This window comes from Lactuca saligna, chromosome 2 (assembly GCF_052625555.1).
Source record: "Lactuca saligna cultivar CGN05327 chromosome 2, ASM5262555v1, whole genome shotgun sequence".
Lineage (NCBI taxonomy): Eukaryota > Viridiplantae > Streptophyta > Magnoliopsida > Asterales > Asteraceae > Lactuca > Lactuca saligna.
In genome coordinates, this window is record NC_136418.1 from 133,023,919 (window position 1) to 133,096,007 (window position 72,089).

The window sequence follows — 72,089 nt, forward strand, 5'->3', positions numbered from 1 at the left end:
TCCCGGTAAAGCTAATGTTGTTGCTGATGCTCTCAGTCGAAAAGTCAATGTTGAGAGAAAAACGCCAAGAGCATTGAGAATTGAAGTTTTCTCGACTATTTTGGAAAGTATAAAGAAAGCTCAAAGTGAAGCTTCTGAGAAGAATGACCGAAAGGAGGAACGTTTGGGCAAAACGTTGGTGTTCGGTCTAAACAGTCATGGACTGAAGGTGTTCTAGGATCGGATTTGGATACCTAAGACAAGAGGAGTCAGAGATCTTCTTATGGAAGAAGCTCACAAAACCATGTACTCGATTCATCCCGGTAGCACAAAAATGTATAGGGACCTGAAACCCTATTATTGGTGGCCGACGATGAAGCTCGACATTGCGAAGTATGTGGCCGAGTGTGTGACTTGTGCAAGAGTCAAGGCACAACATTAGAAACCATACGGGAGTTTAGAACCTTTGCTTGCGAATTCTTATGTGAAGGAAATTGTGAAACTTCACGGTGTTCCGCTAACAATTGTGTCGGATCGTGATAGTCGTTTCACCTCAAGGTTTTGAAAAAGTCTACAAGAGGAAATGGGTACCAAATTATGTTTAAGTACAGCTTACCATCCGCAGACTGATGGTCAGAGTGAAAGAACGATACAAACACTTGAAGATATGCTGAGAGCATGTACCTTGAAATTCCTAGGTAATTGGGATGAACATTTACCATTGGTAGAATTTTCCTATAACAATAGTTTTCACTCGAGCATTAAGATGGCACCTTACCAAGCTTTGTATGGACAGAAGTGTCGTACGCCGTCTTGTTGGCTTGAGGCTGGGGAAAAGCAGTTTATGGGGCCGGAGATAGTCTATCAAACTGCTGAAAAGTTGAAAATAATTAGGGAGAGAATGTTAGCAGCTCAGGACCGTCAAAAGAGCTATGTTGACAAAAAGCGAAGACCGATAACTTTTGAAGTTGGAGATTCAGTTTTGCTTAAAGTCTCGCCGTGGAAGGGACTTATAAGATTTGGAAAAAGGGGAAAGTTAAGTCCAAGGTTTATTGGACCGTTTAAAGTTCTCCAGAGGATTGGGAACCATGCTTACAAGCTCGAACTACCAGAAGAACTGAATGGAATTCATAACACTTTCCATGTGTGTTATTTGAGGAAGTTCACGGGAGAAGTTCCCGACATAATTCCACTTTCGGAGTTGATGATCGATGAGAACAAAAGGTTGATTGAGGAACCGGAGGCAATTGTTGACCGAAAGACTAAGAAATTGCGACGTAAGATGGTGGAGTTAGTGCTTGTCCGATGGAAACACACGAATGGGCCAAATCTCACATGGGAGACGGAGAGTGACATGAGGAGTCGCTATCCGCATTTGTTTGTTGATGTGTGATTCCAGGGACGGAATCATTCTAAGGTTGAGAGAATTGTAACGCCCGTGTTTCTGGGCTTGCCATTTTTAGCAATGTAATAGTCTAGGTTAACCTTTGTAACTAAATTTGAAATAATAAAAATGTATTATTTGTGAATTATGTGATTTATGTGTTTATTTTCTTGATTTTTATAATTTAATGAATTAAGAATAAAATAAGCGTGAAAATTAAAGTGTCAGATAAGCCCGATATCTTTGCATAAAGTTGTAGTGGTCGAAACGAGGATTCCGGAGATATAAGGAATGCCAAAATCCGAGTTATAACGAAAAAGTTATGACCTGTCGAAATTTCGCGACAGAACCGACACGACGCCGAGTGACGTAAAATATAAATTTAAGATAGAGCGATATTTAGACTTAGCGATCTAAACGAAAGTCGTAGATTTCGTTAAACCGAGAGTGTGCATAAAAGGAACGCCCAAATCTGACTTCGTATGAGGAAGTTATGATTTTTCTAAGTTTCGACTTAGCAGTATGCAGCCCGAATACTCGATTTAAGATCGAGCGGTTTTTAGCCGAAACAATCTAAATGAGAATCGAAGATCTTGTTGTTAGTAGCGAAACGATGAAAATTTAGGCGAGAACGGACGTCAGACGAAGAAGTTATGAATTTAGAACGAAGTTTTTCTGTCCCGGCATTCTAAAAATAAATAATAAAAATAAAAGTCAAAATTAGCCGACGGAGTCTAAATGAAAGTTGTAGAGTATGGTCCGACCTTCGCGTGGATATAAAGAACGTCGAAAACGGAGCTCATATGCGAAAGTTACGCAATTTAGAAGTTCGACGAGTCAATTACGCCCAACGTATTCAGTCGGATGCAACTTGTCTGACCAATACTCGAGTGCCACCAGTCGACGCACGCAGTGACGTCAAAGTACGCCCCGCGTAACTCAAGTACGCCCCGCGTACTGAGTATGCCCTGCGTAATTTTAGATTACACCCCGCGTAATCCCAGACCCTCAGCCTATAAATAGAACTCGAATTCAGCCATTTTCTCTTGTTCAAACTCTTTCTTCTCTCTAGTTTTTGCCTTGTTTTGCGTGCCGTTTATACCCCGAAGCCCCGGTAATATTCCCGAGCCCCGAATCAAGATCCGAAGCCCCGAGGATCCCGAAGAGCGTTATTCCCGAGCCGAAGCGCTGCCCGCGAGGAGCCGTTTTTTGTGAAGATCTTCCACATCTACGGAGAAACACTACTTCTGCAAGCCGTAGTGCTGCCTGATCATCTTCTGATCAAGTGAGTGTGTAGTTATTTTCATTCCAACGTAATATTATGAAGTATTCTAGATAAAATACGTGCTATGTGTATATATTTTTCTGTTATATGTGTGAATGTATATTCACTCTCTTCTATCTCATAGATCTGATATATTCTCTATGAAATACGTGTTATGTGTGAATGCCTCATCTGTTATGTGGAATACGTATTGATTAAAGCATGCTATACAGTTTTTTTTAAACAATGTATAAAAATGTATATTTTTATCTACTAATATGTTGGGTAGAACATGGGTAGATAATTGGTGTGAAATAAACAGATGAGAGGCCTCGGTGTTATTGGTGTTATTCTAGTCATTCAGCAGAGTATGGATGACGACCACGGACTATTATAGACTGTCATGTGGAACACTAGCAGGCTCATTACCTGTAGGTGTTGTGAACGACGTGTTCACCGGTGTACTCTAACCCCCACATGGTTGCCTTTAGGACACTTATTGTCGAGGAAGCCCCTCTGCAGTAATGTCCGTCCCGATGAAAAATCCTGAAATAGGTTCCTTATAATAGACGTTATTTTTAGGAACGTAAAGTGAGGATAACGGGAATAGGTAATCGGGTTTATTGTTGATTGTTGAATTAAATATAATTATTTATTGTGGGTTGAAAACTCTATATGCTCACCATGCTCCCAAGCCTGACCCACTCAGTTTATTTGTATTACAGGAAGTGGCGCAAGAGCTTAAGATGGGTGAATCATCAAGTTGTTTTGTTTACAAGTCTGTATATGTATATATTTGTTGAATGACTTGTAGTGCTATCGTTTATGCTTTATGATCTGTATCGGAACATGACATCCCGACTTTTGATTATGAAATGAAATCATATTTCTTTATGAAATGTTTGATAAATATCTGTTTTATCATGTATTGTTTTTGGGAACAAATTCCGCATCTCTTTTAAAAATTAAAAGGATTTACTCTGAAAATTATTTTAACAAGCATAAATGAAATCGGTCTTTTCTGGCCATGAAATTGGGGATGTCACATCATAACATCCTGTTTTATTTCTAGTGAATCCTATGATCGATAATACCTCACGACATAAAAAAAACATTTTCAACTCAAAGGAACAACAGTCTAGGAGGGGTAGGAAGTGGTTTGAACGAACAAGAAGGATTGAATCGGGTAGCATTCTCAATGCCTAAAGTTTCTCGTGATGAACTACACATAATTGTTAGGCCTTACAAGTTGTTGGTTTATCGTTAGGCGATTTCAGATCCGAAATAGAACCGTTTGATAATCTAAGGATTATACCAGACTTTGAACTATAAAGACAAATAGGCATGTAAGTGTTTTACCTAAACCAACAAGCTGGGAGACTTCATGGTGATGCTAGAATCCAATATGTAGGTGTTAGTGTTAGTATGGTACCAATACTATCATAAGCACATGATATATATATATATATATTACTGGGGGAATCACGAGGAAACCCGAGGATTTGGTGGACGGTACCCATAGGTGGAATAAAGGTAGGTATGGTAGACTTTTTTGTGTTATCATATTTTGTGCTTGATTTGTGATACATCATACTCCATTGAGTTATTTGTTAGATATAGAGGTAGTATTAGCGAATTTTGTTATGGTGCGGGAGAAATTTGATGGGTGTTCGATCGCAATCCCTTATCACACCTTTCCCTTAACTTTGATTCTGATTGGTATTAATTCCTTTGATAGATTCCATTTTATGCATTTTTATATTAGTTTTTAATATCATTTTGCATCATATTTAATGTTTTTCATGTGCGTTAGTTTAAATAATGTTCAACTCATGTATTTCGTCAGAAATCTCGTACTGCTCAAGTTTTTATGTCGTTTTCAGATACTTCGAGTGGAACAGTACTTTGGAAGCAACTAGGATACATATTTGGAGCTTAATGGAGCTAAAATACCTAAGGAAGTTGGAACTAGAACCGGATTTTCTGAAAATGAAAAGTTCACGTCCGAATCAAGCGTTTTATGGTAAAAAAATGATCGTGTTTTTCCCTATATGATCGTGCTTTAGATTGTGGTTTACCTTCACAACTTTTCCAGTCAAAATTATAAGTCTCAGGACTTTGAATAAAAAATGCAATCGTGCTTTTCAATAAACACGATCGTGTTTTCCATATTTTCTCAGTTATAACAACACACTTAATTAATCAGGACATTTGGAGTTTGAGAATAAAAAATGATGTCGTGTTTTTCATACTCTTTTTCCAAAAGTTGCTTGCATATAAATATTGTAACGTCCTGAAAATCCAAGGTAAAATTTTCATTTTTAAAACAATAATTCTTACATTCATTTGTTCCCAATACATTCAAGTGAAAAAATAGTATTTAAACATCAGAGTAAGAATCATCAAGGTAGAATAACTCTGGGGGATGTTGTGTAGTCACGCCGGTGCTTCCTTTTGAACCGGTAGTACCTAAAACCATAAATATGAAATTGTAAGCTCAAAGCTTAGTGAGTTCCCAAGAATACCACATACCATATATAAGATAATGAGTCCTATAGGCCAAATCATAGTCTTACTGTCACTTTATGCCATGGGCCAAATCATGGTCTTTCCTTGCAATGTTGATGGCCCAAACCTGGTCTTACATACAAATTGGCAGGGGCCAGTTCCTAGTCTTTCCTTGCAATGTCGAGGGATAAATCCCGGACTTACATAAAAATTGCCACGGGCCAGATCCTGGTCTTTCCTTGCAATGGCGAGGGCTAAATCCCGCTCTTACATACAAATTGCCATGGGCCAGATCATAGTCTTTCATACAAGTATCACAAAGACAACTAGCATCCTATATAATATATCCTAGTAGGCCAGCATTGGTGCTTTCGATCCACGAGTACAGTGAGGAGACTCACCTAAATTAAAGAACTCTGAAACATTGCGATACAATCCCTTTTGCACTACATGCTCCCGTGAACCCACTAATTATCATAACCAAGTAAAACCTTAATCAACAATCCTAATCCTCAAGTTTAACCCAAAGTAAAACATGGTAAAAAAGTCAACGCTCAACTGAAATGAACAAAACTCAAAGTCTAAGGCTACTGAGTACGCCCAACTTACTCAACGTATGCCCAACGTACATGGTCTGTCCTCACTCCTCCATTAAACAATTTATCCATTAAGGCCTTTTATCCAGAGCTTCGATCTAGACTCAGAACATTGACTTAAGTCATAACGTTTCCACCTTTATGACTTTACATGGCTAGAAAAGGTCCAAAAGCAAAAACCCTAACTTATTAATGCATTAAGACATCTTAACTTTTGCATGGGAGGGATAGAAGGAAAAAAAATCACATTTTTATGGTTCCTAATAGCTCCATAATGGATAACATTTCCAACTTTATCCATTAGGATGGTCTAAACAACCAAGATCTAGTCTTTAAGTCTCAAAGGGACCAAAAATGCATCTTCCTCAACTTAATCCATTAAGTCCAATCTCCAACCTTTAGATCTAAATCAATGTGATGATTAGATGGATAAAGTTTCCAACTTTATCCGTAACAAGGTCATAAACTTTCAATATCTAAACTTTATGCACTAAAGTGAACAAAAGCTCATAATACTCAAAACTAGCTAGATCTAACAAAGGCATCATTAAGATTCAAGATTTATACCTCCGGAAGACAGATCAAGATGAACAAGGTCTGGATCTATAAGCTCTAATGCAACCAACACTTCTCCATTGAGCTCCTGATTCTCTAAGATACACTAAGAACACCCTAAATCAATCAAAAACACCTTCTTTTGATCACAAGGCTCAAACTAGGGTTAGAGTTTCAAGGGAGGATGTTGGAGAAGTGGAGGCTGAGAATGGAAAGGGTTTGGGGAGGTTAAGGAGCTTAAATAGGGATCAAACCCCTAAAATTAGAGTTTGGGTTCCGATTGCGTATGACCAATGTACTAGGTTGATCCCCCATGATCAGTCTTGCCTAGTACACCCAACGTACTAGACTAAACCTTAAACCCTTTCAAACTTCGAACGATCATAACTTCTTCTGTAACATCCCAAAAATACGGGCTAAAAATTTCGTTTTAAATTAAGCAATTTGAAAAGGCGTTTGTAACAAAATATCACACGATCATAATATTTGATAAAACATGTCTCGTGGCCGTAAACCAAAACATAAAACATGAAAATGTCAGAGTACAAAATCCCAGAATGACTCTTGGTGCGGAAATCAAAAGAGCGTGTGTGATGCGTCGCTACCGCGCCAGCTCCTTCCTCTTGACAAAAGAGGTACCTGAAACAACAACTGAAAACCGTAAGCACGAAGCTTAGTGAGTTCCCCCACTGTACCACATACCATATAATCACATAGCATACATACTGCCAGGCAATTTTGGGGTGCCTGACCTACCCGGTACGGCCATTCTAGGGTGCCGACCTACCCGTGTCAAGCCATTCTGGGGTGCTGATTACCCATGTCAAGCCGTTCTGGGGTGCTGACTACCCATGTTAAGCCGTTCTTGGGTGCTGACTACCCTTCGGTCCTAACAACCGAACCTCGGGACTATTTCACCCCCTACTACTACTATCACGTATAACATAACATAAACATATTACCAGACATATATGGGGTGCCTGAGCTACCCTTCGGTCCTAACAACCAAACTCGGGGACTGGTCCCCTCCTACTACCACTATTGCATATAACATAACAAGCCAGCATGCAAACATTATTGGATTAGTGTCTAAGTCCATAACTAATTTGGTATGTACTTGACCCGATGGTGCATGGTCCTTTTGGGTTGCCTTCACCAAAGCAACTTGATAGGATGAATTATGGAGAGAAAGAATTAACTATAATTTATTAATATATTATGAGAATAATATATTAAAGGAGAAATCATATTGTTTAATTAATATTAGTCAAGAATTAATAAAAATTGAGTTTGTGATTAAAAGAGATTAATTAAACTTAAGGGACTGGAACTGTAACTATAAGATAATTGCAATTGGGCTATGGATTACCTTATTATATAAGGTTGGACGAATTCTACGGGGAAACCCATTAGAAATCGTCCAAGGCCTTTAAGAAAGGAATCCATGGGCTGCTTAGGGCTTAAGTAGTCAGATTAGGGTTTCCTAGTTTAAAATCCTAATAGCCTACATGTATAAATAGCACCCTTAAGCCCCAAAAACGTGGTGAACTTGTTCTCTAGGGTTTTGGACGATTTTGGGCAGCCTCCTTCTCTTCTCCTCTTCATCCTCTTGTTCTTGGTGTTTGTGAACCATTAGAGGAGTGACATTTGTGACTCTAAGCTTTCTAAAGTCATTACAAGGAGGAATTGTGATTTTTATTGCTACATCACAATCAAGGTAATATCTTAAACCCATTATTATGTTAATATTGATGATCATATGCTATATCTAAGGTTTATAGTCTTAGACAAACTGCATGTACCATAGAGAAACATAGATCCAAGCATTAGGGTTTGTATGAGCACATAGGATGTTCTTACGGCTAAAACCCATCAGTGGTATCAGAGCCTTGATTGGTTTCTATTGTATTGATGCATTATGTGTTTGTTCAAGTTGTAAATTTGTTTTTTGGCCAACCTGCCTGATGAACTAGGCGAGTCCCAGTGTGGACTCGGCGAGTAGCCCCCTACTCGGCGAGTCCATGGGGGTACTCGGCGAGTTCGAGCGTCAGAAAGAGGGGATTTCGGGATTTCTTGTTGTTTTACTCATGGATACTTGCCTTATCTGTTTTAGATCATTAAAATCCGATTTTATTCATATTTTTTAGTATATCCTTGATTAAACAAAAGATAATTACCAATTGATTAGATAATAACTTCCTTATATGATAAAGATTGGATTATTTGTATTAATTGGGTAACTTATTTTGCAAGAAATTGAAATTAGGTCAAATATAGATAATGATGAAATTAATTGTTTAATTTATATTATTTGTTATTTGATGCTTGTGTTATGAAAAGTTTCAATTTTCCCCTTTAGGTTTTATAGTTTAAATTTGAACTCAAAAGTTTTTGTTTTGAAATTTAAATAGTTGAAACCCTAATGTTTTGAAATGTTTCAAAACTTGCCCTCAAGTTTTTGAATTTAAAAGTTGATTAAAAGTTTAACTTAGGAATGTTAAATTCTAAAACCCTAGTATTGTTTTGAAAAGTTCAAATCACACTATTATGGTTTTATTAATTAATTAAGGTGTATAATTAAAAGAGGTTTAATAAATCCATAAAAGTTTTGGTTTACAAGTTAATTGAATTAAAAGTATAATTGTTAAATTAGACCACCTAGTATTTTAAAAGTGTAAAATACACCTTATACTATATATAATATTAAAAGTATAACATTATATATATGTATCAGTAAAAGTCAGTCTTACCGTTAGTAGGCCTCATTCACGAAGCTGGTCTATAAGGGGTGTTAAAGGAAATTGCCTATAAAATGGCGATTGAATGAGTATCCACTCTTACCCACCACACTCTTAAGTAGTGGAGGGTCATTAGCCGAACGGGTAGGATAGGATAGAACTTTCCATTATAAGTATAATCAAGTACAAAAGTAACTAAATGTTTTACAAATTCCCAATCTTAGTTACTTTAGGCAAAAGTGAATTGATACAATTCCATGAAATTACACTTTGTGCCCTTGCAAAGACGTTAGTGGAGCGTGTGTGGTTTACCGGCACACTAAATGGTTCTAAGCAAAGGTAGCAAAGGGTGACTCAATGTTTGTCATAGTTCGATGGAGCGTGTGTGGTTTACCGGCACATCGAATAGGTGACCGTAACATGTGAGGGCACCATGTAAGTTTGCATGGTTATTCACACCCGCTTTGTGATCCTCGGCATCCCAGTCACAAACAAGAGGGGCATATCGAGATATAAACATGCCATTGAAAAGTTCAATGAATCTCAAAGGATCTAGGAGTTTTCTTAGATTTTAAACTTAAATTTCTTTTTCGTTTTTCATGGTGGAAATTAGTGAATCGTCATTCACTTACCTTCAAATATTTTACAACTAGATTACGGCATCCCTTTTCTAGGTTGTAGTGTATTGTGTTGGGTCCTAGCCTTAATATCTCATTTGGGTGATTTATTTAGGACTCAATCTATCAACTAACTTGAATTTATGTTTTCTCCCGTTTTGTAGATGTCAAAGTTCGACAACTATGGTCTTCCCAAGTCTCGTGGAACAAGCATTCCACATGAAGATGATATTCCACGATTCGATCGAGGAACAAGAGATCATGCTTCACTTCCTCCTCCTCCTCCCGTTGTTCTCCCCAACCCACAAGATCGGAGAATTGAAAGGTTCAATGTCACTAAAGCCCTATTGGAAATGAAACATGAAGATGGTAAACCCGTGTGTGCCCACGTTCTAGGAATGAAATCGCACATTGATAGGTTGAGAATGTTGGGTGTGTCATTCCGGAATAAGTTGGCTGTGAACTGGGCTGTACAGTCATTTCCCGAATCATATAATGAGTTCAAAAGAGAGTATTATATGATGAATCATGACGAAAGCCTCATTGACCTAACTTACATGCTCATTGCTGCTGAATCAGAAATAATTTGGCAAAGCAATGGAGCTTATTTGTTGGGAAAGTCAACCAACCATGCTTCCAAGGACGTTCTAGGAGAACTGACCTGCATTTGCTGCCAAGAGAAAGGACGTTGGATACAAGTCTGCCCTAAGAGCCTGAAGAGTCCAGAAGATGGGAGAGTCAAAGAGTATGGTTGTACTTCAGGTAAAATCCACTATCTAACTCGATTAAGTTCTTATTCGTTGATTCTTAATGCATAATGTGATAAGATTGCATTTAAATGTTTTGCAGGATCGATGAAAATAGAGGAAGCTTGATGAAATAGAAAGATGAATCTAATCACGAAGACATGGATTCGAAGATTAGATTTTGAGCTTAGATAGAGTTGTTAGGAATATTTATTACATAGTTTTTCAGTTGATTTTGCATTGTAAGGACAAATGTTTTCCGCTACATTTATAAATAAAATAAATTTTGTTTGATGTGTTTATTTATTTATTTCCTTGCAATTAAATCGTTATGAAGAATTGATGTTCGTATATTTACAACAAATGGATGTGATTCTTAATTATGTTGTTTGTGGAAATGTCGAGAATTTTAAAGGTATAAAGTTCATACCTTGGAACTTGTTTTGCTAGATCTTGTTTAAGCTTACGTTTATGTTCATTTTGTCTCAAAACTTTGATCTTTGTGAGTATGGAATACTCCAAAGCATATATGTTGTCCTTTCAGACGTTTTAGGGTGCATAGTGTCATAAACAAGCAAGCTTGATCTTTTCCTTTCCTCCATGCATGAGTTATGGAGTTTTTGGTGATGTTAGAAGTTAGGGTTTTGGGATATAGCTCTCTTTAGCCATGCAAAGGCTTAAATTCAAAGAATTTATGGATTAGGATACTTTTTAAAGTCAGATATGAGGATTGGGTAAAGTGTCTTAATGATTAAGACCTTAAAAACTGAGTTTTGAGATAAGTCGCGTATGCCGAGCGTAATTCTGGCTATGCCCAATGTAGTTAGTTGCAAACCCATTCCCTTCATGACTTATGGTCTACACCCAATGTAGAACTGAGTACGCCACGTGTAATGGTCAGATTGCTGACCTTTGACTTTCATTGACTTTTTGACCAATAGTGGATTAGGTGGATTTGTGAAGGTTTTTGGGATTGGAAGGGGCAAAATGGTCTTTTTCCCTAAAGGTGGATTATACTTGGTTGGGACTAGTGAAGTAAGGAAAATTACCTTTATTATTAATTAGGTTTAATTGGTGCAATTAATAGGCATAGTTTAGTTCCGACAGTTTGGTGTGAGTTTTATCAGTCATCTGTGCAAGGTGAGTCTCCTCACTATGCTTACCTGTGTGGTAGAAAATATGTGTTGACCAGATAGTTCGATTTGTTGTTATTGGGGTATGTGTGTTGTTGTGTATACTGAGACGTCGTGTAGTCTCAAGGATTGCTGATAATCCACAAGGCATGATGTTTGCCCACCGAGACTTCGGGTAGTCTCCAGGGTTGCTGATAACCCATAAATGTTTATTTGTATTGTGTTGTATGTGATACTTTGGGGAACTCACTAAGCTTTTTTCTTGCAGTTGTTGATTAAATGTGTTTCATGTACTTTTGATGATCGCGGTAAGTCGAAGGCTTAATTATAAACATTTGTCTGCAGTTATATTTTCGAATATTTTGGGACACTCTGATATTTTGATGATGATTTGTATTTGACACTTGTGATTTTCTTGGGATGGTTCTTATGAAAAATGTTTTACGTGAATTTTTAAAATGAAAATTTGGTTTGAAAATTTGGATATTACATGCCATTCATGAGGTGGATGCGCCATTGTAGAGAGGATGCACCAACTTGGAGTCTAGATACACCATTTTATAAAAAGAGGTACCAACATGGAAGAAGATGTGCCAACCTAGGAGATGATGCACCATCCCTTGATCAATATGTGCCATCTACAATCCTAATGCACCATCTAGATGCAAGGATGCGCCACTTGGTTCCTTGATGTGCCATGGTATTCCTGATGAGCCACTTATGTTGTGAAGTCCCCTATGATGCTCAAGATTGTTCAAGGAAGATTAGAAGTTGAAGATGCTCAAGGATTATATCTTGATGTGCCACCATGATGGTTGATATGCCATGGTCTTGATGTGCCACTTTTGCATCATGATGTGCCACTATGGATCATGATGCTCCATCATGTGTGTTGTTGATGCTCATGAAATGATGAATGTTATAGAAGCTACTGCATGGTAGATTTTGATTGGTTGACACCATTAATGGTCCTATCGGCTAATGGGCTCGACCCATTAGGGTTTAGGTCCGATCCCTTAAGTATAAATAGGGATGCATGCTAAGTCATTTGTGTCTTGTCTTTTGTATCCTTAGTAAGTAGGATGAATCTTTGATGGTTGTACTTGTAATCTCTATTTGAGAACTCTGTGAATAAAGAATACTCCCTTCCTGCCTGTGGATATAGGTCACCTTAACCGAACCACATAAATATTATGTCTTTGTGTGCTTTTGGTTTTGCTAGTTATCCACATTACTTCCTAACAAGGATCATCAGAGCTTGACAAGTGGCATCAGATCTGTTCTGAGTCTTGACAAGTATTGTTTGTTTTTCCTAACAAGTGGAAACTTTATACTTTTGTTGGATGTTATTAAGATATTCCTTGGTTATCTTAATTTTAAGCTGGTTCTTATAAAACTGGTTCTTATATTGCATGCATAAAGATGAGCATATTGGTATTTTAAAGTTTTAAAATCTAAGCATCTTGACCACATATTTCCATTCTCAATTGTCCTAAAACTTGTGTTTGCCCTTATGAGAATCTGCACACAATCAAATTAAGTGAAAATGACACAAAATGGTACATATTCCTGTCAGTTTTTAATAATTTAAGAACATACACACCATTAACTAAAAAAAGTACATAATATGGTTGATAATGCATAAACAAGAGAATCTTACTCATTCTCATGTAGTTTTAATTCTTTTTTTTCATAATAACATTAGTACAAAAGAGCCTAAATTAGCCAACTACAATCCTAAAATCTTATACCGTGATCATCTATCTAATAGATCCATCTACGTAAATATTTTCTAACCTGATCACAAATATACACTATCCCAAAGATTAGTTGGAATTATGTATATCATCAACGATCAAAACTATACATTCATACATTCCTCAAAACAATTTTATTATCAACTATAAGTCAATGCAATAACAAGAAACAGAATTACCCATTTAGCACTGCATTCATATTGTTCAGTGTCATGACCTGTTTCTTAAAAGGTTCATTCTCAGCTGTCTACAACTACTCCAGTTCATCCCTCAATTGCTCTAGTTCAAACACCTTCTTCTTTGATTTTAATACCTCATATACTTTTTCTTCTTAGTAATCTTATATTACAAAGTTGTTCTTTGTAATGTCCTTCCTACGTGAAATCGTCTTTCCTCTTGAAAAAATCACACCTTGGCCTTACAATTGACTTACACAGAATTGTACGTAACAGTTGATGTATTTGTTTGAAATTAGGGTTTCGAATCTATGAAATTTTCAAAATCAAAAATACGATTGATGATGTTTTTAGAAATCAGAGACCTCACCAATGAGTTCTTATAGTTCTAAAACCTCTGACATGGTTTATCGTGACTCTACGGGATGCGTTCAATGTTGAGCTTTTAACAACCATATGAAGGAATGGTTTCTTTATCACCATGTCCGAAATGATTGACTGATTTGGAGTTTTGAGACCGAGTAGATGATGAAGACATTGGACAATTTCGCTTTTATCGATCGAGATCAAGGGTTTCCTGTGGGGAATCTTTCTAACCTAATTTGGGGTAAGAACGTTATTGAGATGGTTTGAATTGAGACTTCATTTAAGGTAGCTACGCCACCGTGTCGGTAATGTAAGATTTCAGGATCACAAATGCAATTTCCACATCAACTTCTAACTTTTACATCAGTTTCAATTTTGCTTGTAATTTAGAAGGTAATATATATAACTTAAATGATTAATTGCACAAAAAAAATTAGTTATCAATATAGGACATACATCAAATTTGATTGTGATACAATGTCAGAATTTTATGATCATTTTCAACATTAATGGTATGTTTGGCAAAAAAACAACCAATAGTAGGAATTATAAGTTACAGTTTATTTAAAAGTTTGAAAAAAAACATTAACGGTATGTTTGGCAAAAAACAACCAATAGTAGGAATTGTAAGTTACAGTTTATTTAAAAGTTTGAAAAAATAGATGTAACCTAATAAAATATAAAATTTTATAAAATCTAAAAACTAAATGCTCTAAAAGCTAAAAGCTAAGTTTTTTTTTTGTTTTAAATAAAAACTTTTAATTTTATATTCCGTCAAAAACAAGATTTTTCCTAAAATTTAAAAACTGAAAAAGCTAATAGCTATATAAAAAACTCATTGAGCCGAACACACCCTAAGTTATCACATATTACATGTAATACGTGATTTTATAATGATTTTATTTTTTATTTTGTGAAAAAGGAAAAACCTGTCCATTGACATAAAAGTGAACTTGACCATTCGTTAAACTTCATACAATCAACTTGACCATTTGTTAAACTTCATAGATCATTCATAACTCAACCAAGCAACCATTTAGTAATTGGTCAAGTTGGAACCCAGAGAAACATTTATATCGTTTGTAAATTTTTGTATACAATATTAAGAATTGTCCATTAATAATGATCATGCAATAGTAAAAGGATTTCCATTGGTGTCTTCTAATGTACGGTTGGTTTTTACTAATAATATATATTTGATTAGATGTGAAACCTATATATAGTGATGCAAGCGGGTTCAAATTTGGTCAGGATGGACCCGAAACCGAAAACCTGGAAACCGGTTAACGAGATTTTGTAGGACTGAAAATCGGACTGATATATAGGAATCGATATCCGGATACGGTACTGGATAAAGTAGGTCTAGAACCGAAAAAATTAGAAACTTTAAAGTTGGTTCGGTGAACCGGGTAAAATGAATCTAGAACCGGAAAACCTGGAAAAATTAGAATTTTTTGGTAATTACTTGGTGGGTTGAACTTTGTAAAATTCTAGCTTTGATATTCCGTCTTTGGAGGACCGTAAGTCATTGAATATCAAACCAAAAATATCAAAATCATAGTCTAAAACCATATACAAACCCTAAACTACACGTTGGAAAAAACTGCAAGACAATCTGACTTCAAACGAATGAAATATGTTTGTTTTAAACTTTTTCACAAAACACGGTCCCAATTCCTAACATCGGTTCTTGTTCTTAAACTCGGTTTACCCGGACCCGAAGGACCCAAACCCACATTATCCGAAACACGGATAAAATCATTCTTTAAATCCAGAACCCGAGCCAGTTCTACATATTCAGGTTCTAATGGTTTCGGTTACGATTCTAATCCGATTTTTTGGTTTTCAATCTCATCTCTATACATGTACTATACGAGTTGATTAAAAAATGTTAAATATGAATATATAAACATTAAACATTTTTTAAAGTAAAATTTGAAAAAAAAAATACATACGATATAATGAATAAGTATGTAATTAATCTATACTAATAAAAATATATTAACATATTTTAAATAATTGTGTTGACTTGTTGATGATGACTTGTAGATGAAACAGTTTCAAAGTCACCCAAAACAATCGTGGTAATGTGATGAAGAATGAAACATACACGAAGTCATATATATATATATATATATATATATATATATATATATATATATATATATATATATATATATATATATATATATATATATATATATATATATATGGAATAATGAATATACCCTTAAGGGTATATAAGGTTAGGTACCCAAACTCATCATACTAATGATTTTGTGTCATATATATATATATATATATATATATATATATATATATATATATATATATATATATATATATATATATACACACATTGTAATTGTCTATTGTTCTTATAATTCGACTTCTAACTTGATTACTTTTAAGATTTTTATAAATTTCACATTTATCTTCATCTTACATAATATATATTGCCTAGTAGGTGTTCGGAAAAAAAATGTGATGTAAGAAGAATATAATAATAAAATTTCGAAAATATTGAAAGCAAATCAATTTAAGACTTGAAGTTTAAGAACATTATAATGAATATATTAAACAAAACGACGTATTATGATGGGTTGGGTATCTAAGTTTATGTACCCTTAAGGGTATATTCACTTTTCCCATATATATATATATATATATATATATATATATATATATATATATATATATATATATATATATATATATATATATATATATATATATATATACACACACACACACACACACACACACACACACACACACACACATTAAATTGAAATTAAATTATGGAAAAGATTTGAAAGATTGAAACATACCATAAATCCGGGGATTGATAGAAGTTTCTATTAAAATCGATATAAACATTTAGATAATTTGAAAAGGATAGAGGAGCAAAATGTCAATTTTTGAATTCCCGAATCAAATGGATGAGTGTTATGAGCTGAGAGATTGGAAACTATTAGTGTTTTTGTCCTTAAGAGTAGGATTTAGAATAAAGAAGGAAAAACATATTCATTGCAATTTACTATCACATTAATTATATTTATTACATTACATATATAAATTGAAGTATTGTGTGACTTTTTAATTTTAAAAATTGATAAAAAAAAACAAAAATTGACATGTGGATATTATTTATTTCAAAAATACTATAAATTTGACGAGTGTCAATACTTATAAGAGATTGATATATGACAAAGTAGATCTTGATTTATAAATACATACGATACAAGTTTAATTGTTGACTAATTTAACCGAGGATGTTCAATAATTATCTCATAATCTTTTGCAATAACATAAGTTACAGACCTACAACATAAGTTACAGACTTACAAGAGCGAGTTGAAATTGTCAATCTAGTCCAGTCCACTCTTAGGAGCCTTATGCCACCTAGGGATGTGTATTTGGACTGAATACCCGAATCGAAACGAAGTGCAGATCGGGCTGACCTAAATTAGAACCAAATAAGTTATTTGGGTCGGTTTTCGGGTATCTATTTTAGCCCACTTCATGTTTTGGGTCTTTCGGGTCGGTTTACCCAAAGAAAACTTAATTCGGTTCTAGAAACCCGAACTAAAATTGAAAGGTCATATATTTTCAATCTTGATTGCCCTTGCACTCCAACTCTACAACCTAAGCTATCGAATGCAATCTCCAACCCCTCCTTCTATTATTGACAATTCACAACGGGAAAGAAAACCCTACTTGTCGACGTCGACCCCACCTCTCTACTACTAGACAATCAATCATTCGCCAATCTCGATCCCTTCTTCCGGTGTCAATCCTCCATCTTGTTTGCAGAGATCGTCCCTTCCTTTTGTCTCTAAGGATTTATGAATTCATATTTTCTCAAGTAATGTATAACTGGTTCTAAGTCAAAAAACTCAAGTATCATTATGTTAATTTACTATTTAATGTGTTACTTTTTGGATGTTTAATGTTTAATGTTTAAATATGAATTATGGATTTTTGGAATATGAATTATCAATGTTTAATATATATTTTCTTGAAATAGATATAGTATTTTTTTTATTTGAGTTATTTGGGTAATTTCAGTTTAAAAGCATAATATACATATTATTTCGGTCATTTCAGGTTAATAACCGAACCGAAACTCGTCTACCCGAACCAAACCGGTCCCATATTTATATAATATCCATCCGGGTTACGCTTCCAACTTTCATTCAATTCGGGTTTCAGGTTATTTGGGTCGAATACGCTTAGGATCTGTTCCGACCCAAAACACATCCTAATACCACCCATTACTCCATCAGCTAGAGGTCGAAGGCCACTATTATATTTATAGCTTCTGTAGGCCCACACAGCAGCACAGATTCATTCGACATCTGCTTAATGCCCATATCCAACTAAGGCCCAAAACATAACGTGTACATGATTATACAAATTTTGGGAACATTTCAAATAAATGATTATAGAATAATAATTCGTATTAAATAGATGAAGCTTCCTATAAACAGCAAGGAGTTAATTTCATTTGCTCTAAATCATCATTTTTTTCCCCAAAGAATCTCTTCTTCATGTCCTCTTGTAGTAAAATATACATTTTACCATTTTTGTTTTGTTGTAATCTCTTGTTTACAAAGACCCAAATGATAGATAGGATTTTAGAGGGATTATCTCTCAAAAGACTAGAAGAATCTGGAACCTAAAGGCTAAAATCCTAAATCGACCCAACAATCTCATCAGGAATTCGTCCAGCCATCGGAATCTTTGTGGGCTTAGAGAATCCACTGCAATCCATCGCTATCGCTATTGTCCATTGAACGACTGAAGAGTGAAGAGTGAAAGGATTCACGATTTCACTCCATCTCGCTGTTTATCTTCTCTTCTCTACTGCAACTTCACAAGTAAGTTCGAATTTTCCGGTTCGATTTGCTTACACAATCATTCTGTAACAACAGATTTAAACATTAAAATCGTTTCTTCACACAATTATGGTTCTTGCAACCATACCTTCTTCAACGGTGCCCACAACCACCACGAACTATAATAATTACATCCAAGCAACCAACCATCACCATCGTCTTCTCCACTTACTAAACCAGTGCACCTCCATGTCTCAGCTCAAGCAAATCCACGCCCAGACACTCAGAACCACCTCCACCACTAATCCGCATACGCTTTTCCTCCACAGTCGAATCCTCCATTTTTCATCTCTCCACGACCTCCACTACGCGTCCTTGTTCTTCCAAACCCATATCCAAAACGCAAATTCTTTCGCTTGGAACACCATCATTAGAGCTTGTTCTCGGAGCAACAATCGTAAGCACGAAGCCATTTTACTCTACCTCAAAATGCTATCAGAAGGTAATGTTACCCCCGATAAGCACACATTCCCGTTTGTTCTTAAAGCTTGCGCTTATCTGTTTGCCCTCTCCGAGGGCAAACAGTTACACGCCCATATCTTCAAACTCGGACTCGCATCAGATGTATATATCAACAACAGTCTAATCCATTTTTACGGATCATGTGGAAGCTTGGAGGACGCACGAGACGTGTTCGATGAAATGCCTGAAAGAACAGTAGTGTCCTGGAACGTCATGATCGACACCCTTGTGCAATTAAACCAGTTTGATAATGCAATAACATGTTTTCGTAACATGCAACAATGTTTCAAACCAGATAGTTTCACAATCCAGAGCATCTTACGAGCTTGTGCTGGATTGGGAGCTTTCTCACTCGGACTCTGGGCTCATACATATATCTTAAAAAGATGCAACATAGAAGTAGCTAACGATGTTTTAGTCAATAATTGTCTTCTAGATATGTATTTCAAATGTGGGTCATTAAAAGATGCTAAAATGGTGTTCAAAAAAATGACAAAACATGATGTAACATCATGGAACACAATGATCCTTGGATTCGCAATGCATGGAGATGCGAAATCAGCTTTACACTATTTCAAACAAATGGTAGAAGAAGAAAGAATACTCCCTAATTCCATTACATTTAGTGGGGTTTTAAGTGCTTGTAGACATAGTGGAATGGTCAACGAGGGTCAAACCTATTTCACCATTATGACAACAAAGTATGGGATTGAGCCAGTTTTGGAGCATTACGGGTGTTTGGTTGACCTTCTGGCTAGATCCGGGCTCATTGCTGAGGCACTAGATGTGGTTTCCAAAATGGTAATTAAACCCGATGTGGTGATTTGGAGGAGTATTCTTGATGCTTGTTGGAAGAAAAATGTGGGAATTGAAGTTAGTGAAGAAATGGGAAGAAAGATTATGGAGTGTGAAGAAGGGGGTAAGTTTAGTGGTGTTTATGTGCTTTTATCAAGAGTTTATGCAATGGCTTGTAAGTGGGATGAGGTTGATTATGTGTGGAAGATGATGGCTGATAAGGGTGTAATCAAGGAGCCTGGTTGTAGCACTATTGAGATAGATGGTGTTAGTCATGAGTTTTTTTCAGGGGACACGTCACTTTTGGATTCCATATGTTTTAGTGGTTAATAGTTTTTATTGTGGATATTCTTTCTTTTATGTATACCATAGCCAATTGTATTAATATATAGTGTTAATTACTTACAAGTCCAAAAAATTTTCAATTTGCATGTCGTCGGAGCCACCAACCTAAGTATATACCTGGCGGTGGAAAAAGTCAAGTTGTTAGTGGGAATGTCGTCGGAGCTCTGATTGCTTATGGGAAGGTGGTTAATTGTGATACCAATTTGGTGTGGTTAAGTAGTTGGAGCATATCAGATTTGCTCGAGCTACAGAAGATTAAATACCTGCTTTTTCTTTTCATGCTAGAAGCAGCTGTAAAGGGATTCTTATTTTACTTGGGGCTTGTTTGATTTTTTTTGGCAAAAAAGACTTTTTGAGCACTTATAGCTGAGGATGGATAGACATTTGGCAAAAGACCGCGTGAACCCGGATTCACGTTGTGAATTTTCAAAAATTCACATTGTGAATTTGACGTAAAAAAAATCGAATTTTATATCATTGGAAAAGGGATAAAAAGTTATGAATTTCTGTATTTTTAGTTTTTTTTTTTGATAAAAAATAAGTTCTTAAAGTTGAAAAAAAGAATAGTTCCTTGGTTAATTATGGTTCTTTATTGAACCTCACCCTATATATATATATATATATATATATATATATATATATATATATATATATATATATATATGAGAAAAGTGAATATGAGGCTGTAATACATTCAACCTTAGGTGTGGAACCTCCTATACGCTGCCGTTTTGGATGGAAATAAACCAACTTTGAATCACTTATTTTACGCATACAAATCTGTATATTTTTATTTTCCTTGATTTTCGGCTTGAGTGAAATCTTTATAACTTTTTCTCAATTTTACTCATATTATGATTCATTCTCCACTTTCTTATCCAGATTCCTTAATTTTTTTTAATACGCAATGACCTACCTTCTGGCTTTTCTTTTTCTAATTCATGGTCCTTGATTATATCCTTTAATCTAAGCAACCAGGTATGAAAAAAATTTAATCTTCTTTTTTGTTGTCGTTCCTTATCAATTGTATGCACACTACAATTCCTTCTCAACTTCGAATTCTATTATCACTAATATATTTATTTTTCATATTGACCTACGTAGAGCTGTGTTTACTATTCATCATCTTCAATTTCTTGAATTATCAAAGTTACCAGGTACCAACATGTTGCTAAAAAAACTATTAAATTTTGTTTTTTATCATATTAACCTACTAAATCCTCTGTTTGATGGTTAGTTTTCGGATACCAGTAACAACTAAGATCATGAATTTAGAAGACCCAGTAGCGAATCAGTCGTTTACAACACATACAATTGAAGATATTGATGCAAATTCTTCTTTGGAACCAACGTTTGAATTTGAGAAAATAAATGATGACAATGTGAATCTTGCATGTGACGAAGATGAAGCTAAGGATCTAAGCATTATGGGTAAGGTTTTCAATACACCTAAGGATGCATATACATTTTATAACCAATATGCTTTTCTACATGGATTCGGTATACGTGTTCATTGGAGCTTTAAAATAAGACCACAAATGAGCCTTATCGGAAGACATATGTATGTAATAAACAAGGCTTTAAAAGTTTGAAGGGTAATACTTTATGTGGAGGCACTAAGAAGTGTCGTAGAGATTTGAGAACAGGATGTCAAGCAATGCTTCGGATTTCAAAAGGAAAAGATGGAGAATGGTTTGTGGATGTGTTTAATGACAAGCATAATCATGAGTTAAGTATTACACCTACCAAAGTGATGAAACATCGTTCTCATGGGAAGATCCACCGTTCAATGGCGTGCAAGTCTCTTATGGTGGAACTTGGTCAATCAGGGTTAAGGCCTTGTCAAATCAAAAAGGCTATCAATGTAATGAAAACTCCATATAATGTCGATGTTACCTCAAAGCAATGCACCGATGTTTTATTCGAGCAACGAAAACAGTACAAAGGTAAAGAGTTTTATGGTTTGATTAAACATTTCCAAGATAAAGCACTAGTAGATAGTAACCAATATTTTGCCGTGGATTTGTTTGATGATGGGTCTCCTAGAAATGTTTTTTGGGCTGATGGAAGATCACGAGATGCATATACTAAGTTCGGGGATGTCGTTGTGTTTGATGTCACATACATGACAAACAAATTTAAGATACCATTTGCTCCGTTTATTGGTGTGAATCATCATGGTCAGTCTATATTGTTTGGTAGTGCATTACTAGAAAATGAAAAGGAAGAAACTTTTTGTTGGCTATTTGAACATTTCTTAAAGTGTATGTTTAGCAAGTATCCAGTGGCATTGATAACAGACCAGGATAAAGCTATGGGTAATGCAATCAAACAAGTGTTCCCAAACACTTGACATCGCTTCTGTGCATGGCACATTAAGAAGCATGAATTGGAACATCTCCGACCACTTGTAGCCCGTTATAATGATTTTAGGAATCTTATAAACAATGGGTCAAAAGTGATACAATTGAGCAATTTGAAAGAAATTGGGACATTATACGTGATAAGTATAACATCGAAACTAACAGTTGGATAGCCGAAATGTATAACCAATGAACACATTGGGCCAAAGCCTTCTTAAAAGATGTTTTCTTTGCTGGCATGACTACAAGTGGAAGAAGCGAGAGCATTCATTCATTTTTTGATGGATTTGTTAATTCCAAGACCATGTTGAATGAATTTGTACTCCAATATGATAAAGCAGTCGACTCTCGAAGGGTTGCCGAAGAAGATGAAGACTTCAAGACGATGAACTCCAGTCTGATGCTTTCTTCTGTTCATCCGATAGAAGCAAAAGCAGGTCAGTTTTATACAAGAAAAATGTTTGAGGTTTTCAAAAAAGAATGGATAGAAGCTAATTGTAATTTAACCCATGAGACTTTAAGTAAAACCCCAGAAGAAATAAAATATAGGGTTGGGCAACTTAATATTGAGAAAAGACATTGGAGAATTGTTAGCTTTCATTTTGTGGATCATGTGAATGTCACGTGTTCATATGCTAAGTATGAAACATATGGGATATTATGCAAGCATAGCCTCTACGTGATGAAGAAAAGACATGTTGAAACCCTTCCTAGTCCCTTTATTTTACCAAGGTGGACACTTAGTGTAAGGTACAAGGTGGGTAATAGCAGCATTAGACTCGATGAAATGAATAGTGAAAATGGACTTAGTGCCTTAACTTTATGGTGTGTTCGTTCAAATTGTGACAAAGCAATCGAACAAGCAAGTGACTCGCCTACAGAGATAGAAAAATTCAATAGTTCTGTAATAAAGTTTTTAGAAGATCAAAGGATTCGAAAAAATTCTAAAGAATTTGAGACTGTGTCTCTAGATCCATACAGGGGAATTTCTCAAATAGATATGATACCTCAGTTATCTGTTCGAGATCCTGTTGCTCCGAAAAATACGAAAGGGCGTCCAAAAAATGCAACTCGAATTAAGTCTTCTTTAGAGAACATGAAGAAAAAGAGAACATGCTCTTACTGCCAACGACTGGGTCATTATGCCACCGGTTGTCCAAAAAGAAAGGTAATTGTAATATTTATTTGATTCTTCATGATTTTTGCTATCATACTTATATTAACTATTATCATTATATTAACTATTATCAGGTGGATGAATCTGTAGCAGAAAAACAGTGATCATATGTGTAATCAGGTGGATGGTTTCTTTTTCTTGTCTACATGTGTTGTTGGTTGCTGCTGTGATCAATGTGTCCTTTGTGCATCTTCTGTTTGGTTTCTGCTCGTTAGAGATGCATAACTTTACCTCATAAACAATTATTTGTTTTTTTTATAGAAAAAGCTTACATAATTGTTTGGTTAATTTATGCAACTTAAGATATATATTAACAAGTTGAAAGCTTTTAGAAACATGAATTTTTAATGAGTGAATGCACCTGAGATTTCGTTTAACGGTTCTATATTTTATTTGTTGATGTAACTATAGATTAAATTATTAAAGTTATTGTATCTGATTGTTTCTTATATGTTGGTATTTTTTGACTTTGTAAATACTTAAAGAAAATTACACCATATCAGTACACATAATTAACTTAATTGATCAGTAGGATGTCTAAAATACACTCTTTGAATGTATATACTTACAAAAGGTACTTTCGAAGTCGCAATATTACATTTGACTTAGATGTGTATTTATTTGTTCTTTTAATCGTATTTAAGGAATCAATTTACAGGGGATGTGTTGCTACTTTGGGTAAAAAAAATGTAAGTAGGTTGTTATTACGGGTAATAAGTTATAAGTACGTCATTATAATAAGTAAATTTCAGTAGTAGCAAACTTTCAAAAATCGATAAAACTATAAGACTGGAATATTTGAATTTATATCTCAACTCTAACAAGGAAGAATATTATAAAATTTTACATAACAAATACCTAGGTCTTTTTTTATCAGAACTAAATACAATATTCGGAGTTTATACTTTATACAATTCAAAACCCAGGGAAATTTACTAGAGAAGAAGCATCGGTAAAATTTTGTTTTCACAATCGCGCAAACGGAAAAGACCTCAACTTAGAAGATGACCCACTAAAAAAAATACTCAATTTAGCAAATGGTTTGAAGCATCCTAATTCTTTCATTGTCTAATCTTTGTCTCTCGTTCTTGTTTCAGGCCATTTGTCCGCTCAAGAAGCGTCTTTGACTGTCATAAAAATAGGCAAAGTTTTAAATTGAGCATATACATACAGCTAACATATTGAAATATTTATTGTGTACTTTTAGTCTTCATATTTTTGTAGCTTATTTCTTTTAAAAGAATGATAGTTTCAACTACAAGCACCCTAAATAAATAATAAACTTCTAACATTGTGTATTTTTAGAGGTTTATTTCATTTAGGCATTCCATCAAACACCTATTAAGCATTCCAATTAGCAAGAATTTGTGAGATATATAATGTCACTTACCTGTTGTCATTGTACACAAATTTCAATCTAATACAACTTTCTATAAATTAAAAAGAAATTTAGCATGTTATTGCAACTATTTGCAATTTATTCGAACCACAACTGTGTTAAACGACAATAACAAGTTGCCCACTGATACATGAAAGAATAAAAGTCAAAATCAAATGGAAAAGAAACGGACTGGGGACCCACGTCTTGTCTTCCAATATTTGAAACCCACGATCAGAATAGGGGAAGGAAGAAAGATATGATGAAATCATTCAACTTTAGGGGAAAACTCACTAGAAAAAAATAAAAATCAAATTGGAAGACAATAAAAAAAAAATCAAATTGAAAATGAAAAAAGGGATGTGGGTTGTATAGGACGACGATAGAAGTAGTCGAGCCTACAATTAGTCGTGCCCACCCATATGGTTCTTGAGGAAGAAGCGGAGGATTCAGAGTCGTGTGATAATAGTAGCAACAACGAATAAATCCATGGAGAAGAGCAACAAGTAAGAATCGATAATAAATGAAAATTTGGGGTTCGGTAAGGAACAAAGAAATTAGACAGCGGGTATACATAAAACGGCGTAGTATCGCAGGTTTCACACATAAGGTTACACGTATTACAGTCTCATACTCACTTTTCCATATATATATATATATATATATATATATATATATATATATATATATATATATATATATATATATATATATATATATATATATATATATATATATATATATATATATATATATATATATATATAGTGTTTGTAAACATATAATGTGTAACAATTTTAAAAATACTAACAAGAAATTTAATACAAACCAATATATTTTTATATATGTTGTTAAAATTTCATTTAGAGTTTTGTGCAACACTGCAACAATTATAAAAACCAATACATTTTTATATATTTATGCCACAAAAAAAATACTAAAATGAAATTTAATACAAACACTCATATTTTAATACAAATTTCATTAAAAAATAACAACTTAATATAGCGAATTCATAGCTTAATGCATTTAATTCACAGTTTAATATATAAATTCACAGTTTAATAAAATACATAATAATGTATTGTCGACTTAAATATTATATCTACAATTTAAAATAACTTATTAATTAACTAATTTAGAGTTTTATGCAACAATTATAAAAACTAATACATTCTTACATATATATACGACAAAAAATGTTAACAATAAAATTAATACAAACATTCATATTTTAACACATAAAACATAAAAAATCACAACTTAATACAATCAATCTACAACTTAATACATTTAATTCACATTTTAATACATAAATTCATAGCTTGATAAAATACATTCACATGTTAAAACTTACATCTGGTGATGTTTAGATACTTGGAGGTTGTATTAGATATTAGTTCAGACACTCATCACAATTTACATCTTAAAAAACATAAATTTATATTATTTGACAAAACAATAATGTAATAAAATCATATTCTAAATTTATATTAAACTTATAAAAATTCATGCATTTATTGATTAAAACTTATAAAAAATTCATTCAGAACTTAATACTTATAAAACTTATAAAAGATCATGCATTCAGAACTTAATGCTTATAAAAAATCATGCATTCACAACTTATTAACAATGGATTTATAACTTATTATTTTATGCAAATATTATAACAAATAAAAAAACAAACTTGGATTCAAAACTTAATAACAGTGAATTTAAAACTTAATAACAATGAATTCACAACTTAATAGCAGTTAAAACAAATATTAACAATATTAAATAACAGAAGAGGAATTATAACATCAAATTCACAGTTTAACATAAGAAAAAACAATCAAATAAAAAATTGGCATACTTGATGCAAATATGATGTTGTTTCACTAAAGACCAAGGAGAAAAAGATAGAGGTGAGTTTGTGGTGCTTCATCGGAGCGATAAGGCATCAGTTGTGGTGGCGGTTGACGTTGATCTCAGTTCTGGTCCATCAATTTCATCGGAGCTCGTAGACCTGGAGGCATATATCATAGACCCATAAGCGAAAATCATAGATCTATCGTTGGAGATCATAGATATAATGTCGTAGATTGTAGATCTGGACTGAACCAATTCAAATATGATGAAAACAAAGGATTTTAGAGGTTGACAACATACATCGACGGTTGGTAGAGGAGGTGGTGGACCAAATCTGAATAGATGTGGTCTGTCATGGAGATCGAGAGAGAAAAAAAAAGATAGAGGCAAGATGAAGATGTGTAATCGGAGCTCACAAATCTGAACATCAGTGGTGACAAAAATCGTAGATCTCACCATTCGTTAGAGCTCGTAGATTTAGCATAACAGGTCAGAGGATGAGGAACTGGTGGAGTAGATCTGATGTGGTGGTGGAACCATTGTTGGACACCAGAAAATAAACCACAAACTCGAGATCTACACTTGAAATGCATCAAACACACCAGATGCATATCTACACTTGAAATGCATCAAACACACCAAAAAAATGAAGATAAAAAGATGGTGTCGGACTATGACGGTGACGATGGCTGGAAGCGACGATAGTCTACGGCGGCAGCGACGGTGTATGGTGGCGGTGCCGATGGGTGGCGGAAAGGTGGTAGTTGGTGATGATAGATGGAGGGTTTGTGTTTGAGCTCTTAAAGGCTAGTGAGAGTGTTTGGATGTAAGAAAAATGATCAGATATTATTTTGTACTCTTAGGTTTGTATTTTGATGTTAAGTTAAAAATTAAAGGTTCTTAGGGTTCTTAAACATTAGAGGTTCTTATTTCAACTTTAATTGTTGTTATTTTTGGGCTTTTATGTTGGGCGAGTACATTGGGCGTACAAGGAGTACGTTGCGCGTACTCGCGCGCTTCATTTAAACGCGTTCTCCCTCGGGTTACGCTTCCAACTTTCATTCAATTCGGGTTTCAGGTTATTTGGGTCGAGTCCGCTTAGGATCTGTTCTGGCCCAAAACACATCCTAATACCACCCATTACTCTATCAGCTAGAGGTCGAAGGCCACTATTATATTCAACATCTGCTTAATGCCCATATCCAACTAAGGCCCAAAACATAACGTTTTTGATATTATAACGTTTTCGAATAAATGATTATACAAATTTTAGGAACATTTCAAATAAATGATTATAGAATAATAATTCGTATCAAACTCTATAAAACTTTCCGTAAATAGATGAAGTTTCCTATAAACAGCAAGGAGTTCATTTCATTTGCTCTAAATCATCATTTTTTTCCCCAAAGAATCTCTTCTTCATGTCCTCTTGTAGTAAAATATACATTTTACCATTTTTGTTTTGTTGTAATCTCTTGTTTACAAAGACCCAAATGATATATATATATATATATATATATATATATATATATATATATATATCAACAGTAAAAAAGCAAAGTCCTTTTTGGATTAGGTGTCTAAACCAATAACTAAATTGGTATATGCTTGAATTAAAAGCAAAAACTTTTTTGGGTTACCCTTAGAACTAGCAATTGACTAGAATGATTTTTGGAGAGAGATGTTGATTTAATGATTTATTATAAGATTAATAAATATCATTAAATGATTTGTTAATATATTATGAGATTAATATATTAATTAGAAATCGTATTTTTTAATTGGTAATTAATAAGAAATTAATTAGGATTAATTTTGAGATTAACTGAATTAATTAAAAGTGCAGGAACTAAATGTGATAATGTTCAAAAGTTGAGCAAAATAAACTTCCAGAACCTCCTTGGAAATGAAGTTTTTGTGGGAGCTCTCTGGGGGCTTCAAGAAAGTCTTCGAGGGTAAGGAAAGGGTAAAAGAAAACCTCCTTTATTTGATATATTATTATAATATTCAAATTAGAGTTACCTTTGGATACCTTAATCACCTATAAATATCCCTTAAGGGTCTTATATTTTCATCCCTCCCACTAAGAGTATTAGAGTCGAAAATTTTACCTCTCCTCTCCCCTCTCAAGTCTTCTAATTGATAGAGATTGGGTACAAACTAATAGAGACATCAATTTTTTATTGCTTGCTTTCCAAGGCTTCAGAAGAAATGATTTGATTTGATTATTTTCTATAATAATCAAAAGGTATGTAAGTCCTAATCCCTTGTTAATTTTGATTATAATAGGGCTACCTTAGGGTTTTTGATATTAATAGGTTATTGTTATCAATAGAGAAAACTTAGATCCAAAGTAGGTTTCATGTGAACTAAAGGGTTAAGTTATTTCACCTCATGCATTGAATTATAACCTATAAAACCTATCAATTTATTGACATAATCTACATATTGTTTAGTATGCTTATCAAACTGTCAATATACACGTTGGGAACTCTTGAATTTTCTTAGACTGTTCTTCACCCCACACTAATCTAAGAAAAATGGGTATAAGAGTTAACTCAAGGGTTGTGATTGGATTTTTTTTCTTACACAATATTAATGAGACTTTTGTCTATAGTATGGTTAATTGGGAAATTATAAGTAATTTCTGCTTATGGAAGCCTAGGATCATATTATTTTGGAGTGTCACCAACTTCTTAGTAAATTCCTTAAATTGCTATTTGTAACTTCAGTCTGACTATCTATTTGTGGATAATGAGAACTAATGAATTGCAACTTAAACCCCAACTATGTCTACACGGTACACCAAAAATGGTCACAAACTTAACATCCCAATCATAAGTAAGCATCTTTCGAATGTCATGCAACTTAAACTTTTTTGAACAGTATAGATGAGAAAATCGACTTGCATCAAAAGTCTTAGAACCACACACAAAATGAGCAATTTTAGAGAAGTGGTCAACCATCACCATCACCAAATTCTTATGTCACCAAATATGCGAAAGGCCTAAAACCAAATCCAAACTCACATATTCCCAATAGGTAACAAGTGTATGAAGGTGTACAACTCGATGGTACTTCCATGAGTTAGCAGTTGCAGGAAGAGGGTGTATAATTCGATGCTACTTCCATGGGTTTTTTCCAGACGACAAACTCAAAACCTTGATATCACTTGTTTAATATTTCTCTAGTTGAGCCAGTAAAAATAAGCACATATCATTTCCAAATTCTTATCATGACCAAAACATCCAATGAGTCCATCGACAAGACTTTCAAGTATGACGGCCTCCCCTAAGGAGCTCATAAGAATACATGGGTGGGGCCCTTTAAATAAGGTAACCGTCATTGGTAGAGAACTGCTTGAATGTTTTTGAACCATAAATATTCTAAATGTCATGAAAATCAGGATCGTTATATATATATATATATATATATATATATATATATATATATATGTATATATGTATATATATATATATATATGTATATATGTATATATATATATATATATATATATATATATATATATATATATATATATATATATATATATATATATATATAGGGGAAAAGTGAATATACCCTTAAGGGTATATAAGCTTAGGTACCCAAACACACCATAACATGTCATTTTGTATGATATAATTATTATAATGTTTTTAAACTTCAACTCCTAACATGATTTACTTTCTATATTTTCGAAATTTCATTATTATCTTTTTCTTATATCATATCTTTTTGCCGAATACCTACTAGGCTATATATATTGTAGTTGAAAATGAAAACTATGTAAGAGGAAGATAAATGTGTAATTTATAAAAATATTAGAAGTAAATCAAGTTTGAAGTTAATTGATAAGAAAATTAGACAATTAGAATGTATTATATGATACAAAATGATGTAGTATGGTAAGTTTGGGTACCTAAGCTTATATACCTTTAAGGGTATATTCACTTTTCCCTATACATATATATATATATATATATATATATATATATATATATATATATATATATGGTTAGGTTCATTTGAGACCACCTATATTTTGTGAGACCGTGAGACGTATTTTTTTATTTTTTTTTAATTTTTTTAATTTTTTTTAGTTAATTCATGTTCCGAAAATAATATTTAAAAAAAGAATTTTTTGATTTTTTCATTTATTTTGCATTTTAGAATTATTTTTAGAATATGTACAGTGTAATATTCTATTTAGAATATTTCATGTATTTTTTAAAAAAAAATAGATTTTTTTTTTTTAGTTAATTCAAGTTCCGAAAATAATATTTAAAAAAAGAATTTTTAGATTTTTCCATTTATTTTGCATTTTAAAATTATTTTTTAGAATATGTCAGTGTAATATTCTATTTAGAATATTTCACGTATTTTTCAGAAAAAAACGGAATTTTTTTTATTTTTTTATATTTTTTTAGTTAATTCAAGTTCCGAAAATAATATTTAAAAAAAGAATTTTTGGATTTTTCCATTTATTTTGCATTTTAAAATTATTTTTAGATTTGGTCTCACGGTCTCACAAAATTAGAATGGTCTCAAATGAACCTGAACCTATATATATATATATATATATATATATATATATATATATATATATATATATATATATATATATATATATATAAAAAATGTGAAACATCTTAAATCTATGTACTAGCAGTTGCATGGATGTAACGAATAAATGACATTGGCTCAAGGGATCAACAACCAGATTTTATGACCCAAATTTGATCACAAAGGTAATTTTGCAATCATTCCACTTATTTACTATGTATGGCCTCAACTTGTGTTGCCCATTAATGTAATTAAACGCTTTATCGTCATAAAATAATACGAGCTTGTTTGGTAGTAAATAATGATACCAAGTATCTATACTCCAAACGATAACATAAAATTCTTTATCATAAGTACAATATTTGTGCCTTGTGTCTTTCAGGTTTTCACTAAAGAAGACATTGTGCCATTGATTTTGATTAGGAAGTCCATTGATTCCAACAACAGAAGCATCAATTTCAAACTGAAAAAACGTTAGTAAAATTCGGTAAATGTAATACAGGAGCTTGTATTACAATAGTATTCAAAACAAAAAAAAAAACTTTTTTTTGCCACTCTCTCTATTTACCACTAAAAGCTATTTATTCCATTATAGAATCGAAAAATATCCAGGGTCTAAAGTTTTTTCAAAATCCACTTTGAACATAAAAAATTTTCTTTGGATTTTTTAGCCCACGAGCACACTTCATTGATAGCATGGGCCCCATCATGTATGTTCCTTCCTTTGATGTATGCCGACATCAATTACAAAATCCACCATCATTTTAAGACGAGAGGCGAGAATTTTGACGATCACTTACATGTATTATAGTAAAAGGTGTAGTTGTATTATAACAATAATCTAATAAAAATCTAACAATTAAAATTGCATTAAATGATCAGTTTATGAGAAATTTATTAAAACGTGTAAATATATATTAGTTTTTTTCAAATCTATACATAATATTTCTACGAATGCATGCATAATATTTATTTAAAAATATGTTATAAATTTATTTTTTTTATTTAATGAATTTCATATGAATAAAATTATAATCAATTCAAATTATTTATAAAAAAATAATTTATTTTGTTATAAATATGTGATAATTTGTAATATAGAATATTACAAATTATTAAATTTGATACATAATATAAAATACTATTACAATAAAAAAATTGAATACATATCTTTGATTCTTTTATTCAATATCCAGAAGATAAATATAGTATTAAAATAATAATAATAATAATTTATAAAACTATATAATGGAAAGGGCTACATTTTCTTATTTTATCTACTCTATAATTTTTTTTTCTAGATGTTACGTTCTCATTTATTTTTCTACATGTCATTTGTGGTTATTTTAAATTAATTTTTATTCCACATGTCATTTTATGTTTTTATTTTATTTTATTAAATTTCACATTTTATTTAAATGTAATAATAAATACATATCAATTTAATTAGTTTTCTTTGTTTTCTTTTTTATTCATCTAAATTATTTATTTAAATTTAAAAGACAAAAAAAAAAAACACTTTACTTTTAATAAATCATTAATTTTTCTCATTTTTCTTATAAATTTAAATTTCTCATATATTTAGAATTTCATATTTATTTTTTTTAAAATAAACTCATGTAATACATGGGTCTCGCACCTAGTTTTTATAATATAAAAGGATTATGGACATGGTAAGCCTAAGCGGGAAACCTAAAAACCCTTTAAAGCTCGGAAATGGCAAATCGGTCTCTCCAACACGATGACACCTCACCACTCTCACTCTTTCTCCAACAACTGTGAGTCTTTCTCACTCGGATATCCTTAACAAGTTACCAGTTATCATCCTGAAAAGAAAGTGGATCTCTTCGGATCTGTATATTCTCGGTATGTCTTACTATTTATCGTTGTTTATGTATAACCCATTATCGTTGTTTAATGTTTGTTTATGTGTTTATACCTCTGTTAGTTAGTGTTTTATGTGTTTGTTTAGATCACTACAGTAGATTGTGTTAAATTTGTTATTATGTCTGTTTAGAGTTCCTTTAATGTCAACTTTAGGAATCTATATTAATTATATATGGGTTTCATGGCCTGACATATCTCTTCAGGGAAACTATGATCAAATATTGTTACCAACAATCGATGTGATTATGATCTATTAGTGTGTAATGAACAAACCTACTACTTTTATTCCATTAATAAGTCCCTAAATCAACCCCAACATTAAATTTTCCTCTTATTTTGGTCTAAACGACATCATGTTTTTTAAACAAGTTAAATAGACACTAGGTCAGATAGTTCATAGTTGTAAAGTAAATATATATTCTTCATGTTTTCCAAATTCTAATGTACATCAATCATATCTTTTGTACACTTTATTTTTGTTAGTTATGTAACATATTTGTTCAATTTATATGCTTATTTTTTGCACAGTATACATGCTATTTCCATTGCATTTTCTTATTTACCATAGGCAAAAGACACTCAAACTTATTTGCTAGCTTGTTTCCATTATAAGTAGAAATGTGATATTTGGTTGTTATTTCTCACAAGTATCCCTGTAATGTAATCTAATCCAGTTCACTCTTTTGATAACTTGTATGGATTCCATAGCATGTAATAATATACCATCTAAGCTACATGCTATTTCATATTAATGTATTACAAATGTATTCTATATATTATGTTTATTGGCTTTGTTTTCTCTAGTATATTTTTCATTAAAATATGTAGACTTATTTAAATTTATAAAGCAAATTCGAAGTCATAAAAATGTAACGTGGTTATGTAGTTACTTTGAATCAAATCCAATTTTTTTCAATTTTAACACTTACCGTCTCTAAAACATTCTTTCATCACCTTTTAAGTCCTTAACAGATTAGACGTCAAAATCATCTAAATTACTATTTTATCCCTATTGCTTCATTTTCATCATTGTGTTATTTCTTTATTTATGTTCATTCTCAACACCCGTAAATCTAATTTAATTACGAAACTGAATGTTACAAAATCCTTTTTTATCAAAGCTTAAATTTACAAATATCAAAATAAAATAAAATTAAATTAGACACCATGTTCTAAACTGCTAATCGACTGAATCAACCCATCTTTGTTTTGTTACAACTTTGATAAAACATAAATAAGTATTTAAAAATTGAATTTTGAACGGCTAAATTTCATTTCATTTCATTTTTTGGGTAAAAACTGAACCTGAATATGGGAAAAGCTATTGCACACATATCATGAAAATGTATGTATCAGCCACAAATAAAGATGCGAATCTTTAGTCAAAGTTTACCTTCTACAATTGCAGAAAATAACAAGTACGATTTTGTCTTTCTACAATTTAATGGGTTTTACCAACGTATGGAGAAATAGGACAACAAGTTAAAGACTGCATAATTTTGGTATTTTATTTGTGAGAAAATTTTTCAAATGACCAAAATGTCGGGTGCATTTGAAGAAAATAACAATAAAAATAAACATTTCAGAAAATGACCACAGGTTCTGCAAAAGGGGTTTTGTGGAACCATAAACACCTCTGCGGATCTTGGTTTTTTTCAATTTTTTATTCGTTTTTTTTTTTTGTTTTGTTTTGTTTTTTTTTTTTCGTTTATTAATATATTTTTTTAATCACATAAGGTATTATGATTATTATGTAAAAAAAATTGTTTTCATTTTTTATTTTTCTTATTTATTTATTCGTTTATTAATATATTTTTTTTAATTACATAAGGTATTATGTGATTATTATGTAAAAAAAAAATTTCTTTTCGTTTTTTATTTTTCTTATTTAATTACCCGTTTGTAAAACTTACGTGTTTAATAAAAATTATACAACTATACTTAGTTTTTTTTATAAAATTACACACACCGGTATTCTGAATAATAAACTTATTTTAAGTAGGTTACAAAACATACTTTAAAAAACATAAACATACAACCTTCATAATAAACATACTTTGAAATAAACTTTATTGAAGGCTCTGCGGATCCTCTACAGCTCTGCGGAATCTTTGTTTTTTTATTTTTAATTTTTATTCTTCGTTTTTTTTTTGTTTTTTTTTTTGTATTCATTTTCGTTTGTTAATATAATTTTTTTTTAAATACACTAATACCTTATATAATTATTATTTAAAAAATTCTACAAAAAAAATGTTAAAAATAATGAAATGTTTTATGTAATACGTTTGCCTCTGAGGAACCGAAACACTTCTGTGGATCTTGAGTTTTTTAATTTTTATTTTTTTGTTTTTTCTATTTTTTATTTTCGTTTATTAAAATTAATTTTTTTAATACACTAATACCTTATGTTTTATGTAAAAAAATTGGCAAAAAGAGGTTAAAAATAATGAACTTATGTTTAATATCAGTCCACAGAACTGTTTGAAAATCCACAGAACTGTTATCAGCGGATCAGTGTACTCCTCTGCGGATCAGTGTACACATCTGCGGATCGGTATAAACCTTTGCGGATCAGTGTACACCTCTGCATATCAGTATACACCTTTGCGGATCTGTGTACACCTCTGCGGATCTTTGTACACCTCTACGGATTAGTTATAGAAATTATAGACGTATTTTAATGGGTTTTTGTGAGTTTGTGAGTTTCAATTACCAATAGAAATTGTTTTTTTTCATTTTGTTAGTGGAGAGTGATTTGTAAATACAAAACAGTAAAAATACATGGAAAACATACATCAGTAGCAAACGTATTATATAAAATATTTTATTATTTTTAACTTTTTTTGTCAATTTTTTACATAATAATCACATAAGGTATTAGTGTGTTTAAAAAATTAACATTAATAAATGAAAATGAACACAAAAAAACGAAAAAACAAAAAAAAAATTTTAAAAAAAATCAAAAAAACAAAGATTCCACAGAGCTGTAGAGAATCCGCAAAGACTTTAATGAAGTTTATTTCAAAGTATGTTTATTATGAAGGTTGTATGTTTATGTTTTCTAAAGTATCTTTTGTAAACTACTTAAAAGTATGTTTATTATTTACAATACTAGTGTGTGTAATTTTATAAAAAACATAGAATATTTGTATAATTTTTATTAAACACACAGCTTTATAAACGAGTAATTAAATAAGAAAAAGAAAAAACGAAAAAAAAAATTAGTGTGATTAAAAAAAATATTAATAAACGAAAAAAAAAACAAAAAAAAAAAAAAAAAAAAAAAACCAAAATCTGCAGAGGTGTTCACATTCCGCAGAGGTGTTTATGGTTCCGCAGAACCCCCTCTGCGGAACCTGTGGTCATTTTTTGAAATCTTCATTTTTGTGGTCATTTTCTTTAAATTCACCCTACATTTTGGTCATTTATTGAATTTACTCTTTATTTGTTTCCATTATCATATTTGTTTGAGCTACAAAAATTGAATACCTCCTTCTCCTTCTTCTTCCAAATCTCAATTCGACAATTCCCATGGTAGAAGCTGCAAAAGGATTCCGGATTTGCTTGGATTCACTTTAAGCTTATCCATGCTTTCTGATCAAAAGAAATTCCAAGCATCAACTCTTGTATTCTTGTATGTTGCTCTGTAGCTTGCCACTCCCTATGCCTTCATTGTTGGAATCGGTGGTCTTGGAAGTAAAATCTGATTCTTTTACTATTTATATATTTTTCAAATTTGTTTGCAACTTTACATTATTTGTTTTTCTAAAATCAAGCTATCATTTGATGAATTCATAAGATATTAATATATTTAGAGCACAAAATTTCATAATTTCACCTTATTTATATTAATATACTTTTGTATTAAGATTAGATTGTTAGCCCAATAGTCCAATGTTAATTTCCTATTGATTTATAAACATGTATCACTTACTACATGGGTGTTTAATAATATCTGATATTGTGTCCGAAATTAAGATATCTAACTTTTCAGATTTGAATACACATTTCAAAAAAATTCTGATTTCAGCGTCCAATATCCAAAATTTATACATTTATTAATATTTGTTAAGTTAATATCATTATCCATTTAAAGAATAAAGTCAATCTACTCCAATAAATAAATGATGAGTTTTTTTTTTTTTTTTTCTTCGCAATCTCATTTAATTTGTCAAATGTTATTTTCGGGTTATTTTAAATTAATTTTTATTCTACATATTATTTTATAGTTTTTCTATTTCATTAATTCAACATAGAATTTAAATGTAATAATAAATACATATTAATTTTTTTAATGAACTTTTATTTTAATTTGAAAATTACTAAATTAAAGCTTTATTAATTTCATTTATTTATTTATCTAAATTATTTGTTTAAATTTAAAGAAAAAAAAAACACTTTGAATTTTATAATTCAATATTTTTTCTCATTTTTCTTATAAATTCAAAGTTTTCAAATATTTAGAGTTTTATATTTAGTTTTTTCTTTTAAATAAACTCATATAATAAATAGGTTTCATACCAAGTATACCAATATAAATTGGTAAAAGTTACAAACAAATCTAACGGTTTAAAATGAATGAATAAGTTTCTATATAGACATATATAATATAATAATTACATAAAATAAAATAATATAAGTTAGGGCTACCAATTTGGCTAATAAGGAAGTCAAATCGCACACATATACAAACTCACCGTTATATATATATATATATATATATATATATATATATATATATATATATATATATATATATATATATATATATATATATATATATACCCAAACTCATCATATTACGTATTACGTCGTTTTGTATCATATATATATATATATATATATATATATATATATATATATATATATATATATATATATATATATACATTTTAATTGTCTAATGTTCTTATAATTCAAATTTTTACTTGATATCATTCAAAGATTTTTATAAATTTCACATTTATTTTCCTCATACATAATTTTCATTTTCAACTATAATATATATATAGCCTAATTGATGTTCGTCAAAAAAATGTGATGTAAGAGGTAGATAATAATGAAAATTTGAAAATCTTGAAAGTAAATCAAGTTAATGATTGAAGTTGAAGAACATTACAATAAATATATCAAACAAAATGACGTATTATGGTGAGTTTGGGTACCTAAGCTTATATACCCTTAAGGGTATATTCACTTTTCCCTATATATATATATATATATATATATATATATATATATATATATATATATATATATATATATATATATATATATATATATATATATATAGGGTAAAGTGAATATACCTAACAACCTTATACAAGCTTAGGTACCTAACCTCATCAAACTACATTATTTTGCATTAAATTTTCATTGCAATCATCAAAAGTTCTTAAACTTCATACCTAAACTTGATTTACTTCAAAAAAAATTGGAAGTTCATCATTATATTTCTCCTACATCCTTTCATTTGTAGCGGTAGGATATGAAGCCCATCAGGTGGTATTCGATAGAAAGACGTGATGTAAAAGAAAGATATTGGTGAAAGTCCAAAGATTTTGGAAGTAATCAAGTTATGGGGTTGAAGTTTAAGAACCTTAGGCAATTACAATGTAAATATGATACAAACCGATGTAGTATTATGGAGTTAGGTACCTAAGCTTATATAAGGTTGTTAGGTATATTCACTTTACCCATATATATATATATATATATATATATATATATATATATATATATATATATATATATATATATATATATATATATATATATATATATATATATTATAAAGAGAATAATATTATAAAGGTTAAAGGTTAACAATAAAATTTTATTCGATCTCTTGTATAAATAAATACACATCAACAAACAATTATCTATTTTAAACTTACCTTCATTTAAAGACATAGGTTCACAAAGATGAGAGTCCAAAAACCACATAATCTGCAATAAACAATAGTCTAAATTAGCACAATCTATTTGAAACTTACCTTCATTTAAACTATTCTTCGATACAAGTCATACCTTTTTTTTTTTTTTTTTTTTTTTTTTTTTTTTTTTTTTTTTTTTTCATATTTACCAATGAAAATCCAATTTGATCATTAAAACTCACATTCTTGATAACCACAATTATAAACCTATTTTATAACAAAACCTATAGGCAAATGACAAATATCTTTATTGAATTGTTTAATTTTTAACTTTTTTTTTTTTATTTTTTTTTATTTCGCTTCAAAATCCTAGCTCTATTGGTGACTAAAAATTGTCAGCAACTAACATTAAGGCCTCGTATCAAAGGCTTCTCCAAGCTTCTAGGCTTTGCCCTTGTTGTAAGCACTTACTCAAGATGGTGCTCCGGCTGCTGCTCTACTACTGATTAAGAAGGATGCAGAGTGCAAGTTTTAATTCATGGTTATTTGAGGGCCGAAGGGTTTGTGGAGGCTGCAATACAGTTTTTTCAAGAATTAGGCATGAACGTGTAGCTACAAGACATTGGATCTAGGCAAATAATCATAATATGGGTTTGGGCATATGACTTACGGATGGTTGCAACCCCTATTAAATGTATCTTTTTCAAGGTGTTGTTGAAGGTCAATCCCAACATGAGATTGAGATTTCAGCTCATGATATGGATGAGTTGTTAGTTTGCTCCATATATTCCACTTTCTCCTTGAATGTCTGTATTGTGAAAGTAGTCATGTTGATATTGTTTCTCTCACTTAATGGTCTTAATAGGGACATGGCTTGGGGGATTTTTTTTTTTTTTTTTTTTTTTTGACTTAATAGGCTTAATGGGTCAAGCACTTAATCTAGACAACTTTACATGATGTTTTATTTTGACTTAATATTGATAGAATTTCTTAACGGATCAAGCCACAAAACATGGATTAATGTATTAAAACACTAACATTTACATATCCCAAAAAGAAAGAAATAGACGCCATGTCTATTGAACTTTAGCATTGTCCATTCATCCACTTTACCCATACATATCTTAATGGCGATAAGTTATTTAATGAATTAATGATGCATCTATGGAGTAAGTGTTGTATATAGAAATACCCTTTAAGACTAAATATATATATATATATATATATATATATATATATATATATATATATATATATATATATATATATATATATATATATATTTTGCATATGTATAAATGATCATCTTACCCTCTAGAGTCTAGACACTCCAATAAACAACTTTCAACATACACACATACTGATTTCTTTTTTAAGTATTATTTTTTAATTATATTTAATATTACTTACTAATAAATTTTTAAAAATAAACAAAATACTTCAATAATTTTGACTCAATGAACCAATCCATTTGGTACTTAGCACCTATACCTTCAATATTGACATTATGTTTTTAGTTGCTCTTCTATCTTCTTTTGAAAACATATATAATAATAATAATAATAATAATAATAATAATAATAATAATAATAATATTATGAAGTTGCAAATATATTAAAAAATATATAGCATTAGATTTTACCTTTCGAGACTACCCATTCCAACAATTAAGACCAAGGGAAGTGGCAAACTACATAACAACATAAATATGCTTAAGATTTTTAGATGAGAATGCATGGAAGGATATTTAAATAGGGGAAAAGGAAAACCTTATCATGACTTCACCGAACATTTGTAATTGTGTGAGAATCCCGTTGCAGTAATGCAACTTCTACCATGGGAATTGGGAAGGAGAAGGAGGTAGTCAATGATATGGAACTAGTTAAACACAAACCAAACGCAAAATCGTGTAGAGTCTTTAATTCTTTGCATGTGTTGTGTTGATAATCCAATTAAATACAAAAGGCCAAAATGGTACTAAGTACTTTTTGGAATTGTAGAGAGTAAACTTTGTAAACTTTGACTCTAGAATTGTAAATTACAAAAAGCTAAAATGGTACCGAGTACTTTTTGGAATTGCATATAGTAAACTTTGACTAAAGAATTGTAAAATTACGAAAAGCCAAAATGGTACTAAGGAGGGTATTCAATCTTCTTTATTTGTAGCTCAAACAATATCGTCTTTAATTTGTTCGTCGTCTCTCTGTGTGCATTGGTAAAACCCAATAAATACTTAAGCTAAATAAATATTTGTACTTCTTACTTTCTTCAATTGAAGAGAGTAATGATAAATTGTAAGAGAAACTTTCACCTAACAATTGTAATTGTGTAAGAGCAAAGATAAATTTTAAGAGTTCTTTGTCATATATTGAGCTGGTACATGTCATTTTCATGTTCTCTCTAGATTTCCCAAATGCATGTTGTGAATTTACCCTAAAAATTAAAGAAACTTTGCCCTAAAGAACCAATTTTTAAATATAAATTTATTTGTTACTTAAAAATCAGTTGTTTTATTTTTGCTTGAGTTTTAGTTGATTTAGTTGTGTTTTAGCATATAAACTTAATAAGATACCATGTTTACAATTTCATAATCATATATTAAATCAAATAAAATAAACTATAAATTATGAACAACTTCATGTAAAATATCTTACCCAACATAACAGCATAAAAATCAATAGTCAACAGATTAAATAAAATAAACTATGAACTAAGAGCAACATTTTAACATAAAGCTTTTACCCAAAAGAAAAAAAAATAACATATATTGTAGGCATAATATTCTGGTAATGTACGAAAACAAACAAGAAATAGGAAAAAGTTGAGGCATGTGTTTAACACATTATCCTTAAAACAAATTCGTCCGCTATCGGGTGTTTGTTTTCCAGGATACAATAACTAGAAGTGACTCTTCTAGACCACCCGAACCCTCATTAGGCCTGTATTTTACCTTTAATTCAGCAAGAAAACTAAGAAAATGAAATGGAGAAGAAAATTGTTTTTGTATTATTGGTGTCCTTAAATAGTTGTATAGTAGTAGTATTTATATTACACATTATATATCCTCTCATTTAAACACCTCTATTGATCACAAAATTAATATGTGTTAATATGTAATTAAATTGTAATATTAATTAAAAGGTCCCTGAACTTTTTTTTTTCTTTCTCCCAATCATTAAACACTTTTATTTATTTCTTCAAACATCCTTACTTTAATGAACAATTTCTCATTCATATAAATCCATTTTGGATGTGTTCAAAAATGAGAAAAAACCCATTTTTTATAAATTGGTTAGCACCAATTTTCCAAGATATATGAAACGTACTTTATATATATTTCTTATTCTTGAAGTGGATCAAGTTGCATTATTTGACGGATCCAATTTATGTGGAGGAATGGAAAAGGTAAGCTGATGCACTTTTATGTTAGTCAAGGTCTGATTTTGAAATGGACTAAGGTCGTTTGATATATGCTATGATTCAGGAATTTCAAGAAAATCTCAAGAAAAAGTCCGTTGGGTCATAAAAAGAATTGTTTTGGCTGTAGATGCTACAGTTTATCACATTTGGAAAGAGAGAAAATTATTCAAAGGTAACTTTAGACCTACAAAAAAGTCATTGTTAATATCTTGGGGTCTTAACAAGAAAACATGAGAGAATAGAGGTTGCCAATTAATTACAAAGGATTAACATGTCGATGGATGCTGTGGTTTGGTCCTGGAGCGAAGTTAAATCGTACTTAAAATATAAAACAAACCAATCTTTTTTATCTTTGTGGAAAAATATATCTGGAAAAGAATGTGTTGTGGTTAATCAAGAATGGTAAGATAAGATGGGAAATACTGTTTATTCAAAAAAAAAAAATGGCATGAGCTTGGTAATGAATGTGAAGACTTTAAATTTTATGTCAATGTAAGAAAATTAACAAAGTAATAGGATTGTCAAAGGATGCGTCTATGGTCTATAAGGGTGTTGCTAAGATTTCTTTATTGCCCTTTCAATTCTATTTTCTAGCTTTTCATTTCTTATTACATATCATATCATTAGTTTATGCTAATTTTTTATTAGAAATATATATAAACAATAACTTATTTATATTGTTGTACAAACTCTATAGTTTAACAAAAGTCAATAACTATTAAAAGTTATATGGACATTTGTTTAAATTTATTAGTTCATTTAAGTTTGATGATATCTTGACAATTTAGGTCATCATCATTCTCTTTTGATCCACTTTTAGGTGTTGTTTGTTTTTTTTGAAGCAAAATGTCTGCGGACCACATCTGTAGACATTTGTAGTAGAAGAAGTGGACTAAACGCCTGCAGTCTGAAAAAAGAAGACTGTTTGTTTTTTTAACATCTGCGGACTACTAAAATAAACCGAAATCTAAATAAACTGATTTTATTAAACTTCAAAGTGATTTTTTAATATTTGTATGACTTTGTTATAAATAATTAACAAATCTATATCAACTTTTATGTAATATTATATAAAAACTAAAAATAAAAATGATATGAATTAACGTATATATTTGATAAAAACCAAATGTTGGTTGCAAAGTTATAACTAAACATTATAATTAGTGATCAAAGAATTTTGATACATAAATAGATGGAAATAAACTTCAATTTTTTCAATTAAATCCATTAAAAACGTATCATAAATATTTCTCTCGAGAAATTTACGATACTGTATTAAATAATGTTTTACAAAATTTGGCAAAAAAAATATAAGAATATATTATGATTTTTTTTTCATATTTATATAAACAACTTCAACGACTATTATTATAATAAATTTTTATTTATAAATAGATAAAAATATCATGTTTGTATCGTCGAACGTTTTTTTTTAAGTTTTGTAATTTTTTTTTTCACATTGTTTATCATTAATAAAGTTGGAAAAAAATACAAATTAAAAAAAAACTTGAAAAAATAAAGATATATATGTTTTTTTAGGCTAGAAGATGTTAGAAGATTTTGGTCGACATCTACGCCAAGAAGAGGACGCGTATAAATTTTTAGGTCTGCAGTCTTCAAAAAAACAAAACAGTCTGCGAATGTTAATGTCTGCATGTAGTCTGCGCGCGTAGACAGAAGAGGTCACGCAGATCTGCAGACAAAAAATAAACATTCAATTAGTGTAGTTGGAATGTTTCTTAATCTTTTTAATGTTGTTTCATGTTCATATATGTTCATTATTAATTTATGTTTATTTCGTTTGTTTATGATCATTTACGATTGTTTATTTTCATTTGTTTATATTTGTTATTTTATGTTAACAAACGGACACAAATAACGTTATTTGTTGAACGAACAAACACATACAAAAAATGTCCGTCCTTTTGTTTATGTTAGGTTAATTTGGAATGAAAATAAATTAACAATATTAAATTATTTTTGTTTTTGTTTTGTTGTTTTATAAATTTAGAAGTAATCTAATATGTTTTCCAATGAGAGTTTGAAGATTGAAAAATACATTTTAGTTAGGTACATATTATATTGTAATGATCTTTATCAGAATGTAAAAAAAAAATGAAATGATTGTGGCATTATATTCAAAGTTATAGAAAATAATCATATAATAGACAATTAATTAAGTTAATACGTAAAATACAGATTTAACATAAATTAAATGCTCAGTGAGTTAAAACTATTAACTATTAAGTGGAACTTTTATGCAAATATGAGGAGTATAATCGGAAATTACATTTATAGGCAAAGATTAATCAAGATTTCTAAGTATTGAAAATCTCCGTCCGTTACTTAAATAAAGGGTATTTTTCAATGCTTACGAATTATGATTTGTATACTTACGAATCATGGTACTCTTTGCCTCTGATTTATACATGACCGTGATAACCTTTTGTTGTATTTAACTTCCTCAATATAAATTATTATTATTATTATTATTATTATTATTATTTTACTCATATTTGCATACATGTTCTAGTGAGGTATATATGGGTCTCGTTCTGTGATGATTCATTTTAAAGTGAGGATTCGTGAAGACTTCTTAAAAAATTGAAAATAAATTTAAAAAAAATACAAATTATAAAATCGAGTATAGATTTATGTACGAGAGAAAAAAATTGAAAAAAAAATAGGATCATTAAAATTGATCCATAATTCAATTTTAATTTTTCATTTTGCATCATTATGATCCATGATTCAATTTTAATTAACCAAAAAAAAAAAAAATTTCCAATTTTTTAGATATAGATCTATGCTCGATTTTATGATTTGTATTTTTTAGATATTTTTCCAATTTTTTAAGGTGTCTTTACGAATCCTCACATTAAAAATGAGTCCTTACCTGATCCTGTTTCATACCTTATATTGGTGCGACACACACACGCACACACATACACACACACACACACACACACACACACACACATATATATATATATATATATATATATATATATATATATATATATAGAGAGAGAGAGAGAGAGAGAGAGAGAGAAAGAGTTAGATCCAAGTATTCTAACTAACTATTGTGTGAATGTAGGAATTAATTTGAGCTAATCATTGCAAAACCTAAATAAGGTAAATTTTTAATATTATTTATTAATTAATTTTAGTAATTAAATAAATATTCAACTAATCCCTTTAATTTAGGAAATATAGTTTAAAAATTAATTAAATAAGGTAAATTTTTAATGTTATCTATTAATTAATTTTAATAACCAAATCTATTTGTTCAATAATTGTATATTTAAGGATGTTATTTAGACTATTATTCTGTAACAATATGTATGAATCTATATTTGCATTACAATGTTTAAATATATAAGGATCATGTTATATTCCAATTGAATGTTCAAGAATATTGTTTTTCTACAAGAAGTTACTTCAATCAAAATATATACTCTATCAGAATATATTATGGCATTTTCATAGAATATTGTTCTAATAGAATTACATTCTACAAGAATAAAATTAAAAATTATGTTAGAATTAATAATGAATTAATTTAAAAAAAACCAGAATTCAAAAATTAAAAGAAACAATATCCTTTAAAATCTGAAATTTTCATTAATTAAACATGTGTTTCCTAATTTAAACATATGTCTCCTAATTTGAAGATAGGTAAATCATTACTTAAAAATAACTAAAATCATTGGTCTACATTCATCTCTTCAAAAGGGTTATTTTGGAGATACAATCTTTGAATCCACATATATTTACATAGTATCAGAGCCAACATCCCGCACTCTCATGCTTAGCATATCAATGTCTATCCACATCGAGCCTTCGAATCTGAAGATAGTGTTAGTATATCTCATATTTGTTCGACATGATCTCTTAGGTCTATATATATATATATATATATAGGGTTAGGTTATTTTGAAACGGCCTAATGTTGTGAGACCGTGAGATGCAATCCTAGCCACTCATTTATTAGATAAAACAAAAACATTTTTAAAATGCAGGATAATTGAAAATTTTCGAATTTTTTTCCCGATATTATTTTCGGAATTTATATTTTCCAAAAAAAAATATCAAAAAAATTAAAAAAAATACATTTTTTACATATTTTAGTATAATATTTAGAATATTTTAAATATCTTGCAAATTTAGTAGAATATTCTAAACATTTTAAAAATCATATTAGAATATATATTGTGTAATATTCTATTACAATATTTCACGTATTTTAAAAAAAACGGTAATTTTTTTTTTTACTTCAACAAAGTTCCGAAAATAATAATTAAAAAAAGAATTTTTGGAATTTTCCTTTTATTTTTCATTTTAAAATTATTTTTAGATTTGGTCTCACGGACTTACAAAATTAACATAGTCTCAAATGAACCAGAACCTATATATATATATATATATATATATATATATATATATATATATATATACACACACACACACACATAGAGAGACACACACGTTGGAGTTTCTCATCTTTCCACAAGGGATATTTTGGAAAGACAATCTTAGGTTCCACATATATTTGCAAGTTCTACATAATACATTTAACTCACTGTACATTTAATTTATTTCCATGTGTATTCTATGTATTAACAAAATTGTCTTTTATAAGTACTAATATATGATTATTTTGAATAACTTTGAATATAATGCCAAAACCATTAATTTTCTTTACATCTTGATATAGATCAATGCAATATAATATCTACTTAACTTAAGAACTTAAGATGTATTTTCAATCTTCAAACTCTTATCATAATCATAATGTATTAGATTATTTCTAAAATTATAAAACAATAAAACAAAAATAAATATAATATAATATTGTTAATTTATTTTCATCTTTATATAATCATATGGTTGTAAACAAAGTGACCTAACACGAAAATGGTTTATTCGTCAATGTCGATAAAGCGAACAAATGAGAGAATATAAACAAATGATTGAGCATCTTTCTTTTTCTTGTTTTTCGTTTAACATATTATGTTATTTATGTTCGTTCGTTAAAATATTACACGAACAAAAAATAATAAATATAAACAAATGAAGATAAACAATCATAAATGTTCGTAAACAAATGAAATAAACATCAATTAATAAAAATGAATATATACGAATAAAAACTTTAAAATGATCAAGAAACACTCCAACAACGCCAAAAGTGACTTTAAAAAAGGATATTAGTGACCCAAGTTACAGATTTGAAACCATTCCTCTACATGTGCACAAAAATACAGGAACATAAACCTTCATAAACCTAAAACTGGTTCGACATGAACCGATTCAAAAAGAACAAATCCGCTTCATAAACGGAACCGTCGGTTTGGACAAGTTCAAGGTTATAGATGTTAGGGCCAATTTAGTTCCATGTGAATCGGTTTAAGCAGTGCACCTTTATTAGATAGAGTAGATAGATTTTTATTTTGTTGTAAAACTCCATTGTTCCACCCAAAACCTATACCACCGTTCATCACAACAGCAAGATCACCAACCTTATATTGCCATCATCGCAACCTTCTCATCGCAACCTTTCTTTGCCATTTTCACAGCTAGCAACCAACACAACCTACACCACCCTCACCTTGCTTCTATAGAACCATAAAAACACCATCAACACCTATTATCCCCATATTCGAGCCTTTTCTACACCGGAGCTATACTCACCCACTAGAAAACTCACTCCCTTCGACCACCTCCACCTAGAAACAAAACACAATCACCATCAAACACCACCATGATCACCTACCTTCACCATCTCCACCGGAAAAAACGAAACCAACCATTAACCCACCACAACTACCATAACCGAAACCATCACTGCTTTTGCAGCTTTTCCAAGCCACCACCTCCCCTGTTTTACTTTTAGTGAGAGCACCACAACCACTCCAATATTCTTCGTCAACCTCCGACCATCTACTACCACACATCACACCCAAACCACCCTTGATTTCATCCAAACCGGTTTAGGCTTGAACCTAACCGGTTTGTGCATCTCTACATTCCTCTCCCATAAGAAATAAAGCTCTACCATTAGGGATATATGTGTTGGAATAGTGTCTAAGGCTATAACTATATTCGGTGGTGCATGGTCCTTTTGGGTTGCCTTCACCATAGCAACTTGAAGGATGATTTATTAAGAGAGAGTGAATATTATAAGGAATAATATTTAGCTATTTGATTAATATAAGTCATAAATTAATTGGTATTAATTTGGTGACTTACAGAGATTAATTAAATAAGAGGGTATAAACTGTCAATTGTTTGATAGTTAGACTTTGGACTATAAATCCATTAGGATACACCTTGGACGGATTCTAAGAGCTTTAGGATAGCTCAAAATCGTCCATAGAGTTATCTATGGAATGGATTTGGATAGCCTTAAGAGAAGATTATCCAATTAGGGTTTAGGGTGAAACCCTTAAGGAGTCTAAAGGTATAAATAGGCCCTTGGGATGGGGAATTCGTGTACAACCTGACACAACCTAAAGCAAGGAACCTCTAGTCGAATTCCTCCCCTCTCCTCTCTCCTAAATCATCTTGCTTGCTATTGGTGTTTGTAAGCCATTAGAGGAGTGACAATTGTGACTCTAGAAGCTCCAAGACAAACAAGATCAACAAGGGATTCAAAGGTATGATTCTAGATCTGTTTTAATATTGTTGTTTAACCTAATTAGCCATTAGAAGTCTTGGATTCAAAAGCATGTTTATTAGAAAGCCTAGATCCAAGTAATAGGGTTTTGCATGCGCACATAGGAAAGTTCTTATGGCTAAAACCCAACAGTGGTATCAGAGCCTAGATTGGTTTTCTTTAAATTGTTGCTTAATTAACTGAAACAAACCTGCAAAATTCGATTTTTTGGGTTTTGAGTCACTGACTCGTCGAGTTCCAAGGTGGACTCGTCGAGTAGGCCTGACTCGGCGAGTCCCCTTGTGCACTCGGTGAGTCCAGGCGTCAGGAATGGCCAGATTCGGGATTTTTTCATAATTATCTTATGGAAACTTACCTTAATCATATTAGATCAATGTAAATCCGATTTTTTGATAAATATGACTATTATCTTGATCTAATTAAAGATATTTATCATCTAATAAAATATTTAATTTCCTTATATGATAATAATTAATTATTTTGGTAATTATCTTCAAAGAAATCAAGATAAATCAAATAAAGATAATTAGAATATTAATTGTTAATTGGAATTATTTGTTATTTGATCCTTCATGTTTTAAATGTTTAAAACCTACCCTAAAGTTTTGAAATTTATATTTGTGATTAAAAGTTTTAATTTAGACAACTTAAATTTCAAACCCTAGATTTTGAAAAGGTTAAAATGCAACCCTATACTTATATGATGTTACTAGAATAATATATATATGTATAACTAAATGCTAGTCTTACCGCTAGTAGGCCTCATTCACGAAGCCGATCTATAAGGTGGGTATAAGGTTGCGGCCTATAAAATGGCGCTTAATGGGTGTACACTCACACCCACCGCTTGCTTGATTGGTGGAGGGTCGTTAGCCGAACGGGTAGGATAGGGAAACCTCATCCTCTCATTAAAAGTATGATAAGAAATACGAAGTAACTAATTTTTTTTAAAATTTCCCAATCTTAGTTACTTTAGGAAAAGTGAATTGATGCAATCCCATGAAATTACACTTTGCACCTTGCTAAGATGTTAGTGGAGCGTGTGTGGTTTGCCGGCACACTAATTGGTTCTAAGCGAAGGTGGCAAAGGGTGATTCATTGTTCATCATAGTTCGATGGAGCGTGTGTGGTTTACCGGCACATCGAATAGGTGATCGTTACAATGAAGGCACCATGTGAATTTGCATGGTAATTCACACCCGCTTTGTGATCCTCGGCATCCCAGTCACAAACAAGAGGGGCATATCGAGATTTAAACATGCCATTGAATAGTTCAATGAATCTCATCCGAATCTAGGAATTCTCAAAAACACTTAGGACTAAAAGTTTAAGTTTTGTGATGGAGAATTAGTGAATCGTCATTCACTTACCTTCAATTTATTTGCATGATAGATTACGGCATCCCTTTTCTAGTATGTAAATGTTATTGTTGGATCCTAGCCCTAATTTTTCTTATTGGGTGATAATTAGGGATTCTTATTCTAATCAATCTTTGTCCTTTCTATAGATGTCAAACGCAAACAACGCTGCTGCTAGTTCTTTCACGTTGATGAGCCTTTGCCAAAAGGTCACCTTCGATGGAACGAACTTTGGCGAATGGATAAGATACATTCGCATCATTGCTCGCTATGAGGATAAAGAGTATGTCCTCGATGAGAAGCTCGAGAAAATCAACCCTGAAGTTGCTACTCCCGCCGAAATCACCGCCTTTGAAACTCATGAGCGAGATGCAACGAAGGTACATTGCATCATGATCGCCACCATGAACTCCGAATTCCAAAAGTCCTACGAGGACATGTATCCATACGAAATGCATCAAGACTTGTTGGAGAGGTACCACCAAAACGCGAGACAAGAGCGTTACGAGATCTTCACTAACATGATTTCCGCCAAGATGGGTCATGGAGAATCTCTTACCGTGCACTTGCAAAAGATGCAAAGGTATGTCGACCGCCTTCGCAAGTTAAATGTTGACTTCGGCGAAGACTTGGCGATCGACATGGTGCTTCACTCTTTGCCTCCGATGTACAATCAATTTAGGATGACCTACCACATGAACAAAGAGGAGGTCACTCTAAGTAAACTCCAAGGTCTCTTGAGGGTTGCTGAGAGCAATTTCAAGGACAAGTCTGTTGCACCAACTCCCAATCCATCCGCTGCTCCTGTCTTGGCTATTGGTCAAGGGAAGGGAAAGAAGAGGAAAGCTTCTTCAAATAACTATCAAAAGGTGAAAGCCTGAGATGGTTCCTCTTCTAGTGGGACCAAAGTTGATCCCTCTAAGCCCTGCTCTAACCCAAAGGAGGCAGAGTGCCACCACTGCCACAAGATAGGACATTGGAAGAGAAGCTGCCCGGATTACCTGCAAGCCATCAAGGAAGGAAAGATCAAGCCATCTTTCGCAGGTATATATGCAATCAAATCTAACGATTCTAATCATGCTATTTCTTGGGTTCTTGACACCGATTGTGGTTATCACATTTGTTCTAATGTGCAGGGACTAAGAAGAAGTAGGGATGTGGAGCAAGGAAGGATCAATCTAATCATGGGGAACAGAAGATCGTCGCCTGTGACCAAGATTGGAGTGTATTCTTTAGTGCTTAAGAGTAGTTTAGTTTTAGATTTGAACAATTGTTGCTATTCACCAGAAATGGCTAGAAACATCATTTCATTTCATGGTTTATATAGACAAGGATTTAGATTTTCTTTTAATAATGAGAATGGTTCTATTTTGGCTTATCTAAATGGTGTCTTTTACTTTGAAGCTATACCATGTAATGGAATATATGAAACTGTTATGATTGTTGATAACTTAGGAAATGATGTTTTGAATATTGATTCTTCCACTAGTATGGATAAAGCATCCTTGTGGCATTGTCGTCTTGGACATGTCAACAAGAAACGCATAGCCCAACTCCAAAAGGATGGAGTGTTGGAGTCATTCGACCTTAGGGAAGATGACACATGCGAGTCTTGTTTACTTGGAAAGATGACTAAGTCACCCTTCACGAGTACTTGTGAAAGGGGTGAGGGACTATTAGACCTAATACATACCGATGTATGTGGACCTTTTAGATCAACCACGAAGGATGGGAACCGCTTCTATGTGACTTTTACCGATGATTATAGTAGATATGGGTATATCTATTTAATCAAGCAAAAGTCAGAAACCTTTGAAAAGTTCAAAGAGTTCAAGAATGAAGTGGAGAATCAATTGGGCAGGAAAATCAAGATGCTTCGATCCGATCGAGGAGGAGAGTACCTAAGTCTTGAATTCCACGATTATCTCAAGGAGTGTGGAATAGTTTCGCAATTGACGCCTCCTAGGACACCGCAGTTAAATGGTGTGGCAGAAAGGCGTAATCGAACCTTATTGGATATGGTTCGCTCTATGATGAGTCGTGCTTCACTACCTATCTTCTTTTGGGGGTATGCCTTAGAGACTGCCGCCCATATCCTTAACCGAGTCCCTACTAAGAAGGTTGCCAAAACACCTCACGAGATGTGGACGGGGAAAGCTCCCTCGTTGGCACATATCAAGGTTTGGGGTTGCGAGGCTTTCGTAAGACGAGATACTCACGACAAGCTTGAACCTCGAAGTGAGCGATGTATTTTCATCGGCTACCCGCAAACTTCCTTGAGGAGAGGAGTTTTCCGAGAGCGAGAACTCATAAGCCAAGGAGACAGTGGGAGGCAAATCGAACTTGAAGAGATTCAAGAATCGATAGATGAAGGAACCTCTACCGCGGGCATTCAACCCGAGGAGGAAAATCCGGTTGAACCGATTGACGAATCCTTACCTCTTAGACGTTCCGATAGAGTTAGAGTTCATCCCCAGTTTTATGGTTTTCATATTACTACCGAAGGGGACACGTATATTAGTGAGGGTACACTAGTAAATCTTGATGAACCTAATAGCTATGAGGAAGCCATGGCAGGCCCGGAGTCTGCGAAATGGAAAGAGGCGATGGATAGCGAGATCCAATCCATGTACGATAACCAAGTTTGGAATTTGGTTGATTACGTGCCCGAACGTAAGACCGTAGGGTGCAAGTGGATCTTCAAGAAGAAGACCGACGTGGATGGGAACGTACACACATATAAGGCGCGATTGGTTGCGAAGGGCTTTACTCAAACTCCTGGAGTTGACTATGATGAGACCTTCTCACCAGTTGTGAAGATTAAATCTATTAGAGTGATGCTAGCAATTGCCGCATTTCATGATTATGAGATTTGGCAAATGGATGTCAAGACCGCTTTCCTTAATGGAAAGTTGGCTGAGGATGTTTACATGGCTCAGCCATAGGGGTTTGTGGATCCGAAGCATCCGAATAGAGTGTGTAAGCTTGAGAAGTCCATTTATGGACTTAAGCAAGCGTCTCGCAGATGGAATCTTTGCTTCGATGAGAAAGTCAAAGAGTTTGGATTTGTACGAAGCGAAGACGAATCTTGTGTATATGTCAAAGCCAGTGGGAGTATAGTAAGCTTCCTCGTTCTATATGTCGATGACATATTACTCATAGGAAACGACATCCCGACTCTGCAGGAGGTTAAGTCCTGGCTCGGGAAGTGCTTCGCTATGAAGGACCTCGGAGAGGCTTCTTACATTTTGGGAATAAGGATAGTAAGAAAAAGAAGTAAGAGACTAATTGGACTTAGTCAGAATACTTACTTGGAGAAGGTACTAAAACGTTTTAGTATGGAAAACTCAAAGAAAGGAGAACTACCGATACAAGGAAATGCCAAGTTGAGTAAGACTCAAAGTCCGAGTACCGAAGCTGAGATAGCAGAAATGAGCCGAGTACCATACGCTTCCGCAGTTGGCTCAATCATGTACGCTATGACTTGTACTCGCCCTGATGTAGCCTTCGCTTTGAGCATGGTTAGCAGATATCAAGGGAACCCTGGCAAAGCACATTGGATTGCGGTGAAGAACATCCTTAAGTACCTTCGGAGGACGAAAGAATGGTTCTTAGTCCTTGGAGGGAGTGATGACTTGAAGGTGCGAGGGTATAGTGACGCCAACTTTCAGACCGACAGGGACAACTATCGTTCGCAGTCGGGCTGGGTTTTTACCCTAAATGGAGGAGCAGTGACATGGAAAAGTTCCAAGCAGGAAACCGTAGCTGATTCAACGTGCGAATCAGAGTACATCGCAGCGAGCGAAGCGTCGAAGGAGGCAATATGGCTGAAGAACTTCATCGGTGATCTTGGAGTTGTGCCGGCCATAAAGGAGCCCATGGAGATTTTCTGTGATAACGAAGGTGCGGTTGCCTTGACCAAGGAACCGAGGGATCATGGTAGATCTCGACATATCGACAGAAAATATCACTTCATTAGACATCGTGTAGAAGAAGGACAACTCGTAGTGAAGAGGATATCATCAGAAGATAACCCAGCAGACCCGCTTACGAAGGGACTGAGTAGGGTTAAGCACTTGCAGCATGCTAGGAGTATTGGGCTGAAGGATGATATTAGTATAGATTAGATAGTATTAGAAACGTATAATAGATAAATGTAATTAACATTTGATGATTAAATAAAGGAGTTTTATTTATGAGTAAAGTTACTGTCACATGTTAGTTGTTTAACTATTGTTTCACTTTGCATGTTTTGACTTCCAGAATAATTGAGTTTATTAGGAATAATCGAATTATTCAAATGGTCCACAATCGTTCATATGTTGGGAGTAGATATGAATGAAGATTGTCATGAATTGGTGTGTAGAGTGTCTAAATGGTGTTAGACATAGCAAGGGTTGCTGCAACGTTCATGAGTGCTTATGAACTGGTTTTGAGCATTGGAATAAACCCGCGCTTGCTGGAATCACCTTATGGAATACGATATAAAAGGTGATCGCAAGACGATAATATCATATGGTCTTAAAACCTAGATATATGGTTTATTATTTGTTAATTGATTGTGCATTGATAATGCGAAAACGCATCAGTAACTTGATGTTATAAAACGCATTGTTGTGTATAGTTGGTTAATGAATAAGTAAATGCATATAAGTCGAAGTTTATCTGTAAATTTTATCCTAAGAGGATAGAAAAGATATCTTGGCCACTCGATGATTTGATTTGATTTATGTGTCGGGCCCGGTCAGAACTGAATTGATGTGTTCGATTAAGTTCTATGTCAAATAAATCGAAGATCGAGAAATCTAAATGCTAGACTAACCATTCCATAGGATTGTCAGCATGATATCTAACAGAGGACTGTACGATCCCTTATCTAAAGGACAAGATTGATTAGATCAGAGTTGACAGCGTCTTTGAGAGCTACGATTGCAAACCGTATTGTACTTGTATAGTTACTAGACTTATCCAAGTGGGAGACTGTTGGAATAGTGTCTAAGGCTATAACTATATTCGGTGGTGCATGGTCCTTTTGGGTTGCCTTCACCATAGCAACTTGAAGGATGATTTATTAAGAGAGAGTGAATATTATAAGGAATAATATTTAGCTATTTGATTAATATAAGTCATAAATTAATTGGTATTAATTTGGTGACTTAAAGAGATTAATTAAATAAGAGGGTATAAACTGTCAATTGTTTGATAGTTAGACTTTGGACTATAAATCCATTAGGATACACCTTGGACGGATTCTAAGAGCTTTAGGATAGCTCAAAATCGTCCATAGAGTTATCTATGGAATGGATTTGGATAGCCTTAAGAGAAGATTATCCAATTAGGGTTTAGGGTGAAACCCTTAAGGAGTCTAAAGGTATAAATAGGCCCTTGGGATGGGGAATTCGTGTACAACCTGACACAACCTAAAGCAAGGAACCTCTGGTCGAATTCCTCCCCTCTCCTCTCTCCTAAATCATCTTGCTTGCTATTGGTGTTTGTAAGCCATTAGAGGAGTGACAATTGTGACTCTAGAAGCTCCAAGACAAACAAGATCAACAAGGGATTCAAAGGTATGATTCTAGATCTGTTTTAATATTGTTGTTTAACCTAATTAGCCATTAGAAGTCTTGGATTCAAAAGCATGTTTATTAGAAAGCCTAGATCCAAGCAATAGGGTTTTGCATGCGCACATAGGAAAGTTCTTATGGCTAAAACCCAACAATATGACATTTCTTGTTATTTAATACATTCCTTCATAGTTGGTTTTGTTTTATATATCGTTCATTAATTTGTTAACTTATTTAAACCTAGAAAATAAATCGAAATCATAAAATATTTCATAAGAAATAAAACTATTAAGACACGTTTTTTTTTTCCCAATTTATAACATCATAAAATATTAGACAATTAAGTCTGTTATTTATACTTTTATATATAAAATGGTTTACAGTGTAAATGTATTTACAATATATTTCCCTCCTGTAATTTGATTAACTCAATAGAAAATATTACTGATTATCTTGTAATCAGAGAGCATGACGTGTAACCTAAACAAGGGGTGCTGTTAAAAAAAAGGGAGAGAAACAATCGTTGATCAAACTCACATGCTTCCACCAGTCCTCAATTTGGCCTATCAATTAATCAATTACTGGTGTCATTTTTTAATTACGATTACAACACTCTCCATTGCCCTCTATCTTTTGTTGATCTTCACCAGTGTCGCCACTTACTGTCAATCTTGTTTTTGGTTTTCTTTTGCTAATCAATGACACTTGTAGCTTTTACCCCAGCAGAGAAAACTTTCAATTATCACCATAAGTTTGGTTTCACTTGATCCCCTACCAATTATGGTTTGTGGAAGGCAATTGTCCAACCATTCCTTCTTACCAACAACTTGTTCAGTTATATTAGTTATATTGATGGCACCATTACATGCCTAACACCCATTATTCCATATTCATCATCAAGAAAAAATAAAGATGGCACATTACAACCCCCACAACCAAACCCATACTACAAAACATGGGTTTCCAATGATGCTCACATATGTATGTTACTCGTTTCTACCATCTCCGTGTTGTCATTCCAACATGTTCAAGGCAACACCTTTCGTGATCTTTGGCTATCCCTTATGTGAGAATTAACACGTTGCACTTCCTCTAGGGAATACAACCTGAAAAATCAGCTTCTCAAGCTACAGATGAAAGTTGATGAAACTTCATCTACATACCTGACCAAGGCCGAGGAATACTCTGATGCACTTGCTAATATAGGTGAACCTATGAATGAGAAAGACTTGGTGGTGTTAGTTATATCTTGTGACTCGTTGAGTTTTAATGCATCTTTTATAAATTAAATGATTGCATTACTACTATTATAAGATATCAGATGGTATCTTACTTCCAAATATGTATATGGCAAACAAATCAAGCAGCTCAAACTGTAACCCTAGGAATGCGTCTGAAAAACTAGAAACTCGTATTAAGCAGTTGTGAGCAAAACAAACACTCTAATCTCATAGTACATGTTTACATGTTTCCAAAAATATAAAGAACGTCTAAAATGAAGTTCGTATGCAAAAGATACGACCGTTTTAAGAATCTAAAACCAATATAATATAATGTTATTTTCCTTAAAACTATCAAAACTGTTTCTATCCATTGAGGACTTGCACTCATCAGATGGAAATTTTGAGAATGTTTTTGGACTCAGGTCATAATCTATTATTCAATTTCATACTCAAAATATTTTAGTAAAAATATTTATAAAAGTTGGGAAAAAAATCATACATTTTAAATCAGTTAATCGCAACATCTTAAACTATTGGTTTCGACATGATTTCTATTATTGATAATGTATTCCGGAATAATATACAAATCCAAATCCGGTTGATGTGGATTTTAATGATGGAAATAACCGTATATTTCTAACTTCGTCTTCAACTATATACATTTGTGCATAGAAGATAAGTTATGAATAATTATAAGAATTTGCTATAACTTTCATAAAATATACTATATGCATGTGTCTAACAAGCAACAAATTTTGATCATAGTGTATATATGTTAGAAAATTATAGCACTTCAACACTAACATATACATGCTTTGTATATGTATCAAAGAAAACTTTAAAGACCAAGACACAATAAATTAGTATTTCTAACACTTTTAATATATATATATATATATATATATATATATATATATATATATATATATATATATATATATATATATATATATATATATATGGGTAAAGTGAATATACCTAACAACCTTATATAAGCTTAGATACCTAATCACATTATACTACATTGTTTTGCATTATATTTCCATTACAATCGTCTAAGGTTCTTAAACTTCAACCCTTAACTTAATTTACTTCCAAGATTTTTAGATATTCACCATTATATTCCTCCTACACCATTTGATTTGTAATGGTAGTATACGAAGCCCACCAGGGGGTCTCCGATGGAAAGACGTCATTTGAAGGAAGATAATGGTGAAAGTCCAAAGATTTTGGAAGCAATCAAATTATGAGGTTGAATTTTAAGAACTTTGGGTGATTACAATGCAAATATGATACAAAATTACATAGTATAATGTGGTTAGGTACCTAAACTTATATAAGGTTGTTAGGTATATTCACTTTACCCTATATATATATATATATATATATATATATATATATATATATATATATATATATATATATATATATATATATATATATATATATATATATATATATATATTGCACATATTTACATGACAACATGACAAACTAGTACAATACTTAAAATACACACCCAAATGCACAAATAATTGGGGTTTATATTGTTTCTAAATCCAAACAAAATACATAAATAATTAAACCAATAAATCAGTACATAAATAATTAAACCAATAAATCAATACATTGCTTGCCAATTTAAAAACAAATACATTTCTTAAATAAATGGACAGTCGAATGGAAAGGTCACTTCCACCTTTTAATTTGCCTAAGGTTGCACACAAAGTAAATATTCATTTTACACAATACTACACACAAAGGAAACATGTTTGCTTCCTCAAATAAACCTGTCAATGACACACCCAAAAAACAACATCCCATCTTCTTTCTTCTTCATTTCCGGCCAAGAACACAACAATCAAGTGGGTGTTTTGCGTCCAGTGCAAACACAAGACCAACAACGACTCCCATTTTGTTCTCCTTTTCCTTTCAAAATAAATAAATAAAATCAAAGCCAAACACCTCATTGGATCGTTTTTCTACCTGTTTTCATTCTCTTTCATTGGTTTCAAGGCACTCACCTGTTACCGATCGGAGCAACACCCATCGCAACCTTCACTTCTTCTTCTCGTCAAGTTCCGTTACCCAACACACCATCTGCGACGTGTTGCTGACCGACCGGACACCCATTCGGACCTCCTCCCCTCGCACCTCACGATTGGAATAGGAGAAGAACAGAATCGCTGCTCAGTTCTTAAACCTTCTTCGGTCCAACCAAGCACCGAAGGTGCTCCCTCCTTGCTTAACTTCGGTCGGCTACCAGATGCTCGAACCAGGAAGGGTTCCTCGGAGATCACTGCCTGCAAGCTTCTCCTTCCTTCGGTCTTATTCGTGACCTGCGACGAGCAAAGCCCGGATGCAGCGCCGCCGCTTCGTGCTTTCCTTCTCACGTCTTCGTCCATTGTTTCGTTCGTTCCTTCTTTGCCCGATCAATCAAACAAATGACGAATGGGGCACAAAAAGCCCTAATTTCTTTTAAGTTTGGGCCATTAAACAAGAACGGTCCCTCCATTAGATTTCCTTTTACAAAAAAAACCCTAAATCATATTGACTTTATAAAATGAACACATTAGACCCCTCTGTTGAACCCTTTATTCAAAATGACTCCTTTCTCCAAAACTTTGGTGTATTTTAAACAAAACAGCCCCTGCCATGGAGATTTCTTAACAACATCAGTCCGTTTTCTAAAACATTAATTCAATTTAAACCATTTCAGTCCCTCCCTTGATTTATTTTAACCACATCAGTCATACTTTGATTAATTTATAGTCATACTTTGATTAATTAAATTACTCAACAGCCCCCAATAGTTTAAATTCATTACGAAACGGTCCCATAAGTATTTCAAAATCCAAGAAATGTGAATTTGCGGTTCTCACGTCAAGCTTCCCAAAAATAAGGCCTCAATGTATAGATTTATACGGGGTTGACATCCCCACATGCGGTTGCTAGTACAACCTCGACCGATCAATCGAAGCGGGTGATAAACGTCTACAATTATCACTACAACATCCAATGAAGCATTGTAACGGGTACATTTAGTCACATAGCTCGGTTATAGGATTCGCTATAAACATTAATTAGAATCTTTCTCTCTCTTTCTCTCTCTCTCTCTCTCTCCCTCCCTCTCTCTCTCTCACACACACACACTACAAACCATGGTTTGGTTGCTTTCAAAATTATTTGAAGTAAAAAATTACTTATGTAACAGTATAATTTGGTTTTCAAGGACAATCAAAGATTCATTACAAACATAGTTTTCAGTAAGGATTTACTTATGCGAAAGATACATTTTGGATTTCAAAGATTCTTTACAAACACATTTTTAAGTGTGTGTTCACTTATACAAAAATATTTTGGCTTTCAAATACTCACTGCAAACACTATTTAACTATTGTTATACATACAAAGAAAATACTTTTTAGACTTTTAAAAGTATCACTGTTGTTAGCAGAAAACCTGTAACACTCACCAACCTTGTGTTGACCCTCAAAACTACATGTATTTTTAGGAAATCACTAAACAAATATTCAAGACAGATTGGATTACAGGTGGCCTGGTTTACTTGTTGTGGGGTTATATGCCTATCTGTTATTATTATTATTTGTAAAAACCTTGTATTCAAATATCAACATGGAACACGGATGTAATTTTATTTTTTGTTGAACTTGTGCTATATATTCAGTTTACATGTAATCTATGAACTTAGTCGCATAACCTGGCATGTTTCGCCACCTCGGTCGAAGGTGTGACATATCTGTTCTTCGCGAAGAGTACAATAGCCTCAAATCTACCCTCCTAGGCTGCCAATTTCCCACTGCCATTTTTGAACTCCATGGTCTTTTATCATATCATTATTACATGATCAAGAAACTTGCTATTGACCTCCCAACGACTCAAGCATTCATGGCTACTGCAAACATCCGTAACTCCACAGTCTCTAGCACCACCGTGTCAACACCTTAACCGGATCCACTTCATACTGTGCAACAACTTTCGTCTCAACTTGGCCTTCAAGTTCAGCCTACTACCTAACAAACTGCCCAAGACTTTTACACAAATAGATCTGGTAATAATAGTGGTTGTGGGCGTCACCATGGTCGCAGAAACTACACCAACATGAAACAAGGAGGTAACCAAAATCAATTTAGTTGGGCTTCTACTCAAACCTTTGTTTTTGGTACTTGCAACAAGCGTAGGATTGGTCATATCCCGTCTTAATTCCCTGACCATGACCCCACTACTATAAGAACAAGACATACACCATCAGCCAACTTCATCACTTACCGCTCACAGGTGTCCAGTTCTTGGCTTCCGGATACTTGTTCTAGTCACAATGTTGCACCAGAATTTTCTAGCTTTGATAACTTTGAGGCTTACTATGGTGATGACAACCTTCATGTTGGTAATGGTAAGGGTTTACCCATTTTACATGTTGGTTCCTGATGTGTGTAAAATGCACTAGTTTTAATCCTACTAACTTAAACACAAAGACAAACAAACAAAATGTAGTGTACCTATGGATTAGCAGTTTAGTTCAGGTAAGTTGGGTATCGAACACAGGAAACGGTAAACAATTAAAATAAATACTAATATTATCTAAATAAAACAAGTAATAGAAAAGGGGGGTTTTCTCTAGTTTTGCAAGACTAGAAACTTAAACAATTAACTAAAACTTAAACTAAGAAACTAAGAGCTAAGAAAAGAAAAATCAACTAAATTCAATAATTAAGGAGACTTCTGTTTAGGTTCGAATCATTTATTCATATGGTTGATTTTATGACAAGTGCAATGGATTAATTGGTATTGGCTACCGATTAATGTGATTAGGTTCATGTTCGCTATTACTAATCCTTAGAAAACAAATTAATTCAAGCAGTGATCAGTTGATTAAACCAATGAGTTTCCTAGTTTATTTATTCGGGTTAAATAAGACTTGTAATTAGGAAATTACTAATTAAATTAACCTCTTGTTGATGGTTTGTCACACAATCTCACACATTAATTTACCCACTTTCTAGTTAATCCTAGTTTCATGTTCGCTAATCCTAGGCACATAACTATGTTTTCACGTAAATCAAATGAGGTAAGCAATTGAGAGATGTTCATGCAACTTAATTACTTGATAATTAACAGAAAATAGTTATGGTTAATGCATAAGGTTCTTTAACAAGCTTAATAAAACAAATTTCACCAAATTAAATTAATCCAACCACGAAATCAAACCTTAATCACAAAATCATCTATCCTAAACAGAAGGTATGAGTTTTAGCTCATGATTACAGCAAAAACAAGCTAAAAAACGAAATCAATTGGTAAAAATATAGTTCAAACAAGAGATTAGGTAAATAGTAAACTTGATTTTGCTTTGATTCTCCTTAAAATTGAATGTAGGGTTAATTCCTTAGCTTCCTACGCTCCAGCAGCACCTTTAGTTGACAATTGGCCTCCAAGGGTTCATCTCTCTGCCAGGGTATCCGACATGAATGCCCTTTATATAGATTTTCACAAAACAGAGTTGAATCATCCATTCCAGTGACCGACATGGCGAGTCCGTCACTTAAAACCCGTGTACGGCAAGTCAGCATCCACAATCATGAAAGTTCGACGTGACTCGTCGATTTGAGGCCCAACGTGTCGAGTCTGTTTGGAATCAGCATTTTCTCAAAACACGAAAGTCATCCGAAATTGTGTCTAGTTTTCAGAACATTTTAAATCTCGTCAATCAGAGTTAGAGTTCATGAGATATGGCCAAAACACTGATGAGGGGTCAAGTTGTCCAGCAACATCCTTCTTTCTTCAAAATCCAAGATCCAAGCCTCCGATCGCTAGTTCTGCTTCCTTTTCCATCCGAGCATGTCATTTTTGCTGAAAAATGAAATTCTAAACTAATTAAGCACCTTTTGTTCATTAAATGATACAAAAACAACATAAAGTATTAAGATAATGCATGAATTTTATAACTAAATATGCCCATATCAGTTCCTCACGCTTTTATTCATCAACCAAAACCTTTTCAATTAATGACATACTCCATGTTCCTGAAATCAAACAAAACCTACTATCTGTCCAAAAGAATTGTCTTGATAATCTTGTTTATTTTGAATTTCACCCCAATTTTTGTAGTGTGAAGAACAAGTCTACACACACTATCCTGCTCACGGGTCCAAGTAATGACAGTCTCTACTTTGTTCGTGTTCTTCAGACTCATCTAATTGCCTCTATAGTTATCTTTTCAACTGCCCGTTCATCCTCCATCACATGGCATCAAAGACTTGGACATCTACATCCATCAATTTTGAAGTCTATGTTATCTAAATATAATTTACCTTTGCAAATTAAATGTTATCGCACCTTTTATGATTCAAATTTTATTAGAAAATCATCTAAATTGCACTTATTTCCATCTATTTATAAAAGTTTAAATATTTCGAATTTAGTTTTTTATGTATAGGGTCATGCACCGATTCCTTCTTTTTATGTTCATAACTATTTTATGCTGTGTGTTGACCACCACTCTCACTTTATGTGGCTTTTTCCTCTAAAGTTGAAATCTGATGTCTACGCCACCTTTGAATGCTTTATAGCAATGGTTGAATGACAATTTCAAACCATGATGCATAATTTTTATATGTGATTCTCTTTGAGTTTAATATGTTTATTGAACATAATTCATTTTTTGCAAAATAAGAAAATAAAGGCAGTAAATAAGAAAATGCAAGCGAAATTGCATGAAAATAGTTGTGATATATTCCAAGAAATAAGCATATGAATTCAACTTACATAACATCAATACTAGAAAAACAATGATCTAATACGGTTGAATGTATACATATAACAAATAGAGGGGAGTATTAGGATAAACAACCTAATAGAGTATGGTTATTTAACTGTACTCTATATCCCATTCCAACCATAAATCAAAACTTCAAAACTACAATCTAATATAGTCATAAATCAATACAATACATGCATATAACCGTATTATATATGATTGAATCAAAACTACAATATAATATTAGCAACCAACCAAACCTACTATATGATTCTATTCCCTCCCTTCTAAATACGATTTCATTCCAACCATAAGAAAATTAAAGTGGCACATCATTGATCATGTTTTCATTTTCATACATAGAAAAAAATGAACCACTTAGTTCATTAAACATAAAAACATTAATATTCTTTCAGATTTATCCATAGTGTATACAATCTAAAAGACTATCATTTGTATACCTAGTTCATTAAACATAAAAAGCATTCTTAAATTTGTTGAATGTCACACCTCTAACCTCTCTTTCCCTTATGTAGTTGATTCATTGTATGCCTACAAAAACAAGAAAACTTAGGATTCATACTCTCAAAATCCCAAATATTTTTAATAGGAACAATATGAAGAAAACTAAAATATAGCATCTTCCTGTCATTAACAACTTCATAAGTATATAAAAGGTCTACTTGTGTGGGATATACAATATCTAAATTCAATGAATATGAACCCAATTATAAGACAAATTAATAAATTGAATACAACTTAATGTGTAGATAATGTTGTAAAATACAAGTACAACCTAATTATACGACAACTTAATGATATCAAAGAAACATTCATCTATAGCAATGAAAGGGTGCAAACTTCTCCACAACATAAAAACATATGAGTTAATACAACTAACTCAAAATAACACAATGTTTGTGTACCTTACAAAAACTTTTATGCAAAGCCTCCATAACAACAACCTCCATAAAATAAATCTACAAACTTCCACTTTAAAACATAGAATATAGCATCCTACTTTTATATCTCTCATTTTCCATTTAAAAAACTTTCATATATTTATCTTTTATTGTTGTAGTTCACAAAAGCTTCTTACATAGAAAACAATAAAAAATATATATAACCAATTATAGGATTCTACTTCCAAGGTTTTCTTATTAAGATTTACTTTGGAAAAATCAACTATAACATTGTACTTTGAAAAACATAACCAATTATAACAACGTATATAGAAACACTAAACGTTAACTTGAAAAAGGATTCACTTTATCACCAAAAGTTATCATCCATGTTTTAACGCATGCGTCCAATTCCTCACTGATATGTGCATAATTAGTTAATTATTTAACATATATTCTTAGTTATTTTTGGTTAGTTATGAGAATAATATGGACAAAAGGTACTTAAAATGCTTTGAATTGTGTTTTCAGTCCAAAAGATATGCTTGGAGGCAAAAAGGAGAAAAGGGAAAGCAAGTGAAGGTTAAAGGGTGAAAAGGAAGACCTACTCGGCGAGTATCTCGACCTTACTCGGCGAGTACACGATGAGATGCCAGGAGATATGTACGACTGCTGATTTAGAGACGGATAAGTATTGACCTACTCAGCGAGTTGATTCTGCTACTCGCCGAGTATCCTTTGTTTTGAGATATCTTTAAAAGACGAATCCTTATCACATGGGACAGAACCCCTGGCAAATTTTGAAGAATTAGCTGCGACTAAAAGGTTCAGAAGGCGCTGGAGAACCCTAAGCTTCAAGAGTTGGAAGAATTCAAGTAATTAGGTTGATTCTACTTCTTAGACTTAGGAATTAAACATGTTTGCTTTCAAAAACTTTGTTTTTATGCTTGTTTCTACTGCAACTATGAGCTAAACTCGTTTTTGTTTCTATTTGGGGAATACCAAAGAACTCCTATGGTTTAATTATTGAATTTTGCTTAATTGTCTATTGGTGATTTATTAAATTAAGTTTGTTAAAGAACCTTATGTATTAATCACTACTATTTTCTGTTAATTGGAAGGCAATTAGGTTGCATGAACATCACTTAATTGTTAACCTCGTATGTCTATGTGAATACTAAAACATATGCTTAGAAGTAATGAGTATGAAACTAAGATTAATAAGAAAATAGGAAGATTAATGTGTGAGCTTGTTTGAGAAACCATCAACAAGAGGTTAATTGAATTAATAACTTAATTGACCATTACAAATCTTATTTAATCAAAATAATTAATCTAGAGAATTAATTAGTTTAAACACTTGATCAACGCTTAAATTAGTTAATTGTCTAAGGGTTAGGAGTAATGAACGTGAACCTAACTACTATCTTTGGTAACCAATAGCAATTAATCTATCTTAACTTAAATAACCATAGGAGTGAATTGGTTGAACCTAAATAGAAACATCTTTATCAAATTTGGTGAATAGTTGTTGCTTTAGTTAATTAGTTAAATTTAGTTTGTTTAAGTTTCTAGTCTTGCAAAACTAGAGAAAAACCATTTACTTTTATTATTTGTTTTAGAAAAAATTAGCTATTAGTTTAATTTCCGTTCCCTGAGTTCGATACCTTACTTATCAATCTATACCACTTAAGGACAGGTTCACTGCCTTTGTGTGCTCAAATTATTAATAAAAAGTAGGGATAAAACTAGTTGAATTTACACACATCACTCACTAAAAAACGGTTTTTTGTCCCTCCAAATGTTCTACAAACAAATTAAAATAAAAAATTTGTTATTTAACAAAGATGAGGCTTTATTACAATAAACAAAATGCAAAAAAAAAAATATCTAACAATATACTTAGTTTTGAAAATCCATGTTGTCGAAAAAGTACAAACTCATGCATCCAATTCATAATGTAGTAACCACACTCTCAATCGGATAATTGTTGATTGCACTAAAAAGATTATATATGTATGAGAGTTTTCTTTTTGGATATATATATATATATATATATATATATATATATATATATATATATATAAGTTAATAATATTAATTACCTTGGGGAGATTCCAAGTCATTGGACACAAACGTGCTAATTACCTTGGGACACAAACGTGATCTGTTGGTTTTTTGTTTTTTAAACCGTGTAACAGCACTAAAAAAAACAAACCATGTCTCATTAAAATTTATAAAAAGATATATCATTTGGAATACTTAAATAAGAAATCTCGTACTAATTCACATGTTCAACTATTGTGTAGTCTTTTAATGTCTTTGTCCCTCGAGCGTAATCCAAAATGTAGCTTTTATATTGATGATGAAAAATCACTATCAACATCCAATGTTTCTTAGTAAATGTTAAACATATTAAATATAAACACCTTTTGATTAAAACTATCATATAACAGTAAAGATATTAGAATATCATACCTTTCCTAATATGGTGCAAGAAAAAATTGTTTTTCCTGATGAAAATTCATCACATCAACAAGATCATTGAACGTCATGATTTGTTTCACCCCTATCATCATATTCACATCTCTTGGACGTGATATATTGTGACATCCCCATTTTAAAGGCCAGAAAAAACCGATTTTGTTTATGCTTTACAAAAATCAGAGTACCTCTTATAATAAAAATGTTGCGGAATTTGTTCCCAGTAAAACATGATAAATACATTATCAAAGCATTTCCGAAGAAAGTATTCATTTTAAAACATTTGGGATGTCATCGTCAATACAGAAACATAACCATCAACAGAACTTACATTCATTTACACTAGTGATCTACACCTCTTTAATCTCTCAGTGTAATGTAACTTCGTATCGCACCTGTGATTCGAATAAGCTTGAGTGGGTCAGGTTAGGAAACCTGGTGAGTACATAGGGTTTTCAAACCACAATAATATAATCATTATGTTTAATCATCAAACAATCTATCAATCCAATTACCCATCCCCATTATCTTATTTACTCTTAAGGATCTACCCTAAGAATCAGCTATTCCTCGTTCATTCATTCCTAAGGATTATCCTAAGGAATAGGCACGAAATCCATCGTTGCTAATGACACATCTGTCAAGCACAACTGTTGATATTATCACTTAGGCGCAGCTGCCAGAATTGTGACATTCTTTATGGGGCGCATCTGCCAGTATATTCCTTTAGGCGCATCTGTTGCGGTTATGAGGTTCTCTATTAGGCGCTTCTGCCGGTAGAATCCTTTAGGCGCATCTGTCAGGGTTATCTCACTTATTGACAGTATCGTTTTTGAGAGTCCACTCGCAATACATGTCAATGGGTTTTTAGAGTACACTGGTAAACACATCGTTCACAACACCTACAAGTTGTGAGCCTGCTAGTGTTCCATTGGATTGTCTAGAATAGTCCATGGTTGTCATCCATACTCTGCTAGATGACGGGGCCAACATTTGGGTAAAAGGCTTCTCACATCGTCCACCTCTCATCCTCACCTCTTGGTCTATTTCACCTCTCAACTCATCATCCAACTCATATTTCATCTACCAATGTTTTACCCAACATATTATGTAGATATAAATACATATACAGTTTAAATCATATAAAACTTGTATAAAATCGTTCATCCAGCATAGATAGCAAGTATACAGATAATGTGCACACATAACACGTAATTTATATAAAATACTTCATATCTATGTGTAAGATGAAAGGGACCATGTACTCACTTGATAAGGTGGTGACTCGGTACTCGAATAACGCTTCATTTACTTTAAAATAATTTCCTTCGACGAAACCTACTATTATTATTACTATATTTTAGTCTAATATTTATCGTGACTAATTATTATTATTATTATTATTATTATTATTATTATTATTATTATATAAGTATTTAAACAATATTTACAACCACTATGTACTAACAGGGGCCATACATAAAACACTGAAGGGCAGGACCATTTTGGCATATAGCACTTCTGAAATCCAACAACCCTATGCGGCCTTTAAACCAGATTCCCCGTACCGCGAGTAGTTAAAAAGATATTATAACGACACTTATATAAGTCATAATAATAGCTCAAATATTTATTATAATTTCATAATGATAATATTAATTTTAAATATAAACTAAATTTAACATAGGGTAAGCATAACTTACTTACAAGGGGATTTTAGCTAGGAGTCGAGCTCTGCAGGGGCAGAAAGATTCATGCAACGCTTCAGCACTCATCTTACTATAATAAAACTACAGAAAGAGAAGTCGAATCACGAGGGACCGAAATGCTCGGGGGATAAGAAGAGAAAGACTCTTGAATCAAGAGAATGGTGCAACAAATATGAGAGCCCAAGGCTCTTATTTATAGTAATTGAATTTACAAAAACTACCCTCCATAATTACTTAATGACATTATAGTTATATAAACGACTAAACATCCCTTCATAATACGATTTTAAGTAGATTTAACGATATTTGTACTAAACTAATGTTGAAAGTATTCAACACTAGTCTTATAATGACCGCATCGTCGATACCTATCTAATCATATATACATTTGTATATATATATATATATATATATATATATATATATATATATGTGTGTGTGTGTGTGTGTGTGTATGTATATATGATTTATACTTTATTTTAATACGTAAATATGCTATTATAATTTGTAACTCGTTCATACGAACTCTATTTTTGATGTTCTTTATATCCACGCATTGGTATTTACGAGTACTACAACTTTCATTTAGACGCCGTCAACTAATTCTCGATCGATCTTAATTTTAACAGTAGGAGGAGATTATATTGTTAAATGTATGTGTAAAATTCATACATTTTACATACAGACTCTGCTTTCGTCTGTCTTTTTACCGTTGAGTTCATATTAATGAAATCTTCAACTCTCATTTAGGTCGAGTAGGCCAAAAACCGCTCGAACTAAAATTCGAGTTTCGGGTCGTGCACTGATATGCTAAATCTTAGAACAATCATAACTTCCTCATACGAAGTCAGATTTGAGTGTTCTTTTTATGGATGCTCTCAGTTTAACATATTCTACGATTTTTTTTTAGATTACTAAGGCTAAAAAGTCATCTATCATAAATTCACTATTTACATCTCCCGGTGCCGTGTCGGTTTTGCTAAAAAACTTTGATGGGTCATAACTTCTTCTTTATAACTCGGATTTCGGCGTTCTTTATATGTACTGAACCCTTGTAGCATATACCATAACTTGGTTAAGATTAATCCTTCTAAATAATCTTCCATCAAAAACTCATTTTTGATGCTTATTGTCTTTAAATTGACTAACCGAGATCTGTGGGCGTTACATATATTGTGGGTTTATAAAAGCACATTTAATATCCATTCTTGATATAAACATCAGTGAATGTAGAAATCTCAAAAAACACAATATATGCTTTAATGGTAAAATAATATGAAATATGAATACTGTAATTCTTAAAGTACTTACATTTGATACCATAGAATACAACTAATATCAAGTTGTTCAATGTTCAACATCTCCATATTAGCCACTGAATTAATCATGGTTTTAACACTCACAATGTTGAAGATCCCGTATTTAGATGCAAAAATAAACAACTCCATAATGTTGTGGCTCTTAAAGCATCCATGCAATGGTTGGATCATCCATTTACCCTTAGGCTTCTTTGGCATCATGGTTTTCTGCACCGTTTGGTATAATTTTTTTTTGTACCTACATTAAGAAACCAAATCATTATCATGAAAACTATATTGATACGTGTTCCAATAATAATGAAAATAATAACATTAAAAGAGACAGATAGAGAGAGACAAATAGAGAGAATGAAGGGTTTGTGTCATATACCCTATTTTTCGCTTCATCCCCTGTCATCTCTTTAAATATAAATGAAAATAATACCTTTCCAAAATTGTAAGTTTGAGTGATTACCTGGTCATGAAGAATAGGAGCGGCTTAGGCCGACATTGGTAATGGTTCAATGAGAGGTCTTTTATCTTTCTGCATAATTGGAATCGATTTTATTAAATAGTCACAGATGCATGTGATTAGATATTAATGTATATTAATGAGAATAATTGAATCTCGGGGCCACTGAATAAAGCTATGAAGTGTAGTGGCGAGTGTATATAGGCCCAAGGTGGGTCACTTGACCCACCTAAGTTCTTTTCTTTTATAACAAACAATATATAAAAAAATATATGCGACTTACCTTAAATTTTATGAGTGAACCACTTTGGCAAAAATATTGAGATAAAGCAAGACTTTTTTTGCCCATATTTTATATCTAGTAACACAAATATTTAGTTCACTTAGAATATTACATATAAAGAAATAACTCAATATAAGTTAAAATTAGATTAAAAAAGAAAAATCGCAAATATTGATTCATCATTCAAGCGTCAGCCCTCAACATTACGCACGAACGAAGCCGTAAGTAGCAAAAAAAACTTTAACTCTTCATGGTCGCCATCGTCGTTCATTATCGACCCGACCCGCTAATAATAATTTTTTTTACTCTTTCGCAAGGTTGTAAAAAACGCTCGACGTTAGCTAGTCGGTGGACTGGGGTCAAGGGATTAATCGGCTAGGCGGAGATTTATCGGGGGATTAATCGGGGACCATTAATTGCTAATTTATTAAATTTTAAAAAATTAAATATGATTAATATCATATCAAGGTTCGTAAATAGCACTAATAACATAACA

The 72,089-nt window shown here is 32.3% G+C and overlaps 1 protein-coding gene, 1 long non-coding RNA gene and 1 pseudogene across 7 annotated transcripts; 2 read left to right on the forward strand and 1 right to left on the reverse strand.

Moving 5' to 3' along the window:
- Positions 1–18,373: 18,373 nt before the first annotated feature.
- Positions 18,374–20,378, forward strand: CRR28 (Tetratricopeptide repeat (TPR)-like superfamily protein). The gene has a single exon (XM_078980270.1). The coding sequence runs from the start codon at positions 18,790–18,792 to the stop codon at positions 20,305–20,307; it is 1,518 nt and encodes a 505-aa protein (XP_078836396.1). The 5' UTR covers positions 18,374–18,789; the 3' UTR covers positions 20,308–20,378.
- Positions 20,379–21,158: 780 nt separating this feature from the next.
- On the forward strand, positions 21,159–24,204 carry LOC145029101 (protein FAR1-RELATED SEQUENCE 5-like; annotated as a pseudogene). Its single transcript, XR_013676374.1, has 3 exons — positions 21,159–21,479; positions 21,560–23,853; positions 23,937–24,204. The product of XR_013676374.1 is annotated as a protein FAR1-RELATED SEQUENCE 5-like (transcript).
- Positions 24,205–24,733: 529 nt separating this feature from the next.
- Positions 24,734–41,355, reverse strand: LOC145031668 (uncharacterized). Of its 5 annotated transcripts, XR_013676991.1 has the most exons (6): positions 41,193–41,355; positions 41,066–41,113; positions 40,094–40,231; positions 39,895–39,994; positions 39,445–39,496; positions 31,766–32,123 (listed from the first exon to the last, which is right to left on the reverse strand). It is a non-coding gene; the product is annotated as an uncharacterized LOC145031668 (long non-coding RNA). The 5 variants fall into 5 exon arrangements; XR_013676994.1 differs by lacking the exon at positions 31,766–32,123 and adding an exon at positions 24,734–24,989 and having other exon boundaries at positions 39,895–40,231; XR_013676993.1 differs by lacking the exon at positions 31,766–32,123 and adding an exon at positions 27,024–27,251 and having other exon boundaries at positions 39,895–40,231.
- Positions 41,356–72,089: the final 30,734 nt, after the last annotated feature.

What these genes read in the sequence shown, in the direction of transcription:
- CRR28 (XM_078980270.1), top strand. Translation starts at nt 18,790, where the DNA reads ATGGTTCTTGCAACCATACCTTCTTCAACGGTGCCCACAACCACCACG.